This window comes from Eschscholzia californica, unplaced genomic scaffold (genome assembly GCF_041429995.1).
Source record: "Eschscholzia californica isolate CP2 unplaced genomic scaffold, dmEscCali1.0.p SCAF_5, whole genome shotgun sequence".
Taxonomy (NCBI): domain Eukaryota; kingdom Viridiplantae; phylum Streptophyta; class Magnoliopsida; order Ranunculales; family Papaveraceae; genus Eschscholzia; species Eschscholzia californica.
Genome location: NW_028238472.1, coordinates 31,941,173 through 32,013,261, shown reverse-complemented (window position 1 = coordinate 32,013,261; position 72,089 = coordinate 31,941,173). Strand labels below are relative to the sequence as shown.

Here is a 72,089-nt window from a genome sequence, read left to right as displayed (position 1 = left end):
ATATAACAAACGATGGAGCCAAATTGCAGGCCGAAAAAATGGTCGGGCACAAGGCCCTGGCCATGCTAAGGTTGTCCTTACAAAGATCCGGACCAAAGCATGGCCGATCCAAACTGAAGAAGAATGAATTTTTCTCATAATTGAATTGTGGGTCTATCTGTTTTTTGTTCTTTTAGGATTCTATTTCGAATAGGATTATGACTCCAGAAGTCTCTATTTAAGGACCCATTAGAACATAAATAAGTGTGAAATTTTCTCAAGTGAATTTCTGTCTTTGGCTACTTTAAACAGATGATAGAAATATAGAAAATTTCTAACTATCTATCTAGTCTACCAAAAAAAGTTTTTCATCTTCAGTGTCGAAGAAGAATCTAGCTAACTAGAAACTCAGATGATCAAGTTGATTACTCGAGCGTCTTAAGTAAAGGAGTTATTACTAGAACTCTTGATCTTCAGGAAAAAACAATCAGTTTAGAATGTGGGAAAGCGATTTAAGGTGTATTTGTATCCTAACTAGTTCATCTTTAGTTTTACCATGAGATCTGGGCAATCTAATGTTAGGCGTTGTTGATATCAAAAGACGTCAATCAAGGTTATCAGTCAAGAAATAGAAACTTGATGTTGAGTCACATTTGAATAGTTGATATCTCGTCTGAGAAGATTAATCTGAGTGATGCTGCTCCTTCATCTCCCGTTCCTGCACCTAACAACCTGTGGGGAAAACTTGCAAAGAGTTCGGAAACCTCTCCGACGATCGAGACAATCAGACTGCCCTTTGCAGTTAAAGTATTGATTGATCCTTGGGGAACATACTTTGTTGAAGGCCATGTGATGCCCTTTTATAGGATGCTTTGGACATATTATGATTGACGGTGTGGGTGAAGCGGTTTTGATCCACCATTTGGGATTAAGACTACTCTTCGGAAATTTAGGTTTCTTTTTTATTTTATCTCGGATCTTGGATATTTAGAAGCTCCTTTGTTAACGGATCCTTCGTAGATATCCATCCAAGTTTAAAGATCTTTTAGGGGATGTTTCTTCCTGTAAGATTCTTAAAGCCCAAGTTAATCAAACACTTAAGATCTCAACCGACTGAGACCTTTAGGAAGATCAGGGATTAAGTCGTTAAGCGTGCGGCTCACTTCTGCCTTCCCGTGTTTAGGGTGTAAGGCATCGGTCTTGCTTACATGGACCCCAAGATCTCCTTCGAATCACAGGGCATACCTAGTTATGTTTGAGGCAGGACAGGGCTGGAGCTCCTTAGATGATCTTGCCGACCTCCCGATTCTCGGCTTAGGTGGTAGACCCCTTTTGGGCTTAGTGGTCATATTGCCTTGAGACGGGTTGACCTGTTGGGTTTCTGGCCTTTTCTTGCTTTCTTGACGTCATTTAACGGTTGACCATTTTATGTAAGATCACAAGTCCCTGCACTCCTTAGTGAAAAGTAGAGAAACCAAGGTGTCTGGCCAAAGACCGGACCTTTCTGGACATCTTGGGTATAACCAAGACGTCGAAGGACATCCCAAACGCGTCCTAGACGCGTCTGGTCGAGTCCGAAGCACTGGAGTCTCGGTCTTTCAAGACCGAGACGTGTTTAGATGCCCTTGGACGCGTCTAACGCGTCTCGGTCTGGGCAAACCCGAGGCACTCGGTTGCCTCAGACCGAGACGATCTCGGTTATACCTGAGAGTGTCTCCTGTTGTTGGCGCGTCCAACCAGGAACTTCCAAACGCATCCTGGTCGGATTTTGGGAGTTTTTAAAAACTCTCAAGATCCCAACCAACTTTGCCCCCTTTTTTTTTTCTTTTTCAACCCTAAGTTGCTATTTCCCACTTTTAGAACACTTCTGAAAAACCCAAAATTTGTTTTTAAAGCAACTTCTAAAATTGATAAAAACAACTCTTTTCAAAACCAAAATAGATCGAAATTGAAGGGTTTTTGAAACTTTTTAATCATCAACTTTGAAATCAACTTGAATAACTTTAAATCACATTCAAAATTTAATCAAATTGATGTCTAAAACACTTTTAGACAAAGCTATCTATCAAAACAAGCGTAGATTGGTTCGAAACTTAGCTAAAATTAGCTATGTGCAAGAGGCTCTGATACCACTAATGGGTTATGGTGTCTCCTAGTGTTCTAAGCGGAATTTCATACATCTAATGTCTCACACTTGTATTTCCAGGATCTCATGCATAAGTTAATAATGAATAACTAAGTAAACTAGTGCGATGATTACCATAATCGCTAGTTTTCCCTCAAACCTTTCCAATCGCTTTTGAGATTACCAAGAGCTTCAATTGTAGCTCCTCTACTTGGGACACCAAGCAATCACCTTGATCTCCCACCTTGTTTCTAGCTAGAAGACAAATGGTGGTTAGATGAAGAACACCTTCTTCCTTGACTAGATAGATAGTTGGACTTAATTCTCATTTTCTTAATCTACTTGATGTTGTAGAATAAGAGAGCTCCTTGAGAATTCTCCACACCTTATTCAAGTCTTAAGAGGCATTATATATAAGTCTAGGTTAGAATAAAACCCTAACTAAGTTTCCATAAAACCCTTTTGAATAAGATTAAAGAAACACTTGAAAATATAAACATGTTTCTATTTTCTATTTCCCTAGGGCTAGCTGCCCGATGCATGCCCATTTTGGGCAGATCTGGCCGGCCCTATTAGGGCAGCCAGCCAGGCTTGGTGGCCCCTCTTTTGGGTCCAAAACATCCCTTTGGTGCCACGGCCCGAAATCCCTCCATTCGGGTTTTTTGTATTATCTTTGCCTAAACTTCCTTTAAGCCTTTTGGACATATCTTATGGGTTTCTCCCATGTATATATGTCTCATCCCTCTAGTCATATCTTTCGATCAAGTTGACACTCTTTGTGTAACTCGTTGTAGGATCCGGATGAAGTTAGCCGCGAATCGCTTTACGATTCGACGATCGTAGTTGGTTTCTAGCTAAACACTATGACCCATAAATCATCCAGACTTGATGATGTTCTACATCAATTGTCCTATCTGACAAGTTGATCACATTGCATCTTTGGTCGAAGGACACCTCCTTCACTAATATGGCGTGAAAATGCCACATTTGGACCACTTAACTTCGATGAGTTAGTTCGTTTCGGGTTTTATTTCTATTAGTTTATGTGTTTTTCTTGTTAGAGAGATTATTTGGAGTTTGACGTTAGATTCAGAATAAAACGAAACATTTATCACGTTTTCATCTCATATGGAAGAAACCGGAAGGAAAAAGAACCAGGTATATTTTGGTCATTTTAGTGAAAATCAGATGTCAGGTGATAAGTGGAGTCTATGGTAAATCCGACGATGAAGACAGAAGTCGAATCGGAGTTTGGATGGGGAAGTTTTGGAAGAAAGAAGTGATGTGACATGAAAATGTCACATTTTAAACGCCTAACTTAGACTAATTAGTCCGTTTCGGGTATTATTATAATATTTTATGTGTTTTTCTTATTAGGTATCTTATTTGGAGTAAGGCGTTTGATTCGAAATAAAACAAAGCAATTATTACTTTCATCTCATGCGGCCGAAACGAGAAAAAAATCGATCAAAGGGATCAAACGGCAACTGGAGTCAATGGCGAGTCCGACGGTGAAAACGGAAGTCGATTTAGAGTTTGGACAGGGAAGTTGTGAAAGAAAGAAGTCATGTGTTTTCTTGAAACTGGAGATGTAGAGACAAGGAAGAAAGCACCCCTTGGTTTCTAGTTGAGAAGCAAAGCCCAAACCCAAAGCCAAGAGTCCAAAGAAGAATAACAAAGAGAAGATTTAGGAGCACCCCCTTTTAGGTCCAAGTCAAATGACTTAAGTTGACCAAGTCTAGGGCTTTAGTGGAGGGTTTGATTAAAAGAAAAGACATCAAGTTAGAAAGGGTTATCTTCTACACCAAGTTCTAGAGAGGGATTGAGGAGGCTAGGGTTTCAAGTTCTTCGTGGGAGTTTGAAGCTTGAAAGAGAAAAAAAAGGAAGAAGGAGGATGGTCGGCCAAGCTTAGGCCGCCGGCCAACACTTTAGGCCGGCCAAGCTTGAGCCTGCACACCAGCTCGAGCCGGCCATTGAAGACGTAAGACACAGCAGCGTGGAGGTTGCTCGGGATGGCTATGGGATGTGCGGCTGTAGCTCGGGACGGTTGGGAACGTGCACGGGACGACTGCATTTGGCTCGGTCACTTGAGATTTGGCCAGAGTTTGGCCTTAGCCGGATTCCTCCTTCTTTGGCCGAGAGTTTCTAGCTTTTCCGACCACTTTCTTGGCAGGAAATCATAAGGGTTTTGCTCCCCGCACTAGTATCTTGCTTCCCATGTTGTTCGATTTGGTTTTTGGCTAAAAATGTTAGAGAGAGAAAGCTTGAGTAAGCTTCAATGGTGGATTTGTGATTTTGAGGAAGAGGATGACTGATTGCTGTAGAGAACCCTAATTTTTTATAAGGGGAGATTGGCTACACCTAGATACTCATTTTTCTCCGACGATCTTAGACTCGCACCACATCGAAAAAGGGGTTTCTCCTCATCATCTTTTTGTAATTTATATTTATCCACCATGTTTATCTAACTTTAGTGTGTCGATTATGGAATGATATTGCGATGAATTTGTGATTATGTTTGATATGATTTAATGTTGGATTATTTTCCAAATAATCCCCAACTTTATGACCAGCTTCCTGCCTATCCCCCTACTTTATCGAAAATACCCAGATGGCCCCCTTTTTCAGTTACCGTTATATGTCCGTTAACTAGTCATCACCTCTCTCTCCTCCATCTCATCCTCTCGCCACCTCATCGTCTTCACCGACGAAAGCCGTCGGCCCGGCCAATTTTCTGGTCGACGACCTTCAAACATAAAAAAAATACATTTTTTTTTCTCTCTCTCTCTCTCTTCTCTCTCTTCCTCTCTTTTTCTCTCTCTTCTCACTCTCTCTCTATTCTGGGAAACCAGACCTAAAAGAGCTCGGAGAATTTAGAGAGAGAAAGAATTTGAGTTGAGAGAGAGAAGCAGAGAAGTTAGAGAGAAAGAGACAAGCAGAGAAGTTATAGAGAGAGAGAAACAGAGAACTTCAAGGCCGATTCAGTCTTTGAAACATATGCGTGATCAGGAAAAATAGATCTCACTCCTCAGGTTCTCATCTACTTTTCTGATTCATTAGATCTTACTAATCTTTCATATATTTGTACTTTTTCTTCTTGATTTTTTAATTTAGATCCATCAGCTAGATTTACACTGAATTTGCGTTCTTAATTTTATATTGATGTTCGTTTTCCCCAATTTGGTAATCAGATGGTTTTCTATTTCAGGAGGATTTCTGGTTTTCTGCTTGTTCGCACTCTCAATCAAACCCTAATCTAACTTCAATGGTAAATCGAATAGCAGATGATGAAGAAGAAACGACGTCGGTCATCTCCTTCAGGCCATTGAAAGATAAAAAATTAGGTCAAATCGATTCAAAATCATCACCTCATCTCATATGTTCGCTTAACAAATTGAAGCAAGAAATTTCTTTCCAGTAACAATATATAGGGACCCATACTTTTCTATATTTGAAAACTCAACGAAGATCCAAGGTTTTTAGCATGGAAATTTTAGGTGTATTTGAACCAATAATCAAACTTTGATTGTAATTAATACCTATTTAACTATTAATTAACATGTATTAATTAATAACTGATCTTTTCCTGTGTTTCTTCTGTTATTTTTGTTTTCCTTCAAGATGTGGAAATGATCATATTAATTCAGAGAAAAATAGTAGCTAGCGGACTAGAACTAGTGGTTTCCCAAAAGAGTGAGAAGAGAGAGAAGAGAGAAAAAAATAATATTTTTTATGTTTGAAGGTCGCCTGCCGGAAAATTGGTCGAGCCGGTGAAGACGATGAGGTGGCGAGAGGATGAGGCGGCAGAGAGAGGTGATGAGATGGAGGAGAGAGAGGTGATGACTAGGTAACAGACTTATAACGGTAACTGAAAAAGGGGGTCATCTGGGTATTTTCGATAAAGTAAGAGGCTAGGCAAGAAGCTGGTCATAAACTTGGGGGTTATTTGAGAAACTTTAATGTGTTTGGTTATGAATTGATGTTCATTTATCTCGATTATTGTTTCAATCATATTTTCATGTGTTTTTTCATGCACCTCACATAGTTAATAGATGAAGCGAAGTATTCGATATCGATCATAGTCGAAGTTAGCTAAACATGGCTTTGCCGAGTTACTACTTGATAACTCCACTTGGGTTCGTGCCTTTTTGGGCGCATCAAGTTTTTGGCACCGTTGCCGGGGATAGGTTTAGTTTTTTTAATACTGTTTGTTGCTTTGTTTATTAGTTTTGTGTTATTTGCTTCTTAGGCGTTTTTGTTTTTGTAGTTTCTTAATTTCATTTTTTTAGGTACCATCGTAAGAAAAAAGCCAAAAAGAGGCATAGAAGCGAAGGAAAAGGAAGGTTCGGGAAGCAAAGAAGAAAGACGAACGAAACGAGGTGAGCATTCGATAGTATCGCAATTTATCTCTTCCTTTTTTACTTGACTTTGATTGTTTAGTTCCATAAGTGTTAGTTCTCATTTTATGATCGTGTGTTAGCATCCTTGAATATTGTGAGATCACGTCCAATTATTATACTCCCTCCGTCCCATTTTGTTTGTAGTTTTGGGGAATTCAACTTATTAAGGGATGTTATTTATTGTTGACAAATATAATGACTTTTCCTAAATTACCCTCATTTAATATAAAATATTGCATTAAATACAACATCGGTAGAAGTGTAGAACCAATTAGAACCTTTAAATGGTATTCAAACTAAAGGGTAATCTTGGAAGTTTTATCATTTTATTAATCAAATGAATGTTATAAAAGGAAAGTGACCAAACATTTTGGGACATCCATAAAAGGAATAACAACCAAACAAAATGGGACGGAGGGAGTAACTGTTTTTCATATGATGATGATGACGTTATTCTAAGAACTCCCAACACAAGCCGACTATATAGAAGTCATTAGGGCTCCTCAAACTTATATATGAACGGTCCAACTAGTGATAGAAATAGGCAAGTTGAACCTGACCGACCTCGAATGACCATGGGTGAATACCGTCAGATGTATAAAGTCAGCCAGACTAGTGATGGATATGGTCTTAGAGATTATGAGCATGAGGGTAACCAACCCTGTAGGAGTCCTTGAGACTATCGACAAGCATTTGGGATGACCACACTTTCATGTATGAATTTGTCATTTGATGATAACCGTAGTTCCATTACTATTGATCGACTACGTCGAAGTCTTCCTGACTATCGACAAGCATATATAGACGGTTTACTTAGTGATAGCAATTTCGAACTCGATGATTTCACTCAAAGAGTCGAGTCTATGTATCTGCATGAAGGTAGGGAAGAAAGGACCATGGAGGACATTAACCCGATTTGTGCCATTTGTGCAAGCTTAGACCATTTGACCGAATATTGTCCCATGATCTTTGTTTCACGAGAGTGTTCATCTAGTAATACTCATGTGCCTCATTACGAGGAGACTTCTGAAGTTAGTCTCCACGCATTTTTGTAGTATCAGACTAGATTCAATCGAGATATAACAGAGATCACTGAACGGATACTTAAACTTGTTAATAGAATTAAGTCAGAGCCAATCATTGGCGAGGAAAGGATTTTCCTGCCCCAAACTCAAGAGGAGACTAGGAATGATGGTTAGGGTAATACACTTAACCCTAGTCTAAAGTTAAATGTCGAAGAAGCTCTTGCTAGACCCTTTGAGCATGATTTAACTGATGACCCTTATTGCTCACTCCCTCGACCATTGTCATCTCACCATGATCGGACTACACTAGATTTTGATGTTCAGGATGATGGCTCTATGAGCAAGTTTGGGGATCACACGATGTTGAACTATCCAATTTTTAGCACTTGTGGTTAAATGGATGAGTTACTTAGAATGGAAGGTGTTATAATTGATTATGAGGCTCTAGATGCCTTTAAGGACGTCGATGACATAGTAGTTATAGAGATAGTGGATAGTTTGTCGGATCATTTACCTAAGGAAACCACGGACCTTGACTTGGTCCCCGAGCTTTGCCTTACCCTTGGAATCTAGTTCGACTTTCTACATCATCTCAAACTCGGTCATGGATCCCTTTTGGGACATTTCAAACGTCTTCCCTAACATGCCTAGGGACTTAGTGGATGTTCAATCCACTAAGCTTGAGGATGACTTTTTGTCTTCAATTGACCTCTTAGCCTTTCACTTATATGTCGATCCTTTTGACGACTTCTTAGTCATCACTCCTAGCATTTATGCTTACTTAGTGGACTGTGCATCCAGTAAGTTTGGGAATGGCTTCTTTTAATTTGTCGTCTGACGTGCACTTCTTTACTTTGATATTATTGTGAAACGATTAACATTTGTATATAGCTTTCTTTGGGTTGACCCCCAAATCTTCCGTCTTTTGCTTTATGATCGCTAGGCCGATTGAGATGGGCCTTGATGTTTGTGGGTAGCATCTCTAGAAATCCTCCACGAGACATAACTCGTGCTCTTGTGTGAAAACAAGAGAATCAAAGGCTAATTACATAACTCAATGTAATCGTGTATACCTAGGTTAGTGGTAGATTTGTATATGGTCATGTTTTTATGTGCTTCATTCTCATGATATTTGTTGATATTTTAGAAGCATTTCTTACTTATTCTACTTCTAAGGCGTGGTTTGTTTCAAGTTTGGGGATGGTGATGATTTGACATCAACTTGCAACCTCTTTATACATGAGTCGTGATAGTACCATCTTTTATCTCCTCCAGTTATGGTAATATCTCTCTACTCTTCTCTTTAAATTGATGTTCCTCTTAATCTTTTGGTGAGTGTATGCTTAGAACATTGGGGCAATGTTAGTTTTAAGTTTGGGGATCTGGGATATGACCATAACAAATGTATGACCATGGTTTCAAAGAGAAAAGAGTTCAAATTAGCCGAAATTTGAAAATTTTTGAAAATTTTGAGTAGATTTGCATGTGATATTTCTTAATTGCGATCCAGATTAGCTTATTTGGATTTGATTGGTGATGACCAAAGATACTCCAAGTATTTTGAGGCGTCCAGGCGAATGCTAATCATGTCCAACATGACCGATCTTATGCCTTGAGCATAACCATCTTTCTCATGCATGCTTGCTCATCAGAATCCTTCGGATGCTACATTATGTGCCATGAGTTTTGAGTAGAAATAATCTATTCGAGTCTTTCACATTTGACTTTTCAAGAACTTTTCTTGAAAGAGTCTTATCACCTTCTCGGTCTATCCTCATAGATCTTTGATGCCCTACAGCTTTTCACCTTTGTGTATGGTTCTTTTATTGAGTCAGTTATAAACTGTTTTCAACATCAGAATGTTGTTCTCAATCTATAGTATGTCATCTTACATACCAGACCAAGAAAACTAGGTCACTCCCACTAACCTTCTTGAACTTCCTGAAATTCAAGATTTATCTTCATTCTCAAAGAAACCAACTCTTAATTACTTTGTTGAATCGAAGATTCCAACTCCTACTTGCCCGCTTTAATCCATAGATGGATTTCTGAAGCTTGCGATTTTCACCAGCTTTTAGAAGAGTTAACTCTCCTCCGGTATGTGTCATGTACACATTCTTTTGCTAGTGATTGATCATTATGGTATTAAGCATCATGACATGAGAGATGGTCTTTTCATGATCTATACCACGAATTTTGTGACCTTCTTTTCCAGTCTTGCTTTGGGAAACACTAATGTTCCATCCTTGTTTGTTTTTCACTTTGAAAAATTTATTTGTATTTAACAGAAACTATTCCGCCAAGCAAATACACCAAGTTCTAAACTTGATTTCAGACATAGATTCCTATCTGATCTTGTGGCTCCAAGCCATATTTCGGAGTCTGATTCCGTCATAGGCTTTCTGTAGGTAGCTCATTTTCTTCTCCAGTAGGATTTTAGTCCTCTCAGACAGATCTATGAGCCGTCAAGGCCTACGAGGGGTTTGAACAAATTTGAGACACTCTCAACTTCTTGAGGGCTCTCCTGCGAATCTAATTCGTCTTGTGCGGGAGGATCTTCGAGATCTTCCACCTCTACCTCTCTTTCCATGTCTATTGGCTCTAAATAGATAGGAACTGCGATTTCTGACATTCGTATATCACTGACAGTTTGTTGCGCAGCTCGAATTTCTTCGATATCTTTATTTCTCCCACTAATTGTCTTCTTGGAAATAACTCTTATTTCAAAGAAGACACCATCACGAGCAACAACTCCTTTGTTCTCTGATTATTTGTAGAAGAATCCCCAATATTTCTTTATCCCATAAAAAAATTGTCTGATATGCAAACTTAGTTCCCGTAAACCATTTATTTCATCTTGTGCTTGTTTGAACTCTTCGAACAATTTTGATTTGTGCTTCACGACTAGTACGTTTTCGTGCTTTCTGAAGCTGTCAGTGCACTTGGCGAAGTAATTCAGATTAACTCTAGTTAGTGTATTAATAGTTCTAGATACATTTGTGTGTATGATGACTATTAGTTCACTAGTCATTTCTCCCTTTCGAAAAAGTGACTTTGTCAAATTGTCCTTTTGAATAATATTCACCTGTGTCGTATGATTCTAAATCATTAGACTTCGAAGTCCAAACAATTGGATCTTCTTCATGTGTTCTATGTCAATTTGACGCAATGACAAAATTAAATTTGACCAATTTGAATCCTTTTATTATAGCCTTTAGTATCATTGTTAACGATTTTGGTTCTCTAAGTACCCATTTTGTTAATTTAGCACTGGTTTAAAACATTTGATGTTTCTAGAAGAACATAATAACACTTATTAAGTTTTATGCTAGATCAGTGTCTAAAAGAAGACTTTGATCCCTTTCAACATCCTTAGCAACACTTGTTTCCGCTCCCTCTTGGATTTTTTCTCTTTTTAGTCAAGTATGTAATTCCCTTGAGCTCCCACTGACCCGCACATCCGATTTTAGACACCTGATGAAGGGAGTCTACGATACTTGGCAGATAAAAAAACTTCGGTAACGACGATACTGGAACTAGAATTCTCAATTTCGTTCCTTTTGTCCTCCAAGTATTAAGGGTAGTTTCCTTTAATGGCCTAGCCATTGCATTACACTGAACATTTTCCCTTTTGAATCATAAGAACTCTTCTTATATTCCTTTAGTTTCTGAATCTCAAGAAATTGCTTCTTAGATTCAACGTTCGTTAATGTTCCTTTCAAGACAACCTTTTGTTAAAGGTGCCGACCTCACTGTTCACGACATCTAGTGGAACTCTTCCTTTAGTCGTCGAATGGTTGTGTATGCATTCATATTATTAATCTCTATGAAAGAGAAAAATTATGGATGTTCACAAAAGACTTTTCGGATAATCACATCCTGTTTTTATCATCGGTCGTTGGTGTAGCAGTGAACAATAGGAATGGGATATTCTCAGACGTTTTTTTGTTTTGAATTCGAGAACGTTTCTCGTATTCTTTTCCAATCAAAAAAATAACTTTCTTTTAATTCCTTCTCAAGGAATGAACGAAGGTTGGAAAACTATTTTCTAACAGTCATATATACAATACATTAAAAGAAAAAACAAAATCCTAAAATTTATTATCATAGCAAAAACAGTTTTTGTCACATTATTCAATGAAAACCGTTCCCGGCTGAATAATGCAATTCCAGACCCCATTTCTTCGAGGTTAAGTATACTAGGGTCTTGCCCTTAACCCTGTGGAGGTAGACTCACCATCGATGAACAAGGGCGCAACATGTGTCTTAATCTGGGTAGGCTTAGTTCGGGGATTTTTACATTTTTATCATGCATGCATTACTAGGAACTCTAACATAATCATTCACGACATAAAATGTAAATAAATAAGTAAATGCGCGCGAGAAAATAAATCAAGCAGACTAGATCCTAGTATGGCCCCTAACCTAAAAGATCTAATCTTCTTAGGTAATCTCTTGTGTCCTTTAGTTCGTATGGATCTCCATCCTCGAACCTCCATTGATTTCTCCCTCTCGAACCATGATCTCATCCTTCGGTTCTTCAATGGACTCTTCAGAACCTTAACTCTAATTACAATACTCAACGATTCGCAGATCGTGTAAAATTTGAAAATAAAATAATTATTACATCGGGCACACATTTGTGCTTAAAACACAAGAATAGAACACTTCTATGGCCATACTAGTCTCCGCAGTCACATTCATACATACACAATAATATGACATTCATAATATAAAAAAGTATGTATGAGCTTCACCTCTAAGGTCGAATCTAGGTTTCCTATATTCTAAATAGCTATTTGGGAGGAACTATTGCCATCTACATGTTATACGTGACCTAAGTTTGATTTTCGTAAAATTCTTACTAATGGCGCGTATCGGTTTTATCCTTAATGAATTCTAAAATCTATTTTGGAAAAACTTAGTTTTGGGCCTTCGGATGGCCCGAAACAATTTCGGTAGAATTTAGGTGGACCCGGAAGAAAAAAACGTTGAAAACACGGAAAACTCCCACTCGGCTCAAGGCCCGAAAGTTTTTAGCCCGTGGTCCGAGACGACTCTCAGAATAGCCCGGACAAGCCTCAGTCAAGGCCCGAGACACTCTCAGGTCAATGCCCATGGGCTTGGTCCGGGTGAGGTCAAGGCATGCCTTGACATGGGCCTAACAAGTTCTGGCATATAGAAAGCGTGTCTTGGCCTTGGCCAGACTAGTTCTGGCCTATACAGGCTTGTGACGTGTCTTATCCCTACGCTAGGACGCGGGACAGAATGGGTGGACGCGTCCCTAGTCGCGTCTTGGACGCATCCGGCCGGGACGACCTGTTTTTAGGAACTTCTAGAAACCCATCTTTTTCTTCCCTTTTCTTTTTCCTACCTTTTAGTTGTTGTTCCCTTCTTTTGGAAACTTCCAAAAACACTAATTTGATTTTCAAAACTTCTAAAATTTGCGAAAATCAAATCATCTTTTGAAACTCTTTTCAAAACCGAAATTCTAAGGTTTAATCCATTGAAACTCTTTCAAATCCCTATTTCATTACGTCTAAATCGCATTCAAACTTATCAAATTCATGTTCAAAAAACTTAAAGAACATAGCTATCTAACTAATCAAGTTCGAATCTAATTCATCTAGTCAAAGTTAGTTCATGTAAGAGGCTCTGACACCACTGTAATGTTTTGGTGTCAGCTAGTGTTGTAAGAGGAATCTCAAACATCTATATTTTTAACACTAGCTACCAGGATCACATGCATGAACTAAAGATAAACTAGAAACTGAAAGAAGAATAAACTCTTCTATCAAGTTCTTGAGGTGCCGACAATTATCGGTTTTATGGTCGTATCCTTTGTGGAAGGCACACCACGCTGTCCCTTTGCCCGAAAACATCTTTGTTATCGTTGGGTTTAGGTAGCTGAACTTTGTCTTTCTTGACAAGAATTTGCAAGATTTCTTCCTTTTTCGAGTCAAGGGCATGTAATATGTGTATTCGGGTCTTCCGCGTTTGTTCATGTCTTGTTCTTTGACAGGTCTGGTTTCTTCTCGCTCCCTTCTCTTGGGCTGATCCTTTTAGGTGTCGTTTGGCAACCAAAAGTATAAGTACTTTTGCTTGTAGTAGAAGTTCTTTTGCTTTAAAAAAGTAAAAAAAAAAATCAAAAGCATATTTGGCAAAAATGTTACTTATAAGTAAAAAAAAGTCAAAAAGTTAGTTTGGTAATCCAATTTACTTTGGATAACTGTATTTTTCTTTTACTTATAGAGATACTTGATTTTAATGAATTTATTTATGATTTCCACGCTTACTCTTGTATACGAAGTAGTGGTGATGTTGGTGGTAGTGGCGGTGCCTTGAAGGTATGGTTATGGGGTTTGGTGGTGGTTGAGGTATGATGGTCGTAGAGGAATAATGGTGACAGTGGTGGTGGTGGTGGTAGAGCTATGGTGATGGAGCGGAGGTAGACGAAGAAAAAAATTTCGTCAAGTAAAATTTATGTATGTGTCGTACATAAGTTACTTTACTTTAAAGTCAAAAGCTAAAATTTTAACTTCAAAAGAAAGTCAAATTTTAACTTATGTGAAGTCGGAAATTTTCACGTTAACAAACTAACTTTTTTACTTTTCTACTTAAATAAGCAAAAAAGTTACTTATTTTAGTGTTGCCAAACGACACCTTAGTATGGGATTTTAGCAACCTCCTTCATCTTGCTGTAGTCTTCTTATATTTTTATGATCGATTGGATTTTCTCAATGAACTCCCCAAAGTCACGAGGTTTGGTTGTCGTCTTACCTTTAGCCTCTTTTCAAGGCTATGTGAGCGACTTTAGAGTCGAGATCGGGTACCTGTACCATGAGGTTCCTGTACCTCTGCCAGTCGCTAGCTAGGGATTGTCCTCTCCCTTGGACGATATTAAATAGGTCGTCAAATGTCTTTTACATTATATAATTCCCCTGAAAGGCGGTGTAGCAGCATAGTGCTAGTTAGTCAAAAGAAGGTAAGGGTCCTGCTTCAAGGGCTTCATAACAAGTTTGTGTGGGTCCCTTTAGGAGTGTAGCGAAAACTAGGCACCACACGAATTGGTCCGTTGTGCTCAGGCTCATTAGTAAGACTTAGTTTCTTAGAAATATGCTAGGGTCCCCGGTCCCGTCGTAATTGTCAAGGTTGGGGCACTTGAAGTTTTTTGGCCTTGGGGCCTCTAGTATTTTAACACTCAAGGGTGGCAAACCTATTTCTGTCCTTGTGGGGGCACTCTTTTTTTTGAAGACTCTGGTCAGCTTTGCCACTTGATTTAGGATCAAATACCCATGGTTGGGTCGTGAGCAGCCTTGAATCCGCCCCTAGAGGTTCCTAGATGTATCGACGATGTGGGTCCGGAGTCCTGCCTGATCTTGCTCCCTTTCTTTATACAGCTGCCTAAGGGCCTCCGTTCGGTCCACATCGCAACATACTTATGAGATCGATGATATTGAGGAGATTGATGTTTAAATATTTCTTCTTAGAACATATTGATTTGACCGCATGAGCGAGACAACCACCCAATAGCATGTTGCCACCAGAAGCAGAAGCCCGTATATCTTCTAGAGAATTTCCTAATTGTTCCAGAGCAATTAGAAAGAGATTCTTTAACCAGGAAGAATTCAGTTCAGACGTAGGGTACCTATCTAGAAGTTTTCGCAGCCCAATCATGTATGATGGAATCATCAAAGATTTGAGCCAGATCTAAGTGTTGGCTAGGTAAGCGTCCTTTAGTAACAGAAGTCGTTATGAACCCTGTAGACCATCCCATGAGGGTGGTGAAGGGAGGGCTCTAATTGGTAGAAAAAACCCACAACCCCTTGGGGGTATCCTGCGCTTGGAAGAAGTAAAAAAAGGATACAACACCCGCTGCTCTAGCTAATTCTCCGCCCTTTCCAAGTGTGATTTCTATGTTATGTATGGTCGTGCCTAAGGGCATATAGGTCGAAGAAAATTCTTCTTTTTGATCAATCAAAACCCCTTCCCAAGTTGTACAAGCTTCTTCCAAAGCATACGACTTTCTAGATGTATATGATGATATTTATGGATCTTATATGAATCATTTGATGAAGTACCACATGAGTGGATATATAGGAATCCAAATCTGCCAAATCACTCATGTTATGATCTTCTACATCTTAGGTCTCCCCGTTCCATCATCTGGCTTATATGTTCTTCATGTAGCATTCAGACCGAATAACTCTATGAAATTTCGTCGATACTTCCAAATATTACGGGTAACGTAAGAGACATCTCTATTTTTTCTCGAGGGTGGAATTACCACTGCTTAGCTTTCAATTCGCCTCTGACCATCAAATGAAATGTGAATAACCCGCACTCCTCTCTTTGAAACAAGAGCCACTTCTGGTTATGTCGGTGCTTCAAACAATTTTGTCTTCTCCATATTACCATATCTCTAGAGTCAATAATTTTATATGAGGAACTACTGAACTCAATGACTTGTTGCCGTTACTCTTCAGTTTTCTGTAGAGGTATATTCCGTAGAGGTACTCAAATTGGACCAGTGATCGATTTCAAGAGAACGCTGGATGATATAGAAAAGGGCTTCAAGAGAGGTTCTTTACTTTTTCCGTCTTTTCTCCAACCGCTCGCTTCTTAAAACCGAATCTGCCTCCTCTTTAGCTTTGGAAGATCCTCCCGAAGGTTTTGCATATGTTCATCGTCGCGAAGCTTTTCTGCTTTGAGGCGATCAAGTTCTGCCATTAGTTCCTCCAGAGGGGAAGGTCTAGCTAAAGGATATATGTCCTTAGAAATCTGAAGGTATATCCTTCTGAAGGAATGTCCTTAGACCAAGATGGCAATGCGTATGATTTGGCTTATAGGATAATGATGACTTTATTGGAAGATCAATCAATCCGGTTCAATTAGCAGTCGTAATGCTTAGCTAGAAGTCGCTTACGATTATCGGATCACTTCGGTTATCCGCGGCTAACATAGACCGGATCCTACAACGGGTTACACATAAGAATTGGTAACTAGAACAGTGAGGATAGACTGATGAGAACTTGTAAATTGATGGATATGATCCAGTCTAAAAGATAGAAAGAATCGGACTCGAAAGAGAAGTCCGAAAAGGTAAGAACTCACTTTTAAGGGGCAACCAAGGATTCCCTTAAGGGGAGATCCCTGGTCGGCCTAATTAAGGGGCTAGGCCGGACAAAGCAAGCCCATTAAGGGCTGCTCTGGCCGGCCATACCATGGGGAAACCCTAGTTAAGGTTTTCCCCATATTAAAGAATCCCGGTTAATTTAAACACTAACTTGTGCTTATCTTTTCTGAAGGGACTTTTAGGATTCCTTATTTGAGTAGGACTCTACTAAGGTAATGCCTATATAAAGCCCCATTATGAGTTCAGAAAAGGTGTGGAATTTTCTCAGAAGAAAATCATCTCTCTCACACATCATAGAGAGAAGAAGATTTTAGATAAAAAGTTCCCATTCTTCCTATCAAGTCTAGAAGAAGCAGTTCTTCATCTCAACCTTCAAGAAGGTCCTAGCTGACTCAAATGAAGGGAGTTCGAGTTATACAATTCGGTGTCTCAAGTAGAGGAACTCCACTTGAAGGTCTTTATCTTCTGAATACTGGTCGGAATTTAGTTCGTGGGAAAGCGAATCCAGGTATTCTGCTTCATTCTAGTTCATTGATATGTTCATGTATAGATCCTGGACAACCTAGTGTTAATCATAAGATGATTGAGATTCCACTACCAACGCTAGTAACATGACTAGGTTATGTATTAGATACGTGTAATTCCCAACAGTGGCATCACGAGCCGTTTGCATGAAACTATCTTTGGCTAGAACGAATTAGATTCGAACTTTAGATTAATAACTAGAATTGTTTGAATAAAGATTCAGACAAATTTTTGATTAGTTTGAAAAGTTTTAAAACACTTTCAAACATGTATTTGAAATGGTTTCAATGCATAAAATATTCAAAATTATATGTTTTTGGAAAGGATTTTCGAAAACAGAACTAACTGACTAAAAATTTTGAAAAACGGATTTCAAAATCATGAATTTTGGGTGGTGAATAGTGCAAAAACAGCAGCTAAACACCATTAAAACCAGGAAAAAGAAGGAAGAAGAAGGTTGGAAGAGAGATTTTTGGAAATCTCCAAACAAATCTCTAGCCGGACCGGCCAGGACGCGTCTGGACGGTCCAGCTGACCTCGAGCAGCGTCCCGAGACCGCGAAACGTGGGACTGGAAGTCCTAGTCCTAATAAGACCGGGACTCCTAGTCCCAACCGGATTGGGTGTCCGAGAGATATCTCAGACATCCCAGACGCGTCTTAGACGCGTATGGGAATCCCAGTCCGAGACGTACGCGTCTCGGACATCCCAGACGCGTCTTGGACATGTCTGGGATTCCCAACTGACCGAGACCAAGGACGCGCCTCCAGGCGCATCTAAATGCGTCTGGCGCGTCTAGGCCTCCAAGTCCGAGATGGTTGGTTCCGTCCAAGGTATTGGACGCGTCTAGGACGCGTCCATGGCGTCTCGGACTTGGAGTTCGAGACGGCCAAGTGTCGTATCTGGACGCGTCTCGATACCATGAGACGCATCCCTGATGCGTCTCGGGTCTCAGACGCGTCTGAATGGATCAAATGCGTCCTGGACGCGTCTCAATGCCTCGGACGCGTCCTAGACGCATTCGACCATCTCTCGGTGGATTTTATCTCAGGCTACTTGGTCAGATTTATTCGAGATGAGCCAGACGCGTCCTAGACACGTCTGGACTCTCGAGTCCATGTCTCGGTCCTAGACCGAGACGGACTGGGATTCCTAGACGCGTCCTAGGACGCGTCTGGTATGTCCGAGATGCTTGCATCTCAGACTAGAATTCCATCCAAGTCCGAGAATCCCGTGCTACTCGGGATTTCCCGTGACGTGTTGTCTCGGTCAGACGCGTCTGGGCGCGTCCTGGCCGGACAACACATGCAGTTTCTAAAAAATTGGAAACTTCCAATCCCGAGTCCTTCTTCTTCATCCAAGCTGCTGTGTTTAGGTTTATTATCAACAACAACTATTGTTTTTGTGATATTCGACCCCAAAAACTAGTTATTTTGAAACTCGTTTTTCAAAATCTATGATCCGTTAGATCCGTCTTCGAAAACCCTTTTCAAATACACAAAAATCTAACAATTCTACGCATTGAAACTCTTTCAAATACGTGTTTTGGTTACATTTAAATCTAATTTAAACTAATCGAAACGTGTTCGAATCTCTATTCAAACTAATCAAGAACATGTTTGAATCTTATTCAAACTATTCAAGAACGTGTCTGAATCTATATTCAAACTAATCAATCTAATAAATCAAGTATGAATCTAATTCGTTCTAGTCCTAACTAGTTACATGCAAATGGCTCGTGATGCCACTGTTGGATTTTGTACGTATCTAATACATACTAATCATCTAACTAGTTTTGTAAGCGGAATCTCGAACATCATATGTTTAACACTAATTAACCAGGATCATATGCATGAACTAATAATGAACTAGAAACTGAAAGAAGAATACCTGGATTCGCTTTCCCATGAACTAGATTCCATTAACTTTATCACGAAGAAGATGAGAGCTTCATATGTAGCTCCTCTACTTGAGACACCCGAGTAAATAACTTGATCTTCCTTCTTTGTTGTCCGCTAGAACTCCATTGAAGGTTGAGAAGAAGAACTATTCTTCTTTTGACTCCATAGATAGATTGGGAGCTTTTTCTCTAAAACCCTCTCTCTCCATTAGCTGTATATTGTGAGAGAGATGAAGTTTTCTCTTGAGAAAAATCCAACCCTTTTTCCGTTCTCTAATGACCCTTATATAGAGAAACCCTAATTAGAATTGGGAAATTTTATAAGGCCTCCCCAATTTTGTTAAAAGGCCTCCCCATAAACCATTTTACTTGCTAAATTATCACTGAGGGGAGGCCTTTTAACAAAAATGAGGGGCCCTATAAAATCTCCCTTTAGAATTTGGGTCCAATTAGGTTTCCATAAGAGTCCCAGAAAAAGTAAACAGTCAGAAATTTTTCTGACCCGAAACCTTAATGGGTTTCTCCAAGTTCTATGGCCGTCCATATCAACCCATTATGGGCTTGATATGCCTGGCCCATTGACATCACAGGGACGTCCATGGGATGCCCCTAACCGGGTGTGATCCAGGCACCCACCCAGTGGGTTTCGCACTTTTCGGGTCTCCTTTTCCGAGCCCGATTCTTTATATCTTTTGGCACTATCAGACAGGATCATATCCATCTATAGGCAAGCTCCCACGAGTCAACTCTCTCCGATCAAGCTACCACTCTTTGGTGTAACCCGTTGTAGAATCCGATCTATGTTAGCCGCGGATTACCGAAATAACCCGACGATCGTAAGCGGCTTCTAGCTAAGCATTACGATCCCTAATTGGACCGGACTAGATGATCTTCCGGATAAAGTCATCGTCCTCTTAACTGACAAATTGTACGCATTGCAATCTTGGTCGAAGGAGACTCCTTCAGAAGGACATTTCCTTCAGACCGAATGATTATATCCTTCACCTAGTACGCTTAACTTCGAAGAATTTGGGATGTTGGAATCGTATTATTCAAACAAGGGATAAAGAATTTTGAATAAAATGGCAAAATTAAAATTTTTGATAGGATAACAAGTTTAAGTCACTTTGCATTTTTTACATGTAGTTTAATTATGACATTCGGGGATATCTTCAACCTCTAGATGGTGATGGAAAAATTGAACAACACAAACTACGTTCAATGGGAAAGAAAACTGAGAAAGATTCTCGGGAGAAGAGTAGAAGTATTAGACACACTAATCCCGTAAATTACAGAAACCTCTTCCAAAGAGGAAAGTGAGCAAGCTGACATTATCAAGATAAGGTCAGGACCAGTGACAGCACTGGTGCTAGTATCCATGGAAAAGGAATATCAAGATACTTTCATTGACATGGATGCATATAACAGCATTCAACAACTAAGGATTATGTTCAAAACACAGTGTCAGATGGAAAGATTCATGATCTTCTCATACATACTTGATAAACACCAGAAAGAAGGGGAACCAGTCCCACTTCATGTCTTAAGCATGATGGACCATCTAAATGACTTGAAATGGTTGGGATCCCCTATGGATGTTTATATGGCAATTGACACAATCTTGTTATCCCCTATGATAGATTTGAGCAAGTAAGGAACAATTTTGAACAAAAATTTGGATTAGTATCACTGGAAAGATTGCTCACTATTCTAGAAGTAGCCGAAAGCAAATTCGGAGTACCTGAAAATACAGATGAAATTCTAATTATTCAAGAAGGTATCGACTCGGGAACGGAAGGCATTAGGAGAAGGAGATACTCTAGGACAAGAAGGGGCAGGAGAGTCCCAAGACCCAGAATGATCCTTCCTAACTACAGTTGTACATTCTGTGGTAGCAAATCTCATATGTGGTTAAGAGATTGCCCACGCTACCAGGAAGAGCTGCATAACGGAGCAGGAAACTCCGGGCAAGGTAAAAATGTTAAAAGTTGATTCAATTAAATACACTTCCGTTCAAGGTATTGGATACCTAATGCTCATTTCATTATGAATGACGAGAGCAAATGGAAGCTGAGTATTTAACTGAAAGGAGATGAACCTGTCGAAGAGTCAACAAAGCAATAGTTGCTGAGAAGGCTCCAGAAGGATTTTAAATCTCTTATAGGCATTACTTCTATTAGATATTAGTAATTTTCCTTTTCCTTTTGAACATCTCTTAAAATTGGATTTATGAGAAATAAAGTATTTAGATTCAATATTTTATGATGTTCTTAAGAAAAATACCTATTTCAACTTATAAACATTAAAGGCCGAACGATTCAATTAGTTATTTTAATCTAGTCAGACAACTAGGTTGAACATGAAATTCAAAGGAATAAACATGGTTCAAACTAACCGATCTAACAAGATCTCTTATGACAAAACAGATGTCAACTAATCACTAAAACTTATGTTGGACATAAGATAGTGGTTAATGTGACTAGAATCAACTAAGTGCTCGAATCTAGGAGAAGTTTTAGAAACTTAACCTAAATCCAGTAACGAATCAGTATGACTAAGAATATTGATAAAATCAATAGTCTAAGTCATAACAAGTCTTCTAAAGCGATAGTGTCTAAATACAAGCTGCATACCCAAACCCAAAAATGCTATAGAAATTGAAAGAATTCCATACGGATATGGATTTTAGAAAGATTCTAAAATAGCCTTTCAATTATAGTCTGAGAACTTCGGACATAGTTTCTTCTTCTTCAAAAGAAGAAATATGGGGTTTTCCTTCACAACATCGAAACAAAATTAAATTGTTGCTCTCGATGGTGTCTTCCTTGAAAAGAGTTGTTCAAGAAGACAAGTGGGAGAAAATATTCGAATCTGATTCGAATCGAGCAACAAAAGAACACCATGAGAGTAAGAGAAACTCACCTAACTTCTTAAGATAAGTTAGGAAGGTTCTACGACATTGTTCAGAAACCCCATTGAGTCTTCAGGACTCATATAAACTATAGAAGAAGACTCTGAAAATTGGCTAAGAGTCAATAGGAACGAAAGTAAGAGTTAGTATCTAAACGTTCAAATAAGAGGTTCAAGAGTTGACTCTCTGAAAGAATGGTTAGATTCTTGTTCGACAAGAGGGTAAGTGGGAGTGAAACAAGTTAGTTTCACGTCCTTTATGTGAGACATACAAGAATTGAGAAAACAGTTAAAGAACTGACTCAATAGGACACCAGACGAGGGTAAATAAATAAAGTGGGCATCGAAATCTATAAAATTATAGATTAACAGATGATACGACTCATTCAAAAGCAACTTTGAAAAGTCCAACTAGAAATACTCTTAGAGAGAAATTATACCCATCTCTCTAGGATCACCGCTAAGCAAGAAATCAGAACTTGGAATTCTGATGAGCAAAAGCACACATGAGGGTGCACTTATGTCACAAAACATAATGATCGATTATAAAGATGATCGATGTGTAGGGAATTATACCCTTATACTAGTGTTCATAGCGGATAACGACATCTAATGTCTAACACTAGTATCCCCAAGATCGTCATGCAAAACTAGTAATTAACTAATAGGAAGATAGTAGATTACCTTAATCGCTATTTCCCTCGAGCTAGTCGAATAGATTAAAGAAGACCAAGAGCTTCAAACGTAGCTCCTCTACTTGGGACACCGAACGGTGTATTTAATCTCCCTCCTTGAAAGCTCGCTAGCATTCCAATGGTAGTTTGATAATAAGAAGACCTTCTTCTTGCTTGACTAGAAGATAGCTTGGGAATTAGCTCACTTTCTCCTCTCTACTTGATGTGGTAGAGTAATAAAGCTTAGAGAGAAATTCCAAACCTTATTCTCTGCCCTAAGAGTGTTTATATAGAACCCTAATGAGAATACACCTCCTCAAAGGTTTCCTAAAACACCATTTAGAATAAGATTTAGGGAAATAGTCGAAAATAGCAATTAATGATATTTTCTCAATTCCCTAAGTAAGAAGTCTCCAAACACCACGAAATTTTGCGTGCATATTACTCGGTATGTCAGAAACTCATGCTCCAAAGTTCAGCCCAATTCGAGTCCCGAAAGTACCCGAACCGACCTAGGCCCAAAACCCTTATTTCGGGCCTTTTTGCTATCTTTTGCCCAAATTCTATTTAGGCCTGTGAGATATGTTTATGGGACATTCCCAATGTTATAACACACCCCCACTAGTCATATCATCCAATTAAATACCCATTCTTATGTGTAACCTGATGTAGGATCCGATCGAAGTTAGCCGCGAATTACTTCGTAATTCGACGATCGTAGTTGGTTTCTAGCTAAACACTACGACCCCGAAATCAATCGGACTTGATGATCTTCTTCATCAATTGTCCTAGCCGACATATTGCTCACATTGCCATCTTGGTCGAAGGACATCTCCTTCAACTCCTCCAGACTCCCACTTGGACTTAGAACAAGTACAATGCCTCGATTCCCGTGTCAATTTAGTATCCCATCTGATACGTCACGTCATTCAAACTTTCTTGATCTCCGAGTACTACTGTTAAAGACAAACGATTAATTCTTAATCCGTTTGAGCGCGGCCACGCATTTTCAGTTGTCACTCATCAAGTGGCTTAGAGACACTTTTGACCTAATGTGATTAGGATGACACAATCCATTCTTGTGCTCCTACTTAACTTCATGGCGCGGTGTTTGACGGAACCAAAGTCGAACATTCCTTACATAAGATGAGCGGAGCACTCATGTTTTGGGGAATCTCTTCAATCTTGTCTTTTGAGAAGTATTTGACGTTCATCAAGAGTGATGTACTTCTCATTAGAGGATTATCCAGTGTATAAACCTTTTACACACCCACGTAGTCGAGTCGAATACACTATTCCTATAGCCCATGAAATTGCGCTATCCCATCCACTCCCGTACTAGTCTTCATGAGTCATTGTTGTCCATGCAATGACCTGGACTAGGGATTTGACAATAAAAATTCCAAGTTCACTTAATAAGGTTTCTTTCATCAGATCACGTATCTGACAAACCTATTCGGAATGTTTTATCATCAATGGACTGTCGTTTAAACACTAAACCAAATTTAGACGACTTATGAAATAACTCTATTATTTCTTATAACGAGAGTTGTAAATCTGAGCCTCTTCCATAAAATTCTTTTTACCCACTCAGTTTTACTTGTCGAAGTTTATTCCAAATTTACCTCATGCCTTAGACTGTGTATGAATCTCATACTATGTCTTAGGTGACAGTTTAGTTTGACTACCGTGGTAGTCGGTTTTAAACTTTGCTTATTATCAGTTAATTTGAAGATTGCTATCTTCAACCTTGATAATATCTAGTAATCTTTATTAGAGTTAAGGCTTTTAATTTCTTATATGGAATTTGCAACGGTTACGGCTTAAACACTTTTAAGCCTACTTTCCTTCCATGTCTGGAAGTTTGCTACGATGACTATTTGTACTACTTTCATCCTTTAGCCTTCTAGGATGTTTCAGTAATGTTTCGGGTTTCCAATCCGAATTGGATGTCTAAATGCTAATCACGTTCAACATGACCTGACTTTATGTTTTCAAACATAAACGTCTCTCTCATGCGTGCTTGCTCGTCGGTGTCTTTTCAAACTCCGATTTGACAACGCTCTTTGTCATGAGTTTTGGGTCGAAATTCTTTTAGACTTTTCCGAGTCTTAGATTTTCTGTTTCGGATCTCAAGCATCTCAGCGTACGGAGTCTCTCTAATCCTATCATCTTTTTTATCTATGTTTATAGATCTTCAGATGCCCAAAATGGCATTTCATCCTTATGTGTGGTCCTTTTATTGAGTCAGTGTGTTCCTTGTTACACAACATCTTATGTCGTACTCAATCTTTTGTGTGCACTCTGCATACGGATCCGGAAGGTTTGTTTCTCCCACTTACCTTCTTAAAACTCGTGATTCAAGATTTTTCTTCATTCCTCAGGAATCAAACTTCTTTGATTGCCTCTTTGAATCGAAGATTCTAACTCTTGCATGCTTTTAATTCGTCGATGGATTTTTGAAGCATGCCTATGGACATAACTTAATTGGATTCCATGATGATTTTGGCTTCTAGCCAAAATTTAGAGTCAGTTTCCGTTTCTGCGCGGGTCTTTTATCTCTTCAGAAATAACCTTTATTTTCTGAGTCTTTGAGATTTTACTTTTGACCTTTTAGGGCTTTTGAACAACAGTTTGGAATTTTCTCAACTACTTTGAGATATTCCTTTAGAGACACTTTCACTTGCTTTGAGAGTTGTCCTGCGAATGACATTCGCTTTTGTGCGGTGGGTTTATAAGATCATATCTTTAACATTTCCTTTTCCGAGGAGCCGCATTTTGTTGTTCTTGGTCGAATTTAATCGTCTTGTACAAGTTTCATGATTGTTCTTCATGACTCTTCATGATTTTTCTCATGATCGAATTAAATCGACTTGTACATTTCTCCCACTTATTCTTGTAATAATTAGTACTTTTCTCCCAGACTACTAGGTGTGCTAATTACTAGAAGAATACTATCATGAGCAACAAACACTTTGTTCTCTTGATTGGTTGTGGAAGAAGCCCAAATTTCTTTCAAAAGGAAATTGCGTCAGATATTAGCTAGTTTTGTAACGCTTTTTACAAGTTTTAGCTTTAGACAGAATTTTGGTAGTTTTGTGGGAAGCTATGTCTAGACTAGTGGATTTTGGAGGATAGAGTTTGATTCGTGTTCTTCATCTTAATCCTTTTGGACACTCCAAATATGGATAGGTTAGAAGTACGTTTGAAGACAATCTCTGTTTCTGACTCAAGACTTTCTTTCTTGTCAGTTGATTCATGTTTTGGTTATTTGAACCTATCTTGTAGGTGTTTAACCAAGTTTAGAATCCTTAGGTATAGATTGTTTAATTTAGTACTTTAATAACATCTCAATTTAGAAATAAAGTTCTTTATTGATTCTCCATAATACTTAGTACAAAGAAGATGTTAAAAATTAGAAAAACGCTTAATCTAGATTAGTGCCTAAAGTAGACTTCGATCCCTTTCAGCATCCTTAGCAGTCGAGGCTTCTGCTCCCGCTTGGATCTTGTCTTCCTTAGACAAATACTCAGTTCCCAGCTGCACCTGTACATTAACAATGATAGGGAAATTTTAGGTATCATATACCAAAGTTTGGGAATTTTACAGTATTTGATAAGTTAACTATTTATACCTCAATTGGAAGCCACTATTCCATTCTTCTTGTCCTCCAAGAACTTAGGGCAGTTTCTTTTCCAGTGGCCTTTGCCATCACAGTAGAAACATTTGATGTCAGGAGGAGGACCTTTGTCTTTAGGTTTGGCAACCCGTTTGCCTTTTCCTTTTGACGCGGTTTTCTTCTTCTGGTTTCCACCTTTCTTGAACCCTTTGTCCTTTTGTACCATAAGAACGTCCTTCTTAGTCTCCACTATAGCGACGTTATTTTCGGCTGTTAGAAGCATAGAATGAAGTTCCTCTAACGTTTTATCCCATCCATTCATGTTGTAGTTCATCTTAAACTGATTAAAACCACAATGGAGGGAGTGAAGGATAGTGTCGGTAGCCGTCTGTTTTCTATAAGGGAAACCTAGTTTAGTCAACTTGCCCATGAGCCTGATCATTTGACGAACATGAGGCCCAACTGGTTTTCCCTTTTCAAGGCGCATGTCCATAATTGCTTTAGAGGTTTCAAACCTGTCCAATCTCGACTGTTTCTTGAACATTTCCCGAAGTTGTCGCATCATGGAGTAAGCAGCCATGTCTATGAACTGCTCTTGCAGAGTCGGTTCCATGGTTGCTAGCATTAAGCAAGTTACATGCTCTGCCTTTTTCCGCACACTCCTTTCTTCATCTATCTCTTCTTTAGTCGAAGTATCATCCAATACAGGAATTGGAGTTTCTAGTACATGTTGCTTGCCTTCCATCCTGAGAACTATTCCCAGGTTCCTCTCCCAGTCGAGGAAGTTGTGCCCATTCAGCTTCTCCTTGTCGAGAAGTGAGCGGAAGTTGAAAATATCTTTTGTCATCTTTAAACTACATAAAAGAAATGGCAAAGTTTTAAAACTCGTTATCGTTTTGAAAAACTTAGTTTCCCACATTATTCAATAAAAATCGTCCCCGATTGAATAAGTGATTCCAAGATCCCAGTTCTTCGGAGTAAAGCGGACGAAGGCCCTACCCTTTGACTCCATCGTTCCGGGTGAGTGAACTACTTCACTGATCATACATTATGACTCTTGGTTGATAGATTTCATTGATGAATGACTAATCTATCCTTTTGCCTCGAGTATCCAAGACTCTCTTGCTGATCTCGTTGAGTAGAACCATTTAGACGTGTAGGCCTATTCTATAGACCTACCCGCATTGTCCTAAGGTAGAGGAGGTACTCTGCGAAGGTCGACCCATCTTCCTCGATCAAGGGTGCAACGAGTGTCTTAATCTGGATAGGCGATTACTCAAGATTACGTTTTTGGGACATTTACGCTAGTCTGGCGTTTGTTATAGTTAACTATTTAGCCTAACTAACATCCACGACATAAAGCGTAAATAAGTAAGTAAATGCGCGCGAGAAAATAAATCAAGCAGACATGGATCCTAGTATGGCCCCTAACCTAGAAGATCTAATCTCCTTTGGTTTGCTTCTTGTTTCGCCTTTTGGTTCGTCTAGATCTCCATCTTTGAACCTCAATTGATTTCTCCCACTCGCCTTTGGATTCCTTCCTTGAGTTTCTTCAATGGACTCATAGAACCTAAACTCTAATTACAGGACTTTAACGATTCGCAAATCGTATAAACTTGAAATTAAAATTAATTACAAATATGCACGCATCCGTGCTTAAAACAAGAATATAGAAACAAATCTATGGCCATACTAGTTTCCCGCATTCACATCACATGTATTCATATAATATATTAAGGCTAAAAATTATATATGCATGATTATCTTGGGAGACACTTTTGTCGACATCACATGTCACATTACGGACCTTAAGTCTAAATTCAAAGAATTCGACTAATGGTGCGTTTCGGTTTTATCTTTTATGATTTCTAAAATCAACTTCAGGAAAAACTCCGTTTCGGGTTTTGAAAGCCCGGGTCAATTTCGGAAAAAATATTGGTTCGATTCTTAATGATTTCATAAATCAATTTAAAGAGAAATCCGTTCTGGCCTTCTGGATGGCCCGGATTAATTTTGGAATTATTTGGTTGGAATCGGAAGAAAATTTGGCAAAAACTCCCACTCGAATGATGGTCCCTTTTCGTGGTCCGAAAAGCCTCGAAAAAGCCCGGGACAAGTCTTAGACAAGTCCCGGCCCAAGCCCACAAAAGGTCTCGGACAAGGTTCGGACATAGCACGGCCCATAGGGCCAGCATGTCCTGACCGAGGCCTATCAAGGCCTGGTCTCGTCCTGGCCGGAGCCAGGACGCTAGTCCATGTACCAGACGCGTCTTAGACGCGTCTGGTGCTGGACCGGACTAGCACTAGGTGTCTCGGACCTAGTCCGAGACACCTAGAACCCTCCCAGACGCGTCTCCAAGACGCGTGTGGTCCCGACCTGGACGCGCCCTAGACGCGACCTAGACGCGTGTCCAAGACGCGTCCAGTACACTACAAAAAAAACGTCCAATAGGGACAAACATTTTTACGTCTGTCCCTAATAAAGCGGTAATAGGGACAATTTTATGTTATTTGTCCCGGATAGAATAACAATTGGGACCAATAAATCATAGGGACAGTTTTTCGGAAAAAAAGTTAAAAAGAAATTTGGAGAAATTTTTTCGACCCAAAAAAAGAGACTCTTCCCTCCATATTTTTCTTTCTCTCTCTCTTTTCCCCCTTTTCTTTCTCTCTCCTCTTCACCACGATTTTCTCCTCTTCACCACTATTTTCTCCTTTCCTCTTTACCACGATTGATCTTCTTCTCGTAGGGTTTCTGTTTGTGATCTTCTTCTTTAGTGCGACAGACTTAGGGTTTTTTGGTGTCTTCTCGGTTTTGTGAAAAATTGATCGAGATTTCTAGGGTTTTTGTTGGTGATCTTCTTCTTTCGTGCGGCAGAGTTAGGGTTTCTTTGCCTTTCTTCTCGATTTTGTGAAGCAGGTTGATCGATATTTCTAGGGTTTCTGTTGCGAGTCTTCACATCCAGGTTAATGTTCTTCTTCATCTTCTTCTTATTTGTTAAATTAAGAATTCCAAAGTTTATGGTTGGTGATATCAACGTATTTTCTGTTATTTTACTACTATCCGGTAAGAACATAGGAATGAAATTAAAATCCTAATATTCAATTCTTGTAGTTCAGCTGCTACTGCTAGAACAACAACTGGAGTAGTCGAATCAAATTGAATTCCACTCAAAATCATATCTTCAGAAACTCCAATTGATTCTATAGAATATCTATTCATAACCAACCCAGATATCATTGTATCCCAAGAAACAGTATCCGGGTTGGAAATTTTATCAAATGTTTTTCGTGCATTATGAACTTGTAAAATTTGAGATAAAAATAAACTACAGCAGAACCCACAAAGGGGTGTGATTGAAACCCATCAATGATAGAGTTAGGATGAAGAAGACGGTCAATTTTAAAAGAGTTTAGATATGAAGAAGAAGAAGAATATATCACAAATGCATAGGTAGAGTTATTTAGTTTAAGAGTGGTTTTCTGGCGATTTGGAGATCAAGTTTAGGAAAATATTTCGTCTCATTTTTATGAAACAAACACCATAGTAAACTCATTTTAGAGTTGAAAAATGAGGGTCAGTGAAAATCTAAGAAGCCAAATTAATGTTGGAATCAGAAAACATAAATGAAAAAACAACCTTAGATAATAAAAGAAAAATCTCATTGCGGCAAAGAAGGATGGTTTGTTGAGATTAGGTTCAGATGAGTTATAGCTAATAGTCGTAGATCTTAATATGATATTACGGAGTGGGATTAGTGTAAAATATCATAAGTGATTGTATTTGTCACGTATCTATAACTTAACCATCCATGTATTTTAATCGGCATTCTTATCGTTTTTACTTCAAGATAATTTTATGTAGATTACAGACTAACATATATATGTGTGTGTGTGTGTGTGTGTGTTACCGTATGCTACGTTCTTGCACTTTTAAGTTACTAAAAACTAAAGTTATCTAATTTAATTAAACAACTAAAACAAAAGTTATTGCACTTACGGAAATATATAATTTATGATTTATAGGGTACACTGTAAGTTATCAAAAACAAACACCTTCCTCAATATAAATTTGAGTCTTTATAGAGTTAAATCTTATTTTAATGTTTGAGTCTCTATAGCGGCGTATTTGTTTTATGATCCATTTGTTAATTCTTATATTAATGTTTGAGTCTTCATAGTGGTGTGATTTAACTAAGAAATCATGAATGGAAGGCATGAGGATGGGGATGTTGGGTCTAAAAACAATTCACCATCTGTCTCGGTCTCTATGAAAGACTTGTTAAATGAATCGATTAGGTTATTTGGTAGATGTGGAAAATTCAAATTATCTAACTGATTTTTTTAGTTTAGCATCTTTTGCGTAGTTTTAATATCCAGAAATTTGATTTCAGTTAAATTGGAGAAATCAAATCAGAGATCTCAGTAAAACAGGAGAAATCAGCTAGGCGCTCTCAGAGAAATCAGTTGCTTCTACGGGTAATATTTACTTTACAATTTAGTAATAGTACCTTGTAGTTATCCCTTCCTTTTGATTTTTTAATATAGTTCTTTTCTTGTTAAACAAAAAAAGAAAATAACACTTCAGGTTCAGATAACACTGGTTTATAGAATTGTCACTAGTCTAGTTAATAAAGTTTCTTCTCGTTAAGCAGATTTCTTAATATTAGCAAAAAATTGTATATCTCAGATTAAACAGTTGCAGAAGCAGCTGGATAAATAGACTGAATTATATTTAGCACTGCCAAGTGCTCTTGAGCACTTTTAACAAAAAAGAAAGTGCTCTTGCTCACTCTACAACACCCTAGCCTAATTCTTCTAATCAGGCAGTCAGCGATCTAAAAAGATTAGTCTGTGAAATTGGTATCTCATTTTCATATGTATCTTAACACTTAAATAGAAAAATTTATTGTTCCTTTATATTTGAGTTTCGCGAAGTGTCTTACTAATAAGTTCAACTAACAAACAAAGAAGTTACTAGTAAAGGATCCGAGAAAGGAGATATGTGAAGCATTAAACCCAACCCCACCATGCCATTTAAGCATGGGGTTCCATTATATATCTTGTTAGACAATGACATTTTCCATTCAACTTGTTCTACTGACTTTGACTGATATTGCTATTCATGCCACAATATTACGTCCCGCTTTATCACAACTTTATAATCACAACAATCTAATTCTTATGCAGCAGCACAAGGGGATCTAGCTGCAGCTGCTGCTACTTGCCGTCCTTAAACTAAGTTACTTGTTGTCCATGTGTAAGTAGATTATCTCAGAAGAACTATTGTGTCGTCTAGAGGCCATAATCATATCTGTAGGCGATATATAGGACATCAATGTAAGTTATGTTTTTTACTATCATCTTCTTTGTGATCAACGAGGAATTGTTGATAGTTGAATAAGATATCATTATTATGTATAAGAACTCTCTTCTAAATGCAATACAAAGATTCGAGTGCTTATGCTTGTTAGATTACTAGAGCAGCATACATAAACGTATTATGACGCTATAGCTTTTAAGAAGATTTTGTGTGTGAATGTTTGTTCTTTGAAAAGTTTTATAGAAGTACTGACATGTTTGTATATTTGTCGTATCCTAGATTTCGAAAAAGATAGTAAACTAACAACTTTCATTGTCTTCTGGTTTTTTGTGTCCATGACGCAGGGATTCTGCAGAGATGATGATATGCTAATGGTGTTTCTACGTTTTCCTCTACAACATGAAAAAAAGATGGGACGATGAAGTTAGAGTAATTTATTTTTAATACAAACTTATCTTCCTGTGGGAGATTTATTAGTCTATTCTCTTATTTTGGTTGCACTTTTTTTCGTCCAGAATTGTGAATTTCGTCGAGGCACTTCTTTAAAAATGTTAATGTGAATTTGTGATGTTTACCTTGTTTAAATGAAAATTCTCTTCTACATAGCACATATTCTTAATTGGGAAACTTCCAACCAAATTTGTAGGGACAAATATTAACCGTATCAGATTCCAAACTTTTAGGGCTAAAAATTAATTGTCCCAAATGCTAAGGATAGAGAATTCCCGCCAAATTGATAGGGACAGATATTAATTGTCCCAAATGCTAACAAGAGGAAAAGTCCCGCCAAATTTTTAGGGACAAATATCTATTGTCCCTAATAATCATTTAAATAGCGACGGTTACACACCGTCCCAAAATACAGTATTGGGACAGACGCTATCTGTCCCTATTTCCGTCCCAAGTACTATTTGGGACGCCACTTTTGGGGACAGAAGAAAACCGTCCCCAATACTCTATTGGGGACGGTTTTTCCATTTTTGGGACGGTTTTTGGCCGTCCCGAATGAGCCTTTTTTTTGTAGTGGTAGCAATCTGGTTGAAGCTGCTAGACGCGTCCAGTAGCAATCTGGTTAAAGCTGCTAGACGCGTCCAGCAGCTTCTGTCCGGCTAGGAAGCTTCCTGGTCGGACGCTAGGGTTTCCAAAACCCTAGTTTCCAAAAAAAAATTTTGTTTTGAAATCCCTTTTAGAACACTTCTAAAATTTCTCAAAACGAATTTCTCAAAAGTTTTAAAAACTTTTAAAATTTCCAAACTTTGTTTTTGGGAGTTTCTTAAAACTCAAAAACAATTCTTTTTAGAATACTTCTAAAATTCCAAATTTTTGTTTTTTGGGAGTTTCCTAAAACTCAAAAACAATTCTTTTAATCAACCAATTTTTGATCAAAATTCTAGGTTTTTGAAGCTTTTTCAAGAACAATTTTGAAAACCAATTCAAAATCAATGAAATTTAATTTTTTGAAACACTTTCAATCATCAATTTTGATTTTTTATAATTTGAAAAACTACTTGAATCATATTCATTGTAATCAAATTATGAGTTTGAAGTACTTTTAAAAACACTTTTCAAATACTTTTATAAACGCAATCTATCAAACTATCAAGCATATCAAATATCAATTAGTTCGATTCTTAGCAAAAACTAGTTAATTGCAAGAGGCTCTGACGCCACTGTAGGGTATTATACCCTTATACTAGTGTTTATAGTGGATAACGACATCTAATGTCTAACATTAGTATCCCCAAGATCATCATTGATGCACCCGAAAAGGTTGCACACCCAAGCGGAGGTATCAAGTAGTAATCCGACAAAGTCGGGATCGATCCAAGGATAGGAAGGTAGTTTGGATATCGAAGGGTCTTGTCCCTCGGTCTAGATATTTCAAGCTAACTTAGACTAAAAAGGAAAGGAAACAGAGATAAATGGGGGTTTGATCGAATAAGGTGATAAGAGAATAATGCAAACAAGTAAATAAACTAGACTAAACAATAAAAGTAAACGGGCGAGAGAGATTCGAGAGAAGAGTCGGAGAAACAAGAGTCGGGAGGCAATAAGAGTCGGGAGATAAATAAGTGAGAGAGGTGTCGAAGTCCGGGAATCCATAATGATAAACCTACGACTATGTGTAGTCCGATTTTATGTGTCGAGGTACAATCGATATTCGACTCTTAAAGTGATGTCTATAAGCACTACGTATATCCGGAGATCATACTTAGGCAAACAAACATCATAATCGAGTAATCTCGAGTCAACGAAAGTGTTGTCTAGTCGCCTAATTATGTGAAGTGCATGACAAGACACATGAAAATATGACTTAGACTACGATCGATATCGAATACTTCGTTTCGTCTATTAACTATGCGAAGTGCTTGACAAGACACATGAAAATACGATCAAAACGATAATCGAATTAAATGAACATCAATTCATAATCAAAACATCAAATCATATTAAACATAATCACGAATTCATCACATTTCATCTCATATAATCGACACGCTAAAGTTAGCTAACATGGCGATTGAATAAGAAATTGAAGGGAAATGGTGAGAGAATCCCCCTTTTTCGATGTGGTTCGAGGCTAAGATCGTCGGAAAATATGAGTCTTTAAGGTTCAGCCGATCTCCCGTTAGCAAATTCTGGGTTCCCCATAACGACCACTATCATCTTCTCCATTTAGAACACAACCTCCATTAAAGCTAATGATGCACCCGAAAAGGTTACACACCCAAGCGGAGGTATCAAGTAGTAATCCGGCAAAGCCGGGATCGATCCAAGGATAGGAAGATAGTTTGGATGTCGAAGGGTCTTATCCCCCGGTCTAGATATCAAATGCCAACTTAGACCAAAAAGAAAAGGAAACAAAGATAAATGTGGGTTTTAGATTGTGAGAGTAACAAAACAAGATAACTAATGAAACTAGACTAAGCAATAAAGTAAACGGGCGAGAGAGATTCGAGAGAAGAGTCGGAGGAACAAGAGTCGGGAGACGGTAAGATTCGATTCGGGCAACAAATAAGTGAGAGAGGTGTCGAAGTCCGGAAATCCATAATGATAAACCTACGACTATGTGTAGTCCGATTTAATGTGTCGAAGTACAATCGATGTTCGACTCCTAAAGTAGATGTTTCTAAGTACTACGTATATCCGGAGATCATACTTAGTCAAACAAACGCCTAATTCGGTTAATCCCGAGTCAACGAAAGTGTCGCCTAGTCGCCTAACTATGTGAAGTGCATGACAAGACACATGAAATGATGACTTAGACTACTATCGATATCGAATACCTCGTTTCGTCTATTAACTATGTGAAGTGCTTGACAAGACACATGAAAATACGATCAAAACGATAATCGAATCAAATGAACATCAATTCATAATCAAAACATCAAATCATATTAAACATAATCACAAATTCATCACATTTCATCTCATATAATCGACACACTTGATTTAGCTAACATGGTGAATAAGTAATAAATGAAAAGAAGATGATGAGAAATCCCCCTTTTTCGATGTGGCTCGAGGCTAGGTTCGTCGAGAAAATGAGTCTCTAAGTGTAGTCGATCTCCCCGTAGCGATTTTCTGGATTTCCCTTTAATAGTGCACTTTGGGTGTCCCCGAGCAAAAATCAGATTTCCCCATAGTGACCACCATCATCTTCTCCATTTTTCACCCAAACTCCATTAAAGCTTCATCAAGCTTTCTCTCTCTAAAGATTTCTTACCCAAAATCAAATCAAACTTCATGGGAAGATAGATCAAGACATGGGGAGTAAAAGCCCTAAGGTTTCGGCTCAAGAAAGTTGCCGGAAAACCATGAAAAATCCGATCAAGAAAGCTAGGTTTCCGGCCAAAAATCATCAAAATCCGGCCATGTCCTTTTATTCCAAGCTGTCCCGTGCCCCGTGCGCGCGTCCCATGCACGTCCGAGCCGCAGTCGCATCCCGTGAAGGCGTCCCGAGCTCGGAGAAGCTTGCAGCCCGAGCTGCTGAGCTGCTGTCGCTGCTGCTGTTGTGTACGCCCCTGCCGTGCCGGAGCTGCTGCTGTGCACGTCTCTGCCCGTGCCGAGAGCTGCTCCGGTGCTCTACCTTCTAGGATGCAGCTCGGGCTGCTGTTGTGTGCTGTCCCGAGCTGCTGTCCCGTGCCGGCCATGGTGCCGGCCAACTTGGCCGGCACCCCTCCTTCTCTTGCTCTCTCTTTCTCTACCGAACCCTCCTTCAACCCTTGCTTTTGGTGATGAAGAACCAAGAAAACCCTAACTTTCTCTCTCTTCCTCCCAAAACTTGTTGATTGATTGAATGAAGAAGGAAGAAGATGAATAGTGTATTTGACTCAAACCCTAGACTTAGTCAACCTTGACTTTGACTCAAACTTGAGTCCATTGGGTGCCTCCAAAATCTCTTCCTTCTTTCATCTTCTTTGGGCTTGGGTTTTAATCTTCACTTTGAAGTCAAGAGGGTGCCTTCTGGAGTTATAACCAAAGGAGGGTGCCTTCATAGAATCCTTGCTTTAAGACCGAACCTCGACTTCTTTCTTTCACAACTTCCCCGTCCGAACTCGGAATTGACTTCCGTTTTCACCGTTTGGCTCGTCTTTGACTCCTCTTCTCATATGGTTTGCTTGAAGTCTTTTTCTCTCACTTTGGGCACATGAAATGATAGTGATAATTCGCCCCCCTTTATTCCGAATTCCATGTTTAGCTCCAAATATGGTACCTAAACAAGAAAAACACATAAAATATTATTCATAACACTCGAAAAGGACTAATTAGTCTAAGTTAGGCGCCTCAAATGTGACATTTTCGTGTCACATCAAGATCCCCAAACTTAAACTTTGCTAGTCCTCGAGCAAATAAAACAAAATAAAAGCCTAACTCACTTTCGGAGGCATCCCGGTTGCATTTAGCGTATGCAACAAGCCTTTAAACCTCTAGGTTACCCCTAGAGGACGAGTTTTTGTCTCGTGAGGGTTTCCATAGATGACACCCACAAACATCATGGTTTCAAATACACAAGGGTCCAAAATCCAAATCATAGATAAACATGGTTCATATAGTAAAGGGTTTAAGCATGTTAATGCATAATGAATCAAGTAAATAAGCTCTTGTAAAAGCTAAAGGCCCCTTCACTAATGATACCCTAAAGTGCTAGTGTCATACCATAATGAGCAACATCTATGTTCCGAAATCACAAAACCTTGATTCCTAAGTTAGTACATTTCGCCTCGACTTCGGCCTCACGGACATACACTCCAAATATGAAATCACTCAAGAATGGTTCGCTCGTATGTGTGAGTGTGATCACTAACATGGACTCAACACATAAAAAGGGGTGAGGACAATATTTTGGAACGAATGATCTTCGAAAAGGAATTAGCCACTAAATAGAGCGGGGAAGCTCACTCGCCCTTCTCACCCATTCTACCCTCTAAGAATGCCTTCCAAAGGTTAGCGGATACTAAAGATGGATGACGATGGAGGATTCCCGAGAATGTCGAACTCTTCATGATAGAACCTCTTAAGCATCTTCACATTTGTTTCTTGCTTCGAATACTTATTCATGAAAACAAACACCAACACATATATACACTCACATCACAACACATAAGAGCTAACACATGCTCAAACATATACATGAACAACTTTATTTCCTTCATTCTTTCTTTCTCTTTTCCTTCTTTTTTTTTCAATTTCTTTTTTTCACTTTTTTTTTTTCTTTATTCTTTTTCTTCATTCCTTTTTTTTTTCTTTTTCTCATAACACAAAATCACACAAAACAAAATAATTACAACTCACACAATACTCTATTCTTGCAATCAACTTCCTTTTCATACTTGCTTTTGACATTCTTCTTTGTTTCTTCTCATGTCTTCATTCTCGGGATATAGGATGATAGATGGTGGTGGAGTATCCGCCTTCCTCTAGTTGACACTCTTATTGAGTTTCATAGACTACAAGGACAAGGTTAGATCGCTATCCTAATGTCACTCCTAGTGGCTAAGGAAGTTGAGCACACGAGATCAAATGAGCTCTTTTATAAGTTACGAGGTTGAGTAGCTCTTCATTCTACTCGGAGTTAGCGCGGAAGAGTACACTCGAAGGACATTTTAGGCTCTGAGCTCTCACATGGGTTAAGTCTCCACTAATGACTACTCTAGGTCTCTTAGAGATGTTTCTTCTTCACTAAGATGCTACTCACATGGCACAACACAAACACTAAAAGATTCGACTTTCATGCAAAGACCATTAGCAATCACAAAACTCATCAACTCAACTCATATGCATCAACATTCTTAAAACTATCACCATAATCACATGCAAATCTACTCAAAATGTTCAAATTTTTTTTCAAATTTTGGCTAATTTGAACCCTTTTGTCTTTGAAATTCATGGTCATGCATTGATTATGGTCATATCCCGCATCCCCAAACTTAAAACTAACATTGTCCTCAATGTTCTAAGCATACACTCACCAAAAGATAAAGAGGCACATCAATTTAAAGAGAAGAGTGGAGAGATATTACCATAATCGAAGGAGATAAAGATGATACTACCAAGGCTCATGTATAAATAGGTTCCAAGTTGATGTTAAGCTCGCGCCATCCCCAAACTTAGAACAAACCACGCCTTAGAAGTAGAACATATAAGAGATGCTCCTAAAATATCACCAAATATCATGAGAGTGAAGCACATAAAAAAAAACATGACCATATAGAACTCTACCACTAACGCGGGTATACACGATTGCATTGAGCTATGCAATTAGCCTTTGATTCTCTTGTTGTCACACAAGAGCACGAGTTATGTCTCGCGGAGGGTTTCCAGAGATGATACCCACAAACATCAAGACCACCTAGTCGGCTAACGATCATGTAGTAAAAGCCGGAAGATTTGGGGATCAACCCAAAGAAAGTTATATACACATGGTAATCGTCTCACAAATATATACAAGTTATAACGTGCAAGTGAGACGAAAACCGAAAAGAGGCCATCCCCAAACTTAGTGGATGCACGGTCCACTAAGTTAGCATGAATGCTAGGGGCGACGACTAAGAAGTCGTCAAAAGGGTCGACATATAAGTGAAGTGGGGGGAGGTCAGTCGAAGGCAAGAAGTCAAACTCAAGCTTAGTGGATAAAACATCCACTAAGTCCCTAGACATGCTAGGGAAGACGTCCGAAGTGTCCCAAAAGGGGTCAACGACCGAGTCTGAGATCATGTGGAAGGTCAAACTAGACTCTAAGGGTAAGGCAATAGGCTCGGGGACCAAGTCAAGGTCCGTAATTTCCTTAGGTAAATGGTCCGATAAACTATCCATTATGTCTCTAACTACTATGTCATCGACGTCCTTAAAGGCATCGGGAGCCTCAAAGTTCGGCATAACACCTTCCATTCTACATAACCCATCCAAATAATCACAAGTGGTAAAAGTTGGAAAGTTCAATAATGTGTGATCCCCAATCTTGCTCATAAAGCTATCATCCTGAACATTAAAATCTAATGTAGTCGGATCCTGGTGAGATGACAATGGTCGAGGGATTGGGCAATGAGGTTCATCAGTCAGTTCAGGCTCTAAGGGTCTATCAAGAGCTTCTTCGACATTTAACTTAAGACTAGAGTTAGGTGTATTACCCTCACCATCATTCATAGTCTCTTCTTGAGTTTGGGGTGCGCAAACCCCTTCCTCGTCGATGATAGGCTCTGACTCAAGTCTATCGACAATTTTGAGAAGCCGTTCCGTGATCTCTTTTATATCTCGATTGAATCTAGTTTGATACTCTAAAATTGCTTGGAGAGTATCTTCAGACATCTCCTCGTAATAAGGCATATGAGTATAACTAGACGAAGACTCTCGTTGAACACGGTTCATGGGACAATACTCGGTCAAATGGTCTAAGCTCGCACAAATAGCACAAACTGGGCTAATGGTCTCCATGGTCCTTTCTTCACTACCTTCATGTAGACACCTAGACTCGACTCTTTGAGTAAAATCATCGAGTCGGAAATTGTCATTCCTAAGTGAACCGTTCATATATGTTTGTCGATAGTCACGAAGACTTCGACGTGGTCGATCAATACTAATAGAACTACGGTCCTCATCAAATGACAAATTCCTACATGAAGGTGTGGTCATCCCAAATTCTTGTCGATAGTTTGAAGACTCTTACGGTGTTGATTACCCTCATGCTCATAATTCCTAAAACCATGTTCATGACGAGTCTGACCGACTCCATACATCCGTCGATATTCACCCATGGTCATCTTAGGTCGGTCAGACTCAACTTGCCTATTCCTATCACTAGTCGTCACATTCCTATATGAATTTGAGTAGTCCTGATCACTTGTAGATGGTCGACTAGTGTTGGAAAGGGTTCGCATAAGGTCATTCTCATCAAATGACCAACTTGCCATGATCTCGCAATGTTCAAGGATACAAACACACAATCACAGAATGGGAGCTAACACTTATATAACTAAACAATCACAAACAAGTGAAAAGGAAGAGATAGAATGTGATACTATCGAGTGCTCCTCTCGTTTCGTTCGTGCGTCCCGAGCTACCCTATGCCGTCCCGTATTGCAGCAGTCCCGAGCCGCTGCTCGTATTGCAGCTCGGGCTGCTGCTCGGCCGGCCAAGCTAGGTCGGCCTAGTGTGTTGGCCGGCCTATGCTTGGCCGGCCCTCCTCCTTCCTTCTCTCTTTCTTTCCCTCTCTTTCAAACTCAAGAACTTCCACCAAGAACACCCAACCCTAGCCTCTTTTTCTCTTTCTCTTTCTCTTTTCTTCCCAAGCTTGAAGATGATGAATAGTAGATTTTGACCCCTTTTCTCTAACTTGAGTCAAACCCTAGACTTAGTCAAAGTTTGACTAAGTCTTTAGACCATTTCACCTTGGACCCTAAAAAGGTGCCTCTAAAATCTCTAATCCTTTTCTTTGTGGGCTTTTGGTTTTTCTTTGGGTTTGACTTTGATTCCCAACTAGAAACAAAGGAGAGTGCCTTCAAGAGAAGACTTTGGCTTCTTTCTTTCATATCTTCCCCGTCCGAACTCCGAATTGAATTCCGTTTTCACCGTCGGACTCGTCATTGACTCCACTTGTCATATGATTTGCATGAAATCTTTTTCTCTCGTTTTCGGCACATGAAATGATAGTGACAATTCGTTCCTTTTATTCCGGTTTACATGTTTATCTCCAAAAATGATACCTAACAAGAAAAACACATAAAATATTATTGATAACACTCGATAAGGACTAATTAGTCTAAGTTAGGCTCTCCAAATGTGACATTTTCGTGTCACATCAAGATCCCCAAACTTAAACTTTGCTAGTCCTCGAGCAAATAAAATAAAATAAAAGCCTAACTCACTTTCGGAGGCATCCCGATTGCATTTAGCGTATGCAACAAGCCTTTAAACCCCTAGGTTGCCCCTAGAGGACGAGTCTCGTCTCGTGAGGGTTTCCATAGATGACACCCACAAACATCGTGGTTTCAAATACACAAGGGTCCAACATCGAAATCATAGATAAGCATGATTCATATAGTAAAGGGTTTAAGCATGTCAACACATAATGAATCAAGTAAAAAAGTTTTTGTAAAAGCTAAGGGCCCCTTCACTAATGATCTTATCCTAAAATGCAAGTGTCATACCATAATGAGCAACATCTATGTTCCGAAGCCACAACGCCTTGATTCCTAGTTTAGTACATTTCGCCTCGACTTCGGCCGGCCTCACGGGCATACACTCCAAATATGAAATCGCTCAAGAATGGGTGGCTCGTATGTGTGAGTATGATCACTAACATGGACTCAACACATAAAAAGGGGTGAGGACAACATTTTGGAACGAATGATCTTCGAAAAGGAATTAGCCACTAAATAGAGTGGGGAAGCTCACTCGCCCTTCTCACCCATTCTACCCTCTAAGAATGTCTTCTAAAGGTTAACGGATACTAGAAATGGATGATGATGGTAGATTCCCGAGAATGTCGAACTCCTCATGATAGAACCTCTTAAGCATTTCCACATACGTTTCTTGCTTCGAATACTTATTGATGAACAAACACACATATGTACAATCACATACTCACACAAAAGAGCTAACATGCTCTAACATAACATAAACAACTTTATTTCATTCTTTCTTTTTTTCTTTCTTTTCTTTTTCTTTTTTTTTCATTCTTTTTTTTTCTTTTCTTTTTTCTTTTTCGTAACACAAATACAATCAACCAAAACAAAATACAACACACATAACTCTATTCTTGCAATCATCTTTTCATTTCATACTTGCTCTTGACATTCTTCATTCTTTCTTCTCATGTCTTCATTCTCGGGATATAAGATGATGGATGGTGATGCAGTATCCGCTTCCCTCTAGTTGTCATTCTTATCGGGTTTCATGGACTACAAGGGCAAGCTTAATTCGCTATCCTAATGTGACTCCTAGTGGCTAAGAAAGTTGAGCACACGAGATCAAATGAGCTCTTTTAATAGTTACGAGGTTGAGTAGCTCTTCATTCTACTCGGAGTTAGCGCGGAAGAGTACACTCGAAGGGCAATTTAGGCTTTGAGCTCTCACCTGGGTTAAGTCTCCACTAATGACTACTCTAGGTCTCTTAGATATGTTTCTTCTTCACTAAGATGTTACTCCCATAGTATAACACAAACACTCAAAGACTCGACTTTCATGCAAAGACCATTAGCAATCACAAAACTCATCAACTCGACACATATGCATCAACATTCTTAAAACTATCACTATAATCACATGCAAATCTACTCAAAATTTTCAAATTTTGACTAATTTGAACCCTTTTGTCTTTGAAACCCATGGTCATGCATTGGTTATGGTCATATCACGCATCCCCAAACTTAAAACTAACATTGTCCTCAATGTTCTAAGCATAAACTAACCAAAAGATAAAGAGGCACATCAATTTAAAGAGAAGAGTGGAAAGATATTACCATAACTGAAGGAGATAAAAGATGATACTACCAAGACTCATGTATAACGAGGTTCCAAGTTGATGTCTAGCTCACGCCATTCCCAAACTTGGAACAAACCACGCCTTAGAAGTAAAACATATAAGAAATGCTCCTATAATATCCAAAACATAATGAGAATGAAGCACATAAAAGACATGACCATATAAAGTCTACCACTAACGCGGGTATACACGATTGCATTGAGCTATGCAATTAGCCTTTGATTCTCTTGTTTTCACACAAGAGCACGAGTTATGTCTCGCAGAGGGTTTCCAGAGATGTTACCCACAAACATCAAGGCCCATCTTAATCGGCTAACGATCATAAAGTAACAAACGGAAGATTTGGGGATCACCCCAAAGAAAACTATATACACATGGTAATCGTCTCACAAATATATACAAGCTATAACGTGCAAGTGAGACGAAAAGCGAAAAGAAGCCATGCCCAAACTTAGTGGATGCACGGTCCACTAAGTAAGCATGAATGCTAGGGGCGACGACTAAGAAGTCGTCAAAAGGGTCGACATACAAGTGAAGTGAGAGGAGGTCAGTCGAAGGCAAGAAGTCAAACTCAAGCTTAGTGGATAAAACATCCACTAAGTTCCTAGACATGCTAGGGAAGACGTCCGAAGTGTCCCTGAAGGGGTCAACAATCGAGTCTAAGATCATGTGGAAGGTCGAATTAAACTCTAAGGGTAAGGCAATATGCTCGGGGACCAAGTCAAGGTCCGTGGTTTCCTTAGGTAAATAATCCAACAGATTATCCATTATCTCGCTAACTTCTATGTCGTCAACGTCCTTAAAGGCATCTGGAGCCTCAAAGTTGGTTACAACACCATTCCTTCCTAATATGGCATCTAAGACTGCCTCCTCACAAGTGTCAAAAATTAGAAAGTTCATAATAGTTTCATCCCCAAACTTGCTCATAAAGCCCTCATCCTGAACATCAAGGTCTACTGTAGTCCTATCATGGTAAGATGACGAAGGTCGGGAGAGTGAGCAATAAGGGTCATCGGTCAGTTCATACTCTAAAGGTCTATCCGGAGCTTGTTCGACATTTAACTTAAGACTAGAGTTAGGTGTATTACCCTCACCATCATTCATAGTCTCCTCTTGAGTTTGGGATGCGCAAACCCCTTCCTCGTCGACGATAGGCTCTGACTCAAGTCTATCAACAATTTTGAGAATCCGTTCCGTGATCTCCGTTATATCTCGATTAAATCTAGTTTGGTACTCTAAAATTGCTTGGAGAGTGTCTTCAGACATCTCCTCGTAATAAGGCACATGAGTATAACTAGACGAAGACTCTCGTGGAACACGGATCATGGGACAATACTCGGTCAAATGGTCTAAGCTCGCACAAATAGCACAAACCGGGCTAATAGTCTCCATGGTCCTTTCTTCACTACCTTCATGTAGATACCTAGACTCGACTCTTTGAGTGGAACCATCGAGAGTCGGCAATTGTCATCACTAAGTGAACCGTTTATATATACTTGTCGATAGTCACGAAGACTTCGACGTGGTCGATCAATACTAATAGAACTACGGTCCTCATCAAATGACAAATTCATACATGAAGGTGTGGTCATCCCAAATTCTTGTCGATAGTCTCGAAGACTCTTGCGGGGTTGATTACCCTCATGCTCATAATCCCTAAAACCATGTTCATGACGAGTCTGACCGACTCCATACATCCATCGATATTCACCCATGGTCATCCTAGGTCGGTCAGACTCAACTTGCCTATTCCTATCACTAGTCGTAACATTCCTATATAAATTTGAGTAGTCCTGATGACTTGTAGATGGTCGACTAGTGTTGGAAAGGGTTCGCATAAGGTCATTCTCATCAAATGACCAACTTGCCATGCTCTCACAATGTTCAAGGATACTAACACACAATCACAAAATGGGAGCTAACACTTAAAGAACTAAACAATCACACACAAGTAAAAAGGATGAGATAGAATGCGATACTATCAAGAGCTCCTCTCGTTTCGTTCGTTTTTCCTCTTTAGCTTCTTGATTCCTTCCTCGTCCTTCGCCTTTATGTCACTTTTGGCTCTTTTCTTGTAATGATACCTAAAAGAAAAAGAAATTAAGAAAGTACAAAATAAAATAAAGACGTCTAAGAAGCAAATAACACTAAACTAATGAACAAAACAACTAACGCTATCCAAACTACTAAACCTATCCCCGGCAGCGGCGTCAAAAAACTTGATGCACCCGAAAAGGTTGCACACCCAAGCGGAGGTATCAAGTAGTAATCCGGCAAAGCCCGGCAAAGCCGGGATCGATCCAAGGATAGGAAGGTAGTTTGGATATCGAAGGGTCTTGTCCCTCGGTCTAGATATTTCAAGCTAACTTAGACTAAAAAGGAAAGGAAACAGAGATAAATGGGGGTTTGATCGAATAAGGTGATAAGAGAATAATGCAAACAAGTAAAATAAACTAAACTAAACAATAAAAGTAAACGGGCGAGAGAGATTCGAGAGAAGAGTCGGAGAAACAAGAGTCGGGAGGCAACAAGAGTCGGGAGATAAATAAGTGAGAGAGGTGTCGAAGTCCAAGAGGTGTCGATCCAAGGATAGGAAGGTAGTTTGGATATCGAAGGGTCTTGTCCCTCGGTCTAGATATTTCAAGCTAACTTAGACTAAAAAGGAAAGGAAACAGAGATAAATGGGGGTTTGATCGAATAAGGTGATAAGAGAATAATGCAAACAAGTAAAATAAACTAAACTAAACAATAAAAGTAAACGGGCGAGAGAGATTCGAGAGAAGAGTCGGAGAAACAAGAGTCGGGAGGCAACAAGAGTCGGGAGATAAATAAGTGAGAGAGGTGTCGAAGTCCGGGAATCCATAATGATAAACCTACGACTATGTGTAGTGCGATTTGATGCGTCGAGGTACAATCGATATTCGACTCCTAAAGTGATGTCTATAAGCACTACGTATATCCGGAGATCATACTTAGTCAAACAAACATCATAATCGAGTAATCCCGAGTCAACGAAAGTGTTGTCTAGTCGCCTAACTATGTGAAGTGCATGACAAGACACATGAAAATATGACTTAGACTACGATCGATATCGAATACTTCGTTTCGTCTATTAACTATGCGAAGTGCTTGACAAGACACATGAAAATACGATCAAAACGATAATCGAATTAAATGAACATCAATTCATAATCGAAACATCAAATCATATTAAACATAATCACGAATTCATCACATTTCATCTCATATAATCGACACGCTAAAGTTAGCTAACATGGCGATTGAATAAGAAATTGAAAGGAAATGATGAGAGAATCCCCCTTTTTCGATGTGGTTCGAGGCTAAGATCGTCGGAAAATATGAGTCTTTAAGGTTCAGCCGATCTCCCGTTAGCAAATTCTGGGTTCCCCATAGCGACCACCATCATCTTCTCCATTTAGAACACAACCTCCATTAAAGCTAACCCTAGCTTTCTCTCTCTAGAAATTTCTAGCTCAAACCAAAATCAAACAACAAGGGAAGCAATGCAATGACATGGGGAGTAAAAGCCCTATGAATTTCGGCCAAGAAAGTGGCCGGAACCCTAGAAATAATCCGACCAAAAATCTTCAAAATCCGGCCAAGAGAACATGGATCCGGCCAAAATAGCTCCTGCCCGAGCCAAGAAACCACTGTCCCGAGCCGTCCCGTGCTTGGAAGCTTCTGCAGCCGCATCTTGGTAGCTTCCCGTGAAGCGAGCAGCAGCTCCGTGAAGATCCGGGCATGGGAAGCTTCCACCCGAGTTGCTGTCGCGCCGGAGCAGCTGCTGGTCGCTTCTGCTGATGCTACCGTGGTCGCGTCCCGAGCTACCATATGCCATCCCGTATTGCAGCAGTCCCGAGTTGCTGCTCGTATTGCAGCTCGGGCTGCTGCTCGGCCGGCCAAGCTAGGCCGGCCTAGTGTGCTGGCCGGCCCTCCTCCTTCCTTCTCTCTTTCTTTTCCTCTCTTTCAAACTCAAGAACTTCCACCAAGAACACCCAACCCTAGCCTCCTTTTCTCTCTCTCTTTTCTTCCCAAGCTTGAAGATGATGAATAGTAGATTTTGACCCCTTTTCTCTAACTTGAGTCGAACCCTAGACTTAGTCAAAGTTTGACTAAGTCTTTAGACCATTTCACCTTGGACCCTAAAAAGGTGCCTCTAAAATCTCTAATCCTTTTCTTTGTGGGCTTTTGGTTTTTCTTTGGGTTTGACTTTGATTCCCAACTAGAAACAAAGGAGAGTGCCTTCAAGAGAAGACTTTGGCTTCTTTCTTTCATATCTTCCCCGTCCGAACTCCGAATTGAATTCCGTTTTCACCGTCGGACTCGTCATTGACTCCACTTGTCATATGATTTGGTTTAAATCTTTTTCTCTCGTTTTCGGCACATGAAATGATAGTGACAATTCGTTCCTTTTATTCCGGTTTACATGTTTATCTCCAAAAATGATACCTAACAAGAAAAACACATAAAATATCATTGACAACACTCGATAAGGACTAATTAGTCTAAGTTAGGCTCTCCAAATGTGACATTTTCGTGTCACATCAATCATGCAAAACTAGTAATTAATTAATAGGAAGTTAGTAGATTACCTTAATCGCTATTTCCCTCGAGCTAGTTGAATAGATTAAAGAAGACCAAGAGCTTCAAACGTAGCTCCTCTACTTGGGACACCGAACGGTGTATTTAATCTCCCTCCTTGAAATCTCGCTAGCACTCCAATGGTGGTTTGATAATAAGAAGACCTTCTTTTTGCTTGACTAGAAAATAGCTTGGGAATTAGCTCACTTTCTCCTCTCTACTTGATGTGGTAGAGTAGGAAATCTTAGAGAGAAATTTCACACCTTATTCTCTGCCCTAAGAGTGTTTATATAGAACCCTAATGAGATTACACCTCCTCAAAGGTTTCCTAAAACACCATTTAGAATAAGATTTAGGGAAATAGTCGAAAATAGCAATTAATGATATTTTCTCAATTCCCTACGGAGGAGGTCTCCAAACACCACGAAATTTCGCGTGCATACTACTGGGTATGTCAATAACTCACCCTCCAAAATTCATCCCAATCCGAGTCCCGGAAGTACCCGAACCGGCCTAGGGCCAAAACCCTTATTTCGGGCCTTTTTGCTATCTTTTGCCCAAATTCTATTTAGGCCTGTGAGATATGTTTATGGGACATTCCAAAAATGTTATATCACACTCCCACTAGTCATATCATCCGATTAAATACCAATTCTTATGTGTAACCCGATGTAGGATCCGATCGAAGTTAACCGCGAATTACTTCGTAATTCGACGATCGTAGTTGGTTTCTAGCTAAACACTACGACCCCTAAATCAATCGGGCATGATGATCTTCTTCATCAATTTTCCTATCCGACATATTGCTCGCGTTGCCATCTTGGTCGAAGGACATCTCCTTCAACTCCTTCACGATGTTTACCCGCACATCTAGAAATACATAAGTATTTGATGTCATTCCTAAAAGATTCCTTTGTTCAAGTATCCTTGCTAAATATATGAATGTCATAACTCTCATTTAGCAAATCAAAGAGATTCCTCAAAACATGAGTACTTGCTCGTTTTATGTAAGGAATGTCAAGCCTTGGTCCCGTCAAACGCCGCGCCATAAACGGAGGTTATAAAAACGGAGATCGGGTAAGACAGGATAGACATGAAATTGAGTGGGAGTACAAGAATGAAATATATCTTCTTAACGAGAGTTAGAATAAAGTATCTATAGGCCACTTGAGGAGTGAGAACTGGAAATGCATGGTCGTGCTCAAATGGATTAAAAGTTAATCATTTGATTTGGCACTTTGTCCTCCAGATCAAGAAAGTCTGATAAGTATGACGTATCAGATGAGATATAAAAGACATGAAAATCGAGCATTGCACTTGTTCTAAGTACAAATGGGGGACTGAAGGATATATGTCCTTAGAGTCTGAAGGTATATCCTTCTGAAGAAATGTCCTTCGACCAAGATGGCAATGCGTATGATTTGGCTCATAGGATAATGATGACTTTATTAGAAGATCAATCAATTATATTCTATTAGGAGTCGTAATGCTTAGCTAGAAGCCGCTTACGATTGTCGGATCACTTCGGTTATCCGCGGCTAACCTAGACTGGATCCTACAACGGGTTACACATAAGAATTGGTAACTTCAACAGTGTGAATAAACTGATGGGAACTTGTAAATAGATGGATATGATCCAGTCTAAAAGATAGAAAGAATCAGGCTCGAAAGAGAAGTCTGAAAAGGTAAAAACTCACTTTTAGGGGGAAACCAAGCATTCCCTTAAGGGGAGATCCCTGGCCGATCTAATTAAAGGGGTGGGCCGGACAGAGCAAGCCCATTAAGGGCTGCTCTGGCCGGCCATACAATGGGGAACCCCTAATTAGGGTTTTCCCCATATTAAAGAGTCCCGGTTAGTTTAAACACTAACTTGTGCTTATCTTTTCTGAAGGGACTTTTAGTATTCCTTATTTGAGTAGGACTCTATTAAGGTAATGGCTATATAAAGCCCCATTATGAGTTCAGAAGAAGTGTGTAATTTTCTTAGAAGAAAATCATCTCTCTAGTACATCTTAGAGAGAAGAAGTTGAGAAAAAATTCTCATTATTTCTATCAAGTCTGGAAGAAGCAGTTCTTCATCTCAACCTTCAAGAAGGTCTTAGCTGACTCAAATGAAGGGAGTTCGAGTTATACAATTCGGTGTCTCAAGTAGAGGAGCTCCACTTGAAGCTCTTTATCTTCCGAATACTGATCGGAATTTAGTTCGTAGGAAAGCGAATCCAGGTATTCTTCTTCATTCTAGTTCATTGATATGTTTATGTATAGATCCTGGACAACCTAGTGTTAATCATAAGATGATTGAGATTCCTCTACCAACACTATTAACATGATTAGGTTATGTATTAGATACGTGTAATTCCCAACACCAGCCTCGTACTCATTAAGAGTATCTTTTACGAAGACATTACTAGAGTAGAAAAATAGTAAAAGTGATTATGAAAAGAACTTAGAAAGGATTCGGGTTACCGAATTGATGATATGTTGGAGTCAGCCCTCCTTCTAGCGCTAATTGCTAATGTTGAAAAATGCCAGCCCCAGTTATCAATCAGGAAATAGAGAGTTGATGCTGAGTCGCATCTGAATAGTTGATATTCTGTATGAATGGATTATACTGCTCCTTTGACTTCCGCTCATGCTCCTCGAAACCTGCAAAATGTTCGGAAACCTCTACAACGCTCAAGACAGTCAGATGCCCTTTGCAGTTAAACTATTGAGTATTGATTGACCCTTGGGGAACGTACCTTCTTGAAGGTGATGTGGTGCCCTTTTATAGGCTGTTTTGGACCGGCTATTATAGACGGTGAGATTGAGGCCGTTGAGATCGACCGTGTTGTATTGAAATTATTATTTTGTAGTTAGAGTTTCCTTTTGAATTTATCTCGTAGCTTAGATATTTAGAAGTTCCTTTGTTCAAGTATCCTTGCTAAATATCATGTCGAGTCGATAGATTTTCGAGGAGATATTTTCTCCTTTGAGACTCTTGAAATCCAAGTTAATTAAACACTTAAGATCTTAACCGACTGAGATTAATAAGAAGATTTGGGATTGAGTCGGTAAGCGTGCGGCGCGCTTCTGCTTTCCCATGTTCATGATGTAAGGTATTGACCTTGCCAATTACGTGGACCCCTAGCTCTTCTTCGAATATCAGGGCAGACCTGATTGTGTTTGAAACCAGACAGGATTGGAGCTCCTTAAATGATCTTACCGACCTCTCCCGATTTATCATCTTGCGCAACTAATAACGGAAATAGCTAATAATGACAATTGTTTACATAGCCGAAATAAGTATGATTAAATATTTTCATACTCCCAAAAGTTACATCCACACCAATCAAATTTTGTCTCTATTGAAAAGGGTAAAGAGGAAATTGTGCATATTTTTCTATAAAATGTTTTGATATTAGAATGATTTCTTTTAGGGGGCGGGATAACTAAATACTCCTTATTAAGATTTGATTTCTTCAACTAGTCAAAATCCTAATGATGATTAAGAGTTGTTTGTATCATCATTCTTCTTTACCCAACCATATATACCTATAGAATGTAATAATGGTTAAATTGGGATTTGGGTATCACACATATTTCGGGGAACATCCTACGTGTTTTATTACTTCTTTCTAAAAGTTTCACACATGCTAAGATCTCTCGATGGATTAAATGCGACTAATAATCAATCGAGAGAGATGTTTAGAGCGTGTTATAAAATAATTATGATTCTCCGGCCTTAGTATTTAAATCCGAAAGAAGATTAGCTTAATTAATATTTAGATGGGGAAGATGAAGTTTCTAATTGAATGACAGTACTAACTACTAGTAATATTTTATTAAGCTATCAAACTAATCAAGTAATCATACTTAAGGTAATAGTATATAAAAAACTAAGCTTCAGTTTTTGCATGAAGGTATGGACATTTAAATAGGTTTTTTCAGATTCCAAAGACCTTAAAGAAGGAGAAGCCCGAAGCCACCAAATATTTATGTGGTATGGGCATGTGTTTGTGGGCAATTATAATGGACAGACTGGGAGAGAGGACATTTCCGAGAGAGAGAGAGAGAGAGACCGATATTTCATTTTCGCAATTGGAGTTGTCTAATATAATGAACCAAGTTCCTTTCGTCTTACACTCACAAAATATCCTTTTCTAGGGATAGCATGTGCCATCAATAATGTTGCACTACTTATAGCAAGTGGCATATGAAAAGTTAACATCACTATTACATTTGATAACTATTTTACTTGGAGTCTTAGACTATTGTCGAATATATGACAAGATAATTTTGTATATTATATATATTTACAAATTGTAGGAGATGTAGTATCGTGCTACTCCTAAGCCAATGAGATTTTTTTATTTGTTGAAGAAACTTTTTTTTTTGTTTTTGAGAATTCGACTACGATCTACGTTAGTCGTTTTACAAGGCATTGATGCATCATGGAGATGTAATAAGCACGATAACCGCCTAATTTAAACCAAGAATGAAAGAAGCCTACAGCCTGACAAATTATTAATTTATAGCCTAAATTACATAGGATAAATCTTGATGGCAACTGCTTCCACCCATACTCGATCACACAACCTCATGGGCTTAAGAGGGGTGTCCAACCGTTACACCAAAGGGTGGTGGACACATGAAAATGAAATATTATTGAACAAACAAAAACAACAGTATGTTTTACGTATTCAAGTTTTATCAGAAAAATATGGAGTACAACAAAATAGATCTGTTATTTTAAAATTCAATTGCTTTTTTGTATGGCCGCGACTTTGAGGAAGCAATTGTTTAGGGAATCCATGTGCTTTTTGTTTATTCTCGGCGGAATATTTTATTTTAGTCCAAAATCTCACTTGATCAAACATTGACCCCTAATCTTCATCATCTTTATCACTTTCATCACCACAACTTCCCACCACCACCATTCTGGCCACCACCATTGTCACCTCTTCTCTTTTATCTCTTCTCCTCTCTAACTCACTATTACCATCTCCCTCTCTCTTGTTGCTTTCGTTCCTTCTCTCTCTCTCTCTCCCTCTCTCTCACTCTCACTGACTATCTCTCCGTCGTTCTCACTCTAGATCTCTCTCTCTCTCCCTCTCTCTCTCTCTCTTTTATTGTAGATCACTCTCATTATGTCTCTCGTTGTAGACATATCTCTCTCTCACTATCTACATCTCACTTGCAGTCTTTATCTCTCTTTCTCGCAGTTTTTCTCTCCCTTTCTCTCTCTTGGTCTGTATAGATCTCTCCATGGAAATCACAGAGTTGGTTACCACTAAACATTATGTGGCTACGGAACATTTTGTGGCCACAAAATGGTAATGGCCACGAAATGTTTTGTAGCCACGAAATGACCATGGACACAAACACGAAATGTTTTGTAGCCACGAAATGACCATGGACACAAACACGAAATGTTTCGTGGACACGAAATCTTCGAGGAGGGTTTAACCTCGATGTCAGGTTCCGACGAAGGGAACACTTCCCTTTGTCGTAGCGGTGTCTGTGTCAGAAAAGGAGAGAAACAATGAGAGATCGATTGAGAAACAGTGAGATAGCGAGAAACATATCTTTTGAAAATAATAAAGAGAGTTAGTAAGAGATGGATAATGAGGAATGTAGAGAGAGGGAATAAGAGAAGAAGATGGCAAGAATAAGAGAAAAAAAGAGACAGAGTGCGAGACAGTGGGAGAGAGAGAGAGAAGATGAAGATTAGGGGGCAATGCTCCTGAGTCAATATTTATTGACTAAAATCTTTATTCCCAGATAATTTTCTTTATTTCTCAAAGTCGCGTCCTTTTGTATTTATCTATAGTAGATTACTTCCCGTTTAAACCAATTATAATATATAGCAATTATCAGTTTTTGTTTTTTTTTTTTTTTGATGAAGAATTATCAGTTTTTGTTGGTCTTTGAAATTTGGCTCTTTTTGGAGAGATTTGTTTCTTGAATTGGATTAGAAAATTCTAGTTTGTTATAGTTGATTTTTTTTTGGTTGAAATAAAAATACATGAAACTTGAAATCAATATACAATAAAAGATATAGAAATCAAAATGACAGAAATAAGAAATTACATAATATAACTTCGATTTGTATTCTTTAGTGTGCTAAGCCTTAAATGAGACATTGAATGATAAGAACAAAAACCAACAAAGCATATAGAATGTCTCTTAAGGGACAAAAATCTCCAACTTGATTTTTCTCTCTATAAAAACTAAGCACAGTGGGACCATCAAAATATCCTACTCCCCTCCCCTCCCCACCTTCATTATTGTAAGTCTACCACCACAACTGTTCTCTTGATCTAACAATAGCAATAAATATACTATTATTTCTATTTTTTTTTGTTGAAATACTATTATTTCTATTGATTCCAAATTCTATACTATTATTTCTATTGATTCCAAATTCTATATCGTGAGAGCATCTCCAATACAACACTCAATTTAAGAAACTCCCAGTGTCATTTATGATTTTTAGAGTTTTTTCTTAAAAATCTTCTCCAATGCAACACTCTATTTGAATCTCTAAGATGACGTGTCGAGAGTGGAATAGAGATATCTCAAGAGAGTGTCCTCCTCTCTAATTGTCCAACTCATTAATATTTGATTTTCAACCGATAGAAATCGAGTCTTCTATATTTTCTAAATTAACTAATTATTTATTTACAAAAATAACTATACCAAGTAAATAAGATAAGTTAAGAGTTTTGCATCGGAGACAAAAAAAATTGAGGATCTCTATTAACGCCACCGAGTGAGAATCTCAAATGGAACTTGACACATAAGATGAATAGAGATTTTTTTTGAGTTTCGCATTGGAGATGCTCTAATATCATGGTTTTAGAGATTAACTTCACATTTTCTACGGTCAACAAAAAAAAATTCACATTTTCAGATTAGTTAAAAGATGTTCAAAATAATCCGCAACAATTATACAAGGGAACATGCACTAAAATATACAAGTAGCAAAATTTAAGAAAACTAGATTAGTCGCTAAAATTTTGTGTTAATCCTGATCATTTATATTAGTCGATTGCTTTACATCTTGATCCTTTTGTCAGACCATTAGGGTCTCTATTATCGGATCTTTAAGATCCTTTGTGTCAGTGTCTAGTCCAATTTCTTTCCCTTCATGAGGCACTTTGCATTTAAAGGTATGTAAGTCACATGAAGTTTTCAGATGAGAGAAAAAAGAATTCATCCATGTAATCACTGTTATTTAATCACTTATTAATGAAATTTGTTCCCTTGATTTCAAAAAAAAATCAATTCAAATTTTTTTTCCACATATATCTTTTCACTATTCCACAACTAAAAAAAGGACTTGCAATAAAAGTGGGACAAACTCGTAACAACATTTTACATTCAACTGCAATACCAAATTGTATTCTTGGATATGTTAGAATTAATCTAGAGATTTATAAATCACAACAAAACAAGGAAGTATAGCCCTAGGATTGAAAACAGTAAGTTCCTCGAGATTGGCATAGATCCCTTCGTATCCAGCAAGTGAGTCATAATTCCCGTGCAGGAAGCTTTCCTCCTCTGACGCCACATCATCAGTTGTTCGCTTTACCCTCCCAGCAATTACTCGACACACCAGCATAGCTCTCCTGCACTGTCCATCCAGCGAACTAATATTTAATGAATCGTGGGCCCTACCACTAGTAGCGGTAGTACGCACTCCCTTATAATCGTGCGTCTTACCCGGAAACCCGTGCCGTATTATAGTACAAACTCCACAACCCGGTATTGACCCGCACAAGCTCGATGACCCGCGTGCGCCTAGTGCGCAGTTTAAGCTTGAACAATGGAACCTTAATAGTTCGTTACCGTCAGCTGCGCATCTAGGGTTTTTTCTTGTGTTACTGTTGGCACGTATTTTAACTGCATCACGACAATCTTCAAACCGTTGGATCGTTCGTTGAGTATTGTGGACTTTTAATATCCGTTCGATCTTACAGATTGGGTTATCTTTTTTAAGCCAACTTGATTTGAATATTATCTCCACTATATTCCTGCCGGAATCTTCAGCTCCCAGCTCCGAAACTGCACCACCACCACCGGAAAATGTTAATTACCAAAAAACCCTCACAAAGAAACACTATACTATATACGTTATTGAGGGTAATTTGGTCACTACAATGTCGATCTTTTATATTTTATTGAGGGTAATTTGGTCATTTTAACTAGACTGCCAGCTTAATAAAAGAGGTGGAGTGATGATTGACCATTGACTTCGACCCGAGTAAGTCAGTTGGTCTAATAATTAATTTTGACCAAATGAAGTAAATTACTGAGTTTCTGAAGCCCTCTATTCAGAAACAGAGGAGATGATTATACCGACAGTTGCAAATTAATAAGGTATTTTAGGTTAGAGAGAGAGAAAGAGAGAAGTTTTTTACCTGCATGTCGAATAGCTTGATGATGTTCTAAGCTTTCAATCTTGGGGAAAATTTCCCCACACTGAGAACAAGAAGATATTGTTGTTCTCGGATTAATTGGGTACCTGAAAATTTTTAATTTTGATTTTTTAATCTTCAATCTTTAGATAAATTTTAACTACCCAGATGAAAAAAGAAACCTAATTTGAAGTAAAAGTACCTGCTTGGATCAACAATGGTGCGACATTCATAACACCCAGAGAGTTTTCTGAGTTGAATTCCTCTTGAAGAAGATGAATATGTCGACGACCCACCACAACCAGCTCCACCAACACCGACGGATCTCAAAGAACCAGTAGATGACCGATTTGATGAACCCACCACTGATTTCCGACTCAGAAGACCAGTTTCTTGACCAACTGAACTATTTTCAGGGGAATTATCAGCTCTATGAACAACTCTAGTATTACCATGAACAACATCTCTGAAACTACAAATTGAACTACATGAAGAACTCAATTTAGAATACCCACCAACATTTTTTGATGATGGATCATGAACTTGTGTGCTTTCGATTTGTTTACAGGTTAGAAGACTCTTGATTTGATCCCAAGATGATGGTTGTTTTGGTTTTTTAATTCTCTTTCTCTTTGGGGTAGTAGTACTACTTTTTTGGTGATGATTAGATGTGGGTAAGAAGGTAGAGAAAGCCATTGTAAATTGGAAGAACAATTACAATGTAAACTAGCTAGAGAGAGAAAGATGAAAACAGAGAAGAAGAAGAAGAAGATGATGGGTTTGAAGTCATGTTGAAGGAGGTTGATTTATCTCTCTGTATGTCATTAATATAACTTAATTAATATGGGTCCTTCTCTGTTCTGATTTTTCTCAGAGAAGAGAGAGAGAGAGAGAGAGAGAGAGAGAGAGAGAGATGAGAGTTTGAAGTTTGAACATAGAAAGAGGGAGATATAATCCATTAAATGGGGAAGAGAGAAGAGATGGGAGAGAGATAGAGAGAGGACCAAAGAGGCGGGTGGGTGTGGGTCATTGCTTATTTATTTATCCCACTTTGGAGAGAGAAAACAACATGGTGTGAGATAGGTTATAACTACTAATAGCTAGGTACAACCAGAACAATAACAGTCCCTCCCACAACATATGATGGGAGATTTAGTACTAAACCAAAAACAATAGGGGTTGTTTAAATGAAAGAATCATGTCATTAATAATTCCTATAAGCTCTTTGAATCCTACGAGTCATGAACCAAATTTCCTAGCAAATCCCAAGGGGTACGTAGTATTTTGATTTTATATAAACTTTGTATCTCCATCCGCTATATAGATATGTAATCTTGGTACGTAGGTGGAACCATCTCTTTTGTGAAAAACTGTAACTATATATAATTATGTTGACATAGTAAATTTTGTCGAACCGAAGTTAGATCTATACTTAAATCACCTAAGCTACATATGTTTGCAACAAGAAAAAAAAATGTAAGCTATATATGAAAATATTACCTCTATATGTGTAATCGGTACTTTTTTCTTTTTTGGCCGTTCTTATGTTCTTTAAGTTATTTATCAATTATTTATAGTTATTGTTACATCAGTTCATCTATACAAATAATTGGTGGTATATTAATATACAATGATATCTATATAATGATCACATTTTGATCTAATGATGATGATGCATCCTATAAATTATATTATGTTTGAAAATATTAGTATTTTATTTTTAATTTTTTTTCTTAGAGTAAATTGTTTTATCGTAAAGAACGAGGATATAAACTGTGTTCAGTATTGTCACAGACAGTTCTGTCTCAACTGTTAGAGATAAGTTTGCGAGGTATAACCTTAGCAACAATAGATAAATTTGAGAGGTGTAATCTAATAAATTAAAGATAAGTTTGAGAGTTAAAATCTCAATTTTTGAAAACAAGTTGTTTGGGAGGTATAATATTAGCCACTAAAATAGTTTGAGAGATATAATCTCAACCTTTGGAGATAAGTTAGTTTGGGAAATACAATCTTAATATTAGAGGTATTGGACCCGACCCGTTAGGGTCCGACCATGCACACGTCTAAGGCCATGCACCGACCATGAGGAAGCCCACCGACCGGGCTCCCCCGCCTTTCATGCCGGTCTCCACCTCCTTCTAATTATTGTATTCCAACTCCTTCTAATTATTTGTATTAGGGTTTTTAATTGTATTATATTTAGGACTCACGTATTTCTATATATACCCACATTGTAAACCAATATCAATAAGCAAAGTTGATTATATCTTAATCTCTCTTCTCGCTTAGCTTCTCTTTCTCGTTCTCATTTTGCTCTTCGTTGATTAGAACATTCAAGTTCAATAACTTCACATGGTATAAGAACCAAGTTATTTTTTTGAGAAACGATGTCTTTTACCGAAGACGTTAACTCTGCTGCTACTACTACTACTCAACTTAATACACCTTTTAGTGTTCATCACTCTGACTCACCCACCACAATTCTCATCACACCACTTCTTTCCAGGGATAATTATGCCCCTTGGTCTCGAGGTATGAAGAAGGCTCTTCGAGCCAAAGATAAACTTGGTTTTGTTGATGTTTCTTTCCCAAAACCTAGTTCTCCCAATGATATTCACTCTTGGCTATGTTGCGACGATTTGGTTGCAAGTTAGATTATTAATTCAATCGATCCTAGTATTCGCTCTTATATTCTTTATGATGATAATGCTGTCGATATATGGTGTCTGATGTCTGATGTCTCTACTAAGTTATTCCAACTTAGACGAGCAATTTCTTCCTTGAAGCAAGAGTCGGCTGATGTCTCTACTTATTTTACAACTTTGAAATTGCTTCAAGATGAATTACAATCATTAGTGGGAACGGAACCATGTATTTTCAATCATGGCAAGTCAATTTTTGACCGTGTGAATCAAGAAAGAACAATGGAGTTTTTGCAAGGACTACATGACCGTTTTCGGTAGTTTGTAGTCAAAACTTAATCATGGATCCGTTCCCGTCTTTTCTTAAGATACATAGTCTTGTCAAGCAAGAAGAAGTCCAGCAAAATATCATGTTTGACACTCCCATGGTCTCGGATTCGGCCATTCTTGCCATTGGTCAGTCGGACCAATCTTCCCACTTCTGGTCGGATCGTCCAAACCGACCAGACCAAGGTGATAACTCACGACCGAAACATCCACGCTCCTTACGTGATTATTGTGGTCTTCATGGTCACGTTAAGGCCTCTTGTTATCAACTTCATGGTTACCCGGACCATGACCGCAAAGCTAGGTCAACTTCGGTTGCAACTGTCCAACAAGACTCGGAGGTGCCTGCAGGCACTTCAATGTCGGTTGAACAATATCGTCACTTCGTCACTCTTCTCTAAAACCGCGACCAACATCCTACATGCACCCCCCTCAACCGGTCCTACCTCTCCCTTCATCAACTTGACAGGTATGTCTCTATACTCTAAACCATGGATTGTTGATTCGGGAGCCGCAAGGAATATTTGTTCTTTTCTTTCCTTGTTTACTTCTTAAACTCCTGCTCCACCAAACATCAATGTTCGTTTACCTGATGGTTCACGTTCCCGGGTTCACCACATTGGTTCTGTTACTTTCAAATCAAATTTTACTTTAAAGGCGGTTCTTCATATCCATTCTTTCACTTCAATTTGATTTCAATTTCTCAAATTACAAAGTCTCTTTCTTGTAATGTTAATTTTGATTCTATGTCTTGTGATTTTCAGGACCAAGCAACGACAAGGACGATTGCACTTTGTGATCAATACGATTGCTTATATTTTCTACTCACGGAACCTCGTATTTGGCGTCTTCTTTACCGTTTGATAATTTTTCTTATTTTAGTATATGGTATTGGCGTCTAGGTTACCCATAAGTATTTAGCTAGTCGTTTGTGAGGGTAAGGAATTGCGGGTCAAGAAGTCAATAGAACCGGGTCGTTGACCAGAAATCGGACCTTCACCTGTTTAATAATTTTGCGGGCACCGACGACGTCTTTGGGCTTAACTTGTGACAAAAGAGACAGAACACACGTGACCGTAAGATCTCAGGGGACACCGAGATGATGCCGGCCTAAGGGGGCTCCGACGATCAAGTTAGTAAACTTGACAAATAGTAAAGAGGAATTGTAAACAAGAGTTCGAGCTATCGAGTTAGATATGTTGTCTGAGCAAGACGATCGTTGGGAGAGAAGGTGATACAGCCGGGTGTATGCTTGCCTAATTCTCTGGTCAAGTGAAATAAAGAGCTTGCACCCCTTAGTCGTGTGGAGAGATAAAAGATCAGTCGGCTTCCTTGATCAGGTGGTCGTCAGGAGAGAGAAAGATCAGTTGTCTTCCTTAATCAAGTGGTCGTCTGGAGAGAGAAAGATCACTCGTCAGCTGCTTGATCAAGTAGTCGTTTGGAGATGGTGATAGCAGCAGTCGATATTCGTCTGCTAGAAGTTTGGATGATCAATGTGAGAGAGAAAGTGAGTGGTTAGTTGATTGCAGGTGAATTAGATGTCGGGTGTTGTTCTCCGTACTTCGATGCCCTTAGTCGTTTACCAGCTGATCCTTACATAGAGTTTCGTGGTCAACTGCCTTTTTGGTCAACTGTCACCTGGTGGTGAACTGTTGCCTTGAATGTGGTAACCATGGAGCTATTACTATGAATACGAATATCGTAACTCCCATCCAACGGGTATATTGACGACATCCTTGGCCAACTATCATCGTGAATAACAGTAACGCCTCAACGAGAATGTGGAAAGGAGGTCCGCTTGGGAAATAACGACCAACCTCTTTGTCCAGAGCTGACTTCTTTAATAAGGACTCCAAGGCTGACCTCTTTGTATTGTTTTAGATGCCCGAAGGCAAATGGGTCAGGCCCATTTTTCATTCGGTTCAGGCTTGGCCCTCATGTCTCCCCCATTAACCGTGGATTCCTAGTGGCGCTCTTGATGATGGATTTTGGCCCATACATCGTTTACCTTGTATAGATTTTTCTTTTATTAATAATATTAATAAAGTTCCGTGCACTATTTGTCCGATTTCTAAAGCTTCTCGTTTACCTTTTCCCGATTAGTACTTCAACTAATTCTCAACCTTTTAAATTAGTTCACGCGGACTTATGAGGTCATTTTCCAGTCCTCTCTACTTTTGAAAGTCGTTATTTTCTCACTTTGGTTGACAATTTTAGTCGGTGTACATGGATTTTTCTAATGTCAACCAAATCTCGTGAATTCTCTTTCATTTTCAAAATTTTTAACTATGTTAAAACACAATTTCAGACTACCATTAAGATTTTTCGTTCTGACAATGGTACAAAGTTTCTCAACTCCAAATTCACTACTCTTTTTTCTGATAATGGGATCCTTCATCAAAGAAGTTGTACCCACACTCCTCAACAAAATGGTGTTGTTGAGTGGAAACATCATCACATTCTTGAAGTGGCATGTTCTCTTCGTCTTCGAGCACACCTTCCTCTCTCTTTTTGGGGAGAATGTCTCCTCACCGCCGTTTATCTTATCAATAAATTTCCTACTCTGATTTTAGATGGCTTGTCTCCACATGAAAAGTTACTTGGTTCTCCACCAAATTTGTCCCATCTTCGTGTTTTTGGATGTTTATGCTATCTAAATTCACATCCACTAAGTCTAACCTTGATCCAAGAGCTTTTCCCGGTATTTTCCTTGGTTATCCTCATGGTCAAAAGGGCTACAAGGTTCTTTTAGCCTTTCCACCAATCGTATCATCACTTCTCGTGGTGTTGTTTTCAAAGAGGTTACTTTTCCAATGGCCAATCTTCCTTCTTCGTCACCGACCATTCTATTACTTCTCCATTTATTTCAATCTCGGATGACAGCTCTTTCACCTTTTGGCGTCCTGACAGTGTCGTCGTTCATCGTCCCGTTGACGTTGTCCTGCCGGGCGAATCCTCTCCTTTTGCCAACACGATTGATCAGTTGCCTTCCCCCGCTGATGCTGCTGTTCCCAGCTCCCAGCATCCGTCCATAGGTGGCCTTAACAAGCCCAACAACACCAGCTGTTCGAGATCTTCTACGAGCACCCCCGCTTCTTCATAACATCCATCTGTGGGTGCCCCTAACGAGCCCAACAACACCAGCTGTTCGAGTTCTTCTGCGGGCAACTCCGCTTCTTCTACGCCGGTCACCATACCTGCGGATCATCAAAGCCGTCCGACCTGAAATCGCCTTCCTCCGAAACACCTTTCCGATTATTTTTGCACCTCTTCGACTGACTCCACAGTCTGGTTCCCTCTCTGCGATTACATTTCTCTGGATCGTCTCTCTCCGACTCATAGGTCTTTCATTGGTTCAGTTTTTTCTCATACTGAACCTTCCTCCTTCGCCGGAGCTATGAAATCTCCCAATTGGTGTGACGCTATGACAACTGAAATCAAGGCTCTGGAATCAAATAATACCTGGTCTCTTGTTTCGTTACCACCAGGCAAACACCCCATGGGCTCCAAATGGGTGTATTGAATTAAGTATCGTTCAAACGGATCTGTCGAACGTTATAAATCCCGCCTTGTTGCCAAAGGGTACACACAAATCGAGGGGCTTGATTATCATGACACTTTTGCCCCGGTCGCAAAATTGGTCACTTTCCGTGTTCTTCTCTTTCTTCCTTCCATTAAGGGATGGTCTCTTCATCAATTGGATGTTAACAACGCCTTTCTCCAAGGCGATCTCGATGATGAAGTTTCTATGAAACCACTTCCAGGATTTTTGCGGAAGGGGGAGCAACTTGTTGGTCGGTTAAACAAATCCCTTTATGGTCTAGAACAAGCCTCCTGTCAGTGGTTCGCGAAATTTTCTTCCACACTAATACAACACGGATTCATCCAGTCCCTTGCCGATTATTCTTTATTCACCTATACATCTGTCTCTCCATGTTTTTCTGTATGTTGATGACATAATCATCGCCGATACTGATGATTCAGCTATTTCCAGATTAAAGTCTTTTCTTCATAAGACATTCTCCCTCAAAGATCTAGGTCGCCTACAATATTTTTTAGGTATTGAAGTTTCACGCTCCTCTCAAGGAATTTTTCTAAGTCAACGAAAATATACCCTTCACATTATCACCGATTCTGGCATCATTGGTTCCAAACCTTCACCCTTCCCCATGGAACAGAAGTTGAACCTTCACAATTCCACTGGGACCCCATTCCTGATCCATCTATTTATCGCCGCCTCATCGATCGTCTTCTGTATCTTACGGTGACTCGGCCGGATATTACTTTTTCAGTAAATTATTTGAGCCAGTTTTACAGTCACCAACTTCCTCGCGTCTGGATGCCGCTCATAGAGTCGTTCGCTATCTCAAAGGTTCCCTTGACAATGGTCTTTCCCTATATGCCAACAGTCCCACAGTAGTATCTGAAATCTTCGATTCTGATTGGGCCGGTTGCCCGTCCTCCCGTCGCTCCACTACTGGCTATATTAGTTTCTAGGGTCCAACCCTCTCTCTTGGAAATCGAAGAAACAAACTACCGTTGCTCGTTCTTCCGTTGAAGCTGAATATAGAGCATTGGCTTCACTGACTTGTGAACTCCAATGGCTTCAATATCTCCTGAAAGATTTCGTGTCCCTGACCTTGATCCTATGGCAGTTCATTGTGACAACCGTGCTACACTCCATAAAACATATTGAGATCGACTGTCACTTGGTTCGCGAGAAGATTACGACCAAGTTAATTGCGCCTCGTTTCACGCCATCTAATGAACAACTTGCTGACATATTCACCAAACCGCTTGGCGCAGATGCTTTTAAGAAGATTACTTGCAAGTTAGGTGTCGTTCCCCTTGCCTCTCAAACTTGAGGGGGAGTATTAGACCCGACCCGTTAGGGTCCGGCCATGCACACGTCGTTAGAGTTTCTAATTGATTATATTTAGGACTCATGTATTTCTACATATACCGACATCGTAAACCAATATCAATAAGCAAAGTTGATTGTATCTTAATCTCTCTTCTCGGTTAACCTCTCTTTCTCGTTCTCATCTTGCTCTTTGTTGATTAGAACATTCAAGTTCTATAACTTCACACTTAACCATCGAAGACGAACGTATACTCTACAAAGGGTACCATTCTCTCTTATTATATAGATTTCAGTACAATAAAGATACGTTAAAGTATAGGGCATTAGGGTCATTTGGGGTTGCAACACCAAAAATCCAAATTGACACCTAGAATTACTTGAGTTTTTAACAAACAAACATTCTCCAATGCAACACTCAACTAGAATCTCAATATGATGTGACAACAATAAATGCAGAGATACTCAAAAAGAAAACTCAATTGTTGAATTTTCTTTTTACTATCTCGACATTTATTGTTGTATTTGAATTGACCCACATCATCATTTTATATATTAAAACAAAAAACAAGAGTAAATCTAAGGTAAATGTTGAGTTTTTTGAATGTTGCATTGGAGAAGTATATTTAATTGAGGATCTCAACAGTGTGTCACTTAAGAAAGAGAATCTCAATTCATGTTAATTTGAGAAAAAAAATATACATGTTAGACTTAAGAAATGTCACACGTAACTCTGAACAATGTTAAACAAGTGGTCATGTAACTCAAAATCAATCAATCAGACAACTAATAGAGATAAGCTAACAAATTAGTATTCTGACAAATTTCTACCAATCTTGTTCAGACTCATTCACTAACTGAATTTAGAGAATGAAAGGGAAAAAAAATGAACAGGATAGGGAAAGAAAATATAAAAGAAATGAATTAGGAAGAGCATCTTGTGTTTCAGACTTTAGGGAGCAGTTAGAAGTCAGAAAAAGAAAGAGAGATATGTTTGGCCAACTGTTTATCGGTGTTCCCTTGTCTTCTCTTGCCTTGCTTAATCTGATCTAATCCAATTACTAAATCTCACAAGAAACAAACAAAGATTTGTGATGATGATCATGATATATATATATATATATATATGTGTGAGTGTTTGTTTACCTAATCACTTAAAATTATTATTGAGATCCAAGTTTCAATAAGTTATACATTTTATAATATTGTAAGATCATGATTTGTTTATATTTATATTCTTTCTTCAACAGAATAAAACAGTACTGGTTAGTGAAATAATTATAACCGAAATGGAATCGACCTCATGCGTTTATTCCCTCTTGTCACTTACTAAAACTATAGTGTTCTCTTTGGGACTACTAAAATTTACACCCTTTCGTTTATTTTTATAATAGTGGATTTGAAACGTCGGAGAATTGAGTTGAAAAATTCTTATTTCTCCTAGAATTGCATCCGGAGTCTTAGGTGGTGTTAGTTTCTTTATTGTCTAGATATGATTCACCTGAGACTGAATTGTTTGAGTTAGACTTATTTTTTTGGATATTGACTACAATATTCATTACAAACACATTGATACATCAATTTGATGTGATAAGCACGATAACTATTGGACTAAAACTCAATGAAACTCTTGGCCTAAAGTCTATCTAAGTAATTTTTTATACCTAAGTTTAATAACCTTTTGCTTCAACAAAAAAAAAGTTCAATAACCCATTCAAATAATTTGAGATTATGATCTCTAAATTTAGACCTTATGTCTCCTTACTCAAATGGCCCAAAAATTTGAGTCGACCACTCAGACAAGGACTCAGGAAGCACAAAAAATCATATATAAACACCCTAAACTATTGGTTCAAATAGTGCTTTATGTAAAGAATCTATTAGAAAAACTCCTACGGACCGAGAATGGTTCATCGACCTTGAATTGCTCTGATAGTCTGATGTACCCAACTCTTGATGAAAGAATTGCAATTCAAAAGAAAGAGTAGTGCTGAAACCAGTTTTTACTTGAGCTAAGAACAATTAGTCGATATAGACCAGTAAAAGATGAGAATTGATAAAAGTCATGAAGAGCTGAACAATCAGCAAAGAAAAGGAAAAGTTGGTTTCTCTCTCTCATCCCTTTGTAAGTACAAAAGCTACAAGTTTCTGGCTCTTCTTTTCCCCTTTCCTGTTTTATATTCTCTTTATAAGCTCATAATGTTACATGATAATGAGTTACCCTTTTCTTGAGTCCGAAGTTAGGAACTTAGGCAAGGGCATCTACATTCATACATGTTTGAGAGGACATTCTTTGTGGCCGCGGCATTGGGGCATAAAGAATAATCTCCGAAAAATAATTGTCTACGGAATCCATGTGTTTTTTTTGTACATTTTCGAGGGTATATTATTTTTAACCCAAAAATTAACTTGTCCTCTAATCTACATCTTCTCTATCACCTTTACCACCACAACTTCTCACCACCACCATTGCCACCTCTCCTCTCTCGTCTCTCTTCCCTCCTCTCTCACTCACTGTTACCTTCTCTCCCCCCCCCCCCCCCCCCCCTCTCTCTCTCTCTCTCTCTTTCACCATCTCTCTATTGCTCTCACTCTCTATGCTTCTTGATCTCTCACTGTTTCCCTCTCATTCTCTCATTATTTCCTGATCGATCTATCATTGTCTCTCTCTCTCACACATACACACAAAAACTGTTCCGACGAAGGGAAGTGTTCCAAAATATGAAGATTATGAGGCAATTTTCAATCAAGTCAATATTTGGATTAAAAGAAGATTATGCCCTCTAAATCAATGTTTATTGACTAATTTTTTATGCCTCGAAGATTTTTCTTTATTCCCCAAAGTTGCGGCCTTCTTTATCCCTAAGCTACTGGCTAGTTGTGAGGCCCTCACTTTGTACTATAGGCGCCCCTTATGGCCAAATACTATGAGGTGTTCATGTATATAATGTGCGCCTTAAAACTTCTGGTGCTCACTAATAGGGCAGGGAGAAAAGTCCGAGAACTCGAAATTTGTTATGGACATCTGATTTCATTAGTAAGTAGTTATGGATTTTTAGATATTCTTAGTAAGTAGTTATGAATTTATAGAAAAAAATTGAGGAAAAAAAATCATGAAAATTTAGGATTAGTTGAGATATATTTATGAAATAGTCTTTCTAAAGTTAGAAATACAGTAAAAAATATATCAGAAAATCATAAAATTTGTTAAGAAAAATCGGCCAAAAATAAAATAAAAAAACCCTTTATGGTCAACTATTATGAGGTGTTCATGTATATAATGGGGCGCCTTAAAATTTTATGTGGTCACTAATAGGGCAGGGAGAAAAGTCTGAGAACTCGAAATATGTTATGGATGTCCGATTTCATTAGTAAGCAGTTACGGCTTTTTAGATATTCTTAGTAAGTAGTTACGGATTTATAGAAAAAAATTGAGGAAAAAGAATCATGGAAATTGAGGATAGTTGAGATATATTTATGAAACAGTCTTTCTAAAGTTGGAAATACAGTTAAAAATATATCGCAAAATCATAAAATTTGTTAAGAAAAATCAGCCAAAATTGAAATAAAAACCCCTTTACAAAGACGGATTTGAACCCATGACCTCGGTCAATCTTAACTCCAAGCAAGAGCTTTAACCAATCAACAAAAACAAATTATTATATATTCATACACAGATTACGTATTTGTTTGCATATGTTTAACACAATTAAATGTTTGATAATGAAAACGGTGGAATCGAACCCGTGACACCAGTGCAAACTTCTTACCATTGAGCCGACATGAACAATTGTTTAGACTTGCAACGTAAGTTTACTTATATTTGTACATTTGTTTAGGGTAAGATTTGCAGACGTCTTACCCTAAATCCTAAATATAGACATTGATGTGGGGGGGGGGGGGGGGGGGGGGTGGCTATAGACTCCATAGTTTCTACTTAAATCCGACATTGATTAGAGCCTACAAACACCTAGAATTTGAAGGTGATGTGACATGAAATGTCACATTTGAAGCGCATAGCTTAGACTAATTAGTCCATTTCGGGTGTTATTTCTAATAATTTATGTGTTTCTTTTTTATTAGGTGACTTACATGGAGCTAGACACGTAAGTCGGAATAAAAAGAGCAAATTATCACTTTTCATCTCATGCGGCTAAAATCAATAACACTAGGGGTATTTGGTCATCATGTACTAAGGGAATTTTGATCATTTAGGTCAAAATCAGTGTTCAAATGACAGGCAGAGTCCATGGTGAACTCGAGTGCGAAAACAGAAGTCGAATCGGAGTTTGGACGATCAAGTTATCGGGGAAAGAAGCAGAGGAACATTTCGGCCCTTTCAAGAGATTTTAAATGTAGAGACAAATGATGAAGACAACCTTTGGGTTTTAAATGAAAGCTAAAGCCCATACCCAAAAACCCAAAGAAGACGAAGAACAAAGAGAGATTTTATGAGCACACCCGAGAAGACCAAGTCAATGAAAGTCGACCAAGTCAAGGGTTTCACTTGGTAGATAAATTATATGTTGTCGGACTTTAGGCTCTTTCTTGTTGGCCTTTAGGCCTCTTTAATTATTGATTTAACTTAGGCGATTATTGTGCTTATCACATCTTAATGATGTATCAGTGCCTTATAACGACTAGCGTAGATCGTAATCGATTTCTAAAAAAAAAAAGTCTAGAGAAAAACATCTAGATTTAAGATTGGGGACTGAGGGATTTGAAGAAAAGAGGAGGCAATGTTGTCTAAAGAGGCTTGGTGCTAAAGAAGGAGAGAAAAGGAGAAGTCGGCCAGAGCTAGGTCGACACAAGAATAACACGGGATAGAGAGTTGTTGTCCTTATAACACTTGTGAAGAACAACAACCCGAGCTACTTCATCAAATCAACAGCTCCAGACGCGACATGCACAGACAGCTGCTGGCTCGGGACAATTTCTTGAGGGTTTCCCGCCAATTTCTTCAAGCAGATCTCTCTAGGTGTTTCCCGCCAATTTCTTGGTCGGAAAACTTGAGGGTTTTGCTTGATACATCTTCGCCTAGATGCTATTGTTTTTTATCGCAATTTGGGCTAAAATTTCTAAAGAGAGAAAGCTTGAGTTAGGGTTTCATGGAGGTTGAGCAAAGAATGGAGAAGATGATGTTGGACGTGATTATCATTCGCCTAGGCGCCTCAAAATACTTAGAGTATCTATGGTCGTCACCAATCAAATTCAAATAAGCTGATCTGGGTCGCAAAATGTTCTTGAAAAAAACTTGTGATAAATTCTCGGTAAGAAAATAAAACGGTTGAAAAGTAATATGTTGCAAACCTCCAGAATAAAATGACAATCTTATGGAAGAACAGTAAGCTGGAAGGGTTCCAGGCGAAGACTGTTACAAACTGTACAAATAAAAGAAAGTAGTCAAAAGCTTGAGAAGCTTTAATTTACTATTGGAATACGAAAGATTATCATCGAGATGATAACTAGCAAAATACACATAGATTAGATCTAATAACTAAACTGTCACCATAGACTAAGTATGAAAGTCATACTAGGGTCATAGGCATTAAGCTTTCCTGAAAAGCTTAGACTAGTAAACTTGAGGGTGTAAGGAGTTACACGGGAAGGCTCAATTTTACAACTCTTATTATCAGAAATAAGGGTACGTTTGATACGTGTGAAAATATGAGTAAGAATGTCGTTTTCTCAGGAAAATCAGATTTCCGCTGTTTGGTTGGCCACTTCGGGTAAGAAAATCGATTTCCTAAGAAAAAAAAGTGTGCAAATGGCCTAATTTTTTTTCCCACCTTTTAGATGGGAAAGTTGATTTCTCACTTTATCCCTCCTCCCATACCTCTCTCCTCCCATAACTTTCTCTCTATTTCTCTCCTACTGTAACTCTTTATGTTCATCTATGTCCAATTAATAATAAGATCGAATTAATAAATAAACAAAAATTCTAAAGGCACCCCCTTAAATTCTAAAGGCACCCCTTAAATGTGCAACATTTATATACTAGTTAAAGGCCCAATTAATAACTTAAACCTAATTAATAAACATTTGTCTAAAGGCATCCCCCTTAAATTCTAAAGGCACCTCTTAAATGCCTAACATTTATATATTAGTTAAAGATCCAATAAATAAATAAAACATAATTAACAAACATTTGTCTAAAGGCACTCTCTTTCCCACCTTCTTTTCTCACCTTCTTATCAAACGCCTAAAATTTGACTTTGAGTAAGAAATCCCTTTTCTTTCTAATGGGAAAGAAAGACATTTTCTTACTCATACATTTTCTCGCGTATCAAACGGACCCTAAGTTAATTATTTCGTCGCTAAATTATGGTTTAGTATTTAACCGATAGTCCAAATGAAGCATTCCAAGTAGGATTATCAGATACGTGATCTGATAAATGAAAACCTACTAAGTGAATTTGGAATAGGTTCATTATTAAAGTCCATAGTCTAGGTCATTGCATGGACAACAATAACTTACGAAGACTAGCATGGGAGATTGACAGATAGCGCAGTTTCATGGGCTATACGAATTGAGAATTCGAGTCAATTACATGGATATATTGGGATATACACTGGATAACCCAACATGAGAGTTCTTTGAGTTATGAAAACCGTCATGAATTCTCATAGGCAAGATTGGAGAAATTCCTTAAACATGAGTGCACCACTCAACTTATGTAAGGAAAGTCAAACTTTGGTACCACCAAAAGTCGTGCCGTAAAAAGAGGTTATAAAAGCGGATTACCATGAATGACATGATAGACATGAATTTAAGTGGGAGTACAAGACTAGATTATGTCCTCCTAACTAGGTTTGGATTAGTATCTCCGGACCACTCGAGGAGAAGTAATTGAAAATGTGTGGCCGCACTCAAATGGATTTATAGTTAATCATTTGGTTTGACAATTGTTCTCCAGATCAAGAAAGTCTGAAACGTATGACGTATCAGATGAGATACGAAGTGACATGGGAATTAAGCATTGCACTTATTCTAAGTACAAGTGGGACACTGAAGGATATATCCTTGCGGTCTGAAGGAGATGTCCTTCCGAAGGAGCGTCCTTCGACCAAGGTGACAATGCGTTCAATTTGTCAGTTAGGATAACGATGACTTTATCCGGAAGATCATCTAGTCTGGTCCAATTAGGGGTCCTAATGCTTAGCTAGAAGCCGCTTACGATCGTCGGGTTACTTCGGTAATCCGCGACTAACATAGACTGGATCCTACAACGGGTTACACAAAAGAGTGGTGACTTGATAGGAGAGAGTTGACTAGTGGGATCTTGCCTATAGATGGATATGATCTAGTCTGATAGTGCCAAAAGATAAAAGAATCGGTCTCGAAAGAGAATCCCGAAAAAATGGAAAACCGACTTTTGGGCCGACCAGATCTTGCCCAGTAATGGGTTGATCTGAAAGGCCACAAAAGGGGAGTGGGCCAGCCAGGCTAAGCCCATTAATGAGCTTAAGTGGCCGACCACACCATTAGGGGGAAACCCTAATGGGAATCCCAGGGTTTCCCATTCAGATGGGACTCTAGTGTTTATCTTTTCTGGGACTCTTACTGAATCTAATTTGAGTGAGACTCCTATTAGGGTTTCTATATATAAGGGCCATTAGAGAACAGAAAAGGGTTGGATTTTTTTCAAGAGAAAACAACCTCTCTCTCACAATATACAACTAAGTGGAGAGATAGGGTTTTAGGAAAAAAAACTCCCAATCTATCTAATTAGTCAAAAAAAGAATGGTTCTTCTTCTAAACCTTCAATGGAGTTGTAGCAGACAACAAAGAAGGGAGGTCAAGTCGCTTACTCGGGTGTCTGAAGTAGAGGAGCGACAATTGGAGCTTTCATTATCTTCTGGATAAAGTCATTAGAATCTAGTTCGTGGGAAAGCGAATCCAGGTATTCAACTTTTAGTTTCTAGTTCATTATCAGTTCATGCATATGATCCTGGTTAACTAACATTAAACATATGATGTTTCAGATTCCGCTTACAACGTTAGTTAGATGATTAGTAGTCTTAGAGACGTACAAAACCCAACATTGGTTTGTCGTGCCGAGGTTCATTATCGAAACATAGTTGTTGATGAACACTACCGGGTCCGCTACACCGTGATAGTACTCGAGAAGGGGACACTTGAAGTTCTTAGTCTTACCGGCTTCCAGTATTTCCTTGCTGAGAGGGGGAAGATTGATTATGACTCTTGATGATAACTTTCCTTTTTCGCTTGTTCGGGTTAGCTCCGCCACCTGGTGTATAAGTACTTCACTGATGGTTGGGTCACCCGTGCGTCCTGGACCAGTTCCTAGAGGCTTTGGAACGTACAGTCGGTTCGGGTTCAATATTCCGGTCTCATCTAGTATTTTCTCTAAGTACATATGATCGCCGGGCATCGATTATCTAGTGGTTCGCCCAGGCGAAAAAACACTGATTGGTGTGGAGAAGAACTTAGGAGCTCGACTATTGATTGCTTTATTCTTTCTTCAGGTGTTGGCTCCTTCCTGGCTGCTTCTGCTTTACGAAGGCGGTCCTGCAGTTGTTTCATCTCTTCTTCTTTTCGCAACTAGTCAGTCTTGAGTTGCTCGATTTCGGCCAAGAGCTCGTCCGCAGTGGGAAATCTAGCATGTGATCCTCGGGGAGTGTGGCGTCC

The 72,089-nt window shown here is 38.8% G+C and overlaps 2 protein-coding genes and 2 long non-coding RNA genes across 6 annotated transcripts; 1 reads left to right on the top strand and 3 right to left on the bottom strand.

The window, feature by feature from the left end:
- The first annotated feature begins 28,720 nt into the window (after positions 1 to 28,720).
- Positions 28,721 to 32,220, top strand: LOC147538622 (uncharacterized). Its single transcript, XR_015226092.1, has 4 exons — positions 28,721 to 29,258; positions 30,687 to 30,771; positions 31,483 to 31,552; positions 31,960 to 32,220. It is a non-coding gene; the product is annotated as an uncharacterized LOC147538622 (long non-coding RNA).
- A 2,772-nt stretch (positions 32,221 to 34,992) lies between these two features.
- LOC147538621 (uncharacterized) lies at positions 34,993 to 43,432 on the bottom strand. Its single transcript, XR_015225499.1, has 2 exons — positions 42,605 to 43,432; positions 34,993 to 38,165 (listed from the first exon to the last, which is right to left on the bottom strand). It is a non-coding gene; the product is annotated as an uncharacterized LOC147538621 (long non-coding RNA).
- Positions 37,274 to 45,123, bottom strand: LOC147538620 (uncharacterized). The gene is made up of 2 exons (XM_086641470.1): positions 44,534 to 45,123; positions 37,274 to 40,088 (listed from the first exon to the last, which is right to left on the bottom strand). Exon 2 carries the CDS (start codon positions 39,746 to 39,748, stop codon positions 38,477 to 38,479), a length of 1,272 nt encoding a protein of 423 aa, XP_086497596.1. The 5' UTR covers positions 39,749 to 40,088; positions 44,534 to 45,123; the 3' UTR covers positions 37,274 to 38,476.
- A 9,068-nt stretch (positions 45,124 to 54,191) lies between these two features.
- On the bottom strand, positions 54,192 to 56,726 carry LOC147538619 (C2H2-like zinc finger protein). 3 transcript variants are annotated; one of them, XR_015225852.1, is made up of 4 exons: positions 55,806 to 56,726; positions 55,607 to 55,710; positions 54,415 to 55,250; positions 54,192 to 54,245 (listed from the first exon to the last, which is right to left on the bottom strand). XR_015225852.1 is itself a non-coding variant. In XM_086642658.1 (4 exons), exons 1-4 carry the CDS (start codon positions 56,297 to 56,299, stop codon positions 54,607 to 54,609), a joined length of 1,128 nt encoding a protein of 375 aa, XP_086498784.1. In that variant the 5' UTR covers positions 56,300 to 56,656; the 3' UTR covers positions 54,415 to 54,606. The 3 variants fall into 3 exon arrangements, 2 of the variants coding, with proteins under 2 accessions (XP_086498783.1, XP_086498784.1); XM_086642658.1 differs by lacking the exon at positions 54,192 to 54,245 and having other exon boundaries at positions 55,806 to 56,004; positions 56,119 to 56,656; XM_086642657.1 differs by lacking the exon at positions 54,192 to 54,245 and having other exon boundaries at positions 54,375 to 55,250.
- Between the last annotated feature and the right edge of the window lie 15,363 nt (positions 56,727 to 72,089).

Excerpts from the sequence above, each read along its gene's own strand:
- LOC147538620 (XM_086641470.1), bottom strand. The coding sequence starts at position 39,748 with ATGACCACACCTTCATGTAGGAATTTGTCATTTGATGAGGACCGTAGT.
- LOC147538619 (XM_086642657.1), bottom strand. The coding sequence starts at position 56,299 with ATGGCTTTCTCTACCTTCTTACCCACATCTAATCATCACCAAAAAAGT. Across the intron at positions 55,711-55,805 it reads ACCATTGTTGATCCAAGCAG|GTACCCAATTAATCCGAGAA; the intron begins GTACTTTTACTT and ends AAAAATTTTCAG. Across the intron at positions 55,251-55,606 it reads TCAAGCTATTCGACATGCAG|TTTCGGAGCTGGGAGCTGAA; the intron begins GTAAAAAACTTC and ends GTGGTGGTGCAG.